Source organism: Xenopus laevis, chromosome 6L (genome assembly GCF_017654675.1).
Source record: "Xenopus laevis strain J_2021 chromosome 6L, Xenopus_laevis_v10.1, whole genome shotgun sequence".
Taxonomy (NCBI): Eukaryota; Metazoa; Chordata; class Amphibia; order Anura; family Pipidae; genus Xenopus; species Xenopus laevis.
In genome coordinates this window covers 60,534,588-60,586,135 of record NC_054381.1, presented here as the reverse complement: position 1 = coordinate 60,586,135, position 51,548 = coordinate 60,534,588, and the positions used below count along the sequence as shown (strand labels likewise).

At 40.1% G+C, this 51,548-nt stretch overlaps 1 protein-coding gene across 1 annotated transcript; it reads left to right on the top strand.

The window, feature by feature from the left end:
- Window positions 1-23,010: 23,010 nt before the first annotated feature.
- On the top strand, window positions 23,011-46,550 carry stk17a.L (serine/threonine kinase 17a L homeolog). The gene is given in 8 exon segments (NM_001097945.1): window positions 23,011-23,114; window positions 23,299-23,511; window positions 33,244-33,456; window positions 42,521-42,665; window positions 43,549-43,675; window positions 44,380-44,428; window positions 44,780-44,959; window positions 45,786-46,550. Coding segments are annotated over 7 exon segments (1,254 nt in total). The 5' UTR covers window positions 23,011-23,114; window positions 23,299-23,323; the 3' UTR covers window positions 46,138-46,550.
- Window positions 46,551-51,548: the final 4,998 nt, after the last annotated feature.

The window sequence follows — 51,548 nt, the reverse complement described above, 5'->3', positions numbered from 1 at the left end:
GTAAAGGCAAAAAAATAAAATCCCATTTTTACTTTCTTTAATGAAAAAGAAACCTATCTCCAATATACTATAATTAAAAAATGTGTACCGTTTTTTTAAGAAACCTGACTGTATGCAGTGAAATTCTCCCTTCATTTACTGCTGTGGATAGGAATTGTCAGATTGTCCCTAACTGCTGAGCAGGGAAACAATCATACTTATGAACAGCAGGGGGAGCCCCCGTCTTACTTCCCAGCCATGCAGAACTCAAGCAGCTTTGTTTATAACGATCCCTAAGCAGCCCAGACCACACTGAGCATGTGCACAGTCTTAGTCTTGCAAAGATGTTTAACAAAGTTATAAGATGGTGACCCCCTGTAGCCAACTTTGAAAGCATAAATTATTTGTTTGATTAGGCTTGTGGTGCAGTAAGTTCATGTTTATTTTAGACTTTACATGCCCTTTAAGTGTACTAGGCAAACACTTTATTTGTTTGATGATAGTGGTCAAAGTGATGGCAAAGAGGATGCTGCCACACCCGTTCAAAAACATGCGGCCCAGCTGCAATCTTAGTGCTTTTGGCACATTCTCTCGCACGCGCAGGGGGGTTCTCTCACTAGGGACTCAGGCACTAGGACCTAGAGGAGCAAGAAATCCAGGCCTGATTGACCCTGGCCCAACCTTGCCTTAATAAACTTTTATTGCATCATCCTAATATGAGCCAGCCCATGAAAAGCCTGATATAGTTATAATTGTCCTATAACATTGACATTACACAACCCTGATTTATACAGCATGCACTTATGCCAGGTGATGTGGTTATAAGGCTTTAAATGCCCTGTAAAATGGGTTTCACATATATCATTACTCTCATTTGGGATTTTTACCTTGTTATTAAAAGCCTCTCTGCATGTACTTGCATAACAACCGATTCCAGCCTGAAACCACATTTTTTAATTCATTAATTAATTTGCTTAGAATAGCAATTCCCCTCCTATAGCCCTCACCTAAACAAATATGTTTATGTTATATGGGATAACAGGGCCGTGGCCGATGCACAGTTTTAATATTTGGATGTGAAACAAGTCAACTTACCCCCAGGACTGTTTGGCTAAGGCTGTGGGGTCTAAAATGATCTTTGCTGTCCAGAAACATCTAGTTAAGCCACTGTTTATGTTTAATCATGAATAATGTATGTGCTTACTTACTGTAGTTATGGCCGGAAGGTACTTAGCTCTATCAGGAAACACTGGCCATTTCTTTCCTCAGAGAAAAATACTTCTTAGGTATACTCTGCTGCAAACAACCATGTGAAAGGCAAGCAAAAACCCTTAGATTGGGTAAGCAATTTACTTTTCTCATAGAGAATGAGAGTATACACTGGTTGGATATAGACATTACAAACAGATGATTTCCCTGCTATATTAAAAACATTTTGATATTTTATTTTTATGATCTAAAGTGACTCATGCCTTTTTAATGACAGGAAAAATTATATATTATTTTCCTCTTTCAAGCCTGTAATTAAAAAAGGCTCTCAGAGCCTCTGCAGTTATTTCTAGCATTCAGTTTGAAAAATGCAAAGGAGTGGCTAAATTCCGTGACGCATCAGTAAAATCTTTTGTTTGGTGTGTCTAAAAAATTAACATTTCCCTGAACGCCAACCTTGTGATTCATCCCCAGCAGCTCTGCTTGGAGCAGTTACAGTACTATTGCTTTGTATTTCCCTGATTTCTGCAGCAAGCAGTCACAAAAACCATTGTGATTTTCACATTATTCTTTCACTTTTCCCATTAATTTGCACCCCTATTGCTGCATAATGCACAATTTGCAGCAGACACCTGGATGCACATTGCAGTATTTTCTTTATTGTGGGTAAAAAACACAAATCTACATCCGAAAATTTCTGATTTGCACATTTGAATGCATTTGTAAGTGAGCCTATCTATGCCATACTATGGAAGTACCCCCAAAAATAACTCTTAACATTTGAAAACAAAATATCTAGACAGTTTTGGCAATGTCCTGATCCTGTCTCACTATCTTGCAACTATTGGGGGGGCGGCGTGTGCACAAGTGTACATCTTTCTGTTTCATATGGACACACCCACAAGTATATTTCTATATCTGCCAGACTATGACCTTACCCACACATGTATATCTGCCTTTGCCATACTACATACGTAGCCAAAGATGTATGTCTGTGAGTATAAGCAGCAGGTATATAGTAATATGTCCTAAAGGATAAGGAACCCGGGCAACTGGTAAACATGGCTGCCTTTAGTAATCATAGGGACCAATAATACTTTTTAAGTTCATAGCCCAGTGGTCACCCGGGCCCCATGAGTGTTTGGCCCAGCCAACAAGTAAAATGTTGCACTAAAGAAAGTAAAATGCCCCTCACATGCATGGCCATACCTCGTTCTAATCTCTCTGAGCCAATCCTCAATTTTGCCAAAACTCCACCTATGACCCACACAAACCCCCATCCAAATAGCCACAAGCCTCATCCCTAATTAAATTAATGTAACCATAGAATAATTGGTTTATTTTTTCCAATTTTAACAAGAATTATTACATCTGCAACACAAGTTTGCAAGATGAGTAAACACTTCAGGACTATGCTACTATGAAGTGTAAAGGAAGGAATCTGAGCTGGCGTATCATATTTGTGTGGTCACCTAGTCACCCTTTACAGACCTCCATAACAACTGGAAACCTGCCAGCCGAAGACCTATAGGGCTAAGAGTGTAATGATATGCAGAGATTTATGAAGGGAATCCATTCAAATGGGATTTGTGTCCAGCCTTCATCACAGAGTTGGGTGGGGAAAGCACTTCTGCAGGGTGCACCCTCCATGACCTATTGTGATTACCCCAGCACAGTGCTTTAACCAGGGAATAAAAATATTCCCAATTACATTGTGATAGATGGGGAATAACTGCCTGTGAGTAAAATGCTTTCTATGTGTTGTGTGTGAACAGCCTGGATATTGAGCTACTGGGCCTGTAGATAGTAGTTAATGGGTAACAACTTATTTTTAGAAATTTCCTATAGTCCTTTCCTAAAAGGGATAGCTTTGTTTTTTTACACTTTAATCTGGGACAATAAATATAACTTTCTTATCAATCATTTTTATTTGCTTGTTTAACTTGTACAGAATAGACAGCAAATGATAACAATAATAAACATCTGGCGTCCATATAAAAGAAAAGGAAAGTAAAGAAAGTAAAGGAGAAGAAAGAGCAGCCCATATTCCCTGGGCCAGGAATTGCAGTATACCAAACTATAGACAATCTGGAGTACAGAAAAGGCAGTTGTGATATTTTAAATTAACCTTGAGTTCTTAGCGGAAAGAGATGGAAAGATACTATACTGTTACAGCAATCTGTTCTTTTAATCACTTTCATCAATTTAATTTTAATGTTTTCTCTTATGTTTGCATATGTATTGACATTTCTAATCCACGGTATTGTTATGCTTCCACATACCTAAATGTTTATGTTTAAAAGAGAAGAAATGGTCTTCTAACTTGGGGGTGCCAAAAATGAGGAACCCCCAAGTGATTGCATGTTCTCACCTGAAACCTTGGGCTGCACAGGCCCGGGATTCTTCCAGCGAGCACCATGGAGCTATCAGCTTCTGGTTTCTTCTTTTTTAGTGCGATTTTGCATGCACAGTAACGCGAAAAGTCAAACTTTATTGAAAAAATCCTCTATTCTGTTCTACTGCACATGCGTCTGCCCCGGGAAATTTGAAGATAGAAGAAGCCAGAAGATAATCACTTTGGTGTGCTCGCTGGAAGAATCCCAGGCCGGTGCAGTTTTCTGCTGATAGGAGCACCGGGCACCGACCCAGGGTTTCAGGTAAGTACATGCGATCAATAGGGGATGCCTAACTTCTGGCACCCCGAAGTTAGAAGACCTTTCCTTCTCCTTTAAACTAATAATCTAAACTTTAATAAAAGCAATTGAAAAAGAAAAAAGGCAGTTGTAAGGTGATCATTTATAAAAGTGAGTCAACACCAATGCCTCCAGCTGAGCAGGAAACAAGTTGAATACAAAGTATATTCAGAGTTTCTTTTCAATCATAAGTGCCCAGTCTAAGCAAAATAGTATATAGCATAAAAGACACTAGACTCAAACTCTTAGTGCATATTAGTTGATGATGAATATGGGTGTAAGTGAATTGGGATTTAGAATCAAAGATGAATAAAGCTCTCAAGTGCTGAGGGAATGTTGACTTTCTTGCAATTTCCCCTCTATTAGCTGGTGCTTTGGGACTATCCCTTAGTATGCAACCATATATGGTTTAGAGATTGTCAACTTTTATGCTTTAAAAATTAATCATTTATTATTGAAATGTAAACATTAATGTATTTTGTTCATTCTATGCAATTTGGCATATTATGTTATGACATGTTAGTGCTTTATTTAAGCCCCATTTCTATCCGATGAAATAAATACTAAAGTTTGTTCAGATCTTAAATTCTCTGATTCTAGATTCTAGTTTCTAGAGTGTAGTTGACTTATATTATATGAGCATCCAATGACAGTCACCTTAAATGTTCATCTTCAAGTTAACTTTTAGTATGTCATAGAATGGCTAATTCTAAGCAACTTTTCAATTGGCCTTCATTTTGTTTTATAGTTTTTTAATTATTTGCCTTCTTCTTCTGACTCTTTCCAATTTTACAATGGGGGTCACCAACCCTGTTTAAAAAACAAATTCTCTGTAAGTTTTGATTTTATTGCTATTGATACTTTTTTTGATTGCTGAAACTGGAGAACTGCTGGATAAAAAGTGAAATAACTCAAAAACCACAAATAATAAAAAATGAAAATCAATTGCAAACCCCATTAAGACGACCAAGACCATCAAAGCCATCTCCATGGCATGGGCCTGACACCAACAAGAAGCGAGTGAAACAAAAACTCTTAGCCATGTGACATTTGTTCTAAATCAGCAGGGAACAAACAATGATCAGCACATAATCAGAATAAAATCCATTACAGAATTGAAAATCCAGCCCTAGAAAATATATTATGAATATCTCTTGCACTCTTGCACTAAACTCAATTTCACTTCAGAATGTCATGCTTTGGAAAGAAGCTGATCTAGCAATCCCATGTTGAGTGTTAAAATTGTCATCTCTCTAAAAGCATGCATCTTCTAGCCAAACCAGTTTAATAACTGGGGCTTGTCAAGTTGTTAGTTTCCCAGGTACCCTCAGCCACATGACTTGTGCTCTAATAAACTTCAGTCACTCTTACTGCTGCACTGCAAACTGAAGTGATATCATCCCCCATTCCCCCCTATCAGCCTAATAACAGAACAATGAGAAAGTAACCCAATAACAGCTCCCTGACACCTGCATTGCTGTCAGAATAGCACTCAATGGTAAAAATCCAAATACCACCATGGCATTGAGTGGCAGAAACAATAGCTTATCTAAAAGCAGTTCTATTGTGAAGTACTGGCTGTCTTAAACTGAACAAATCCTTCCATATTCCTTATTTACAAAGTCTTGGAAAAATACAATACACATATATTCATATAGTTGAAAGTGGGTGTAAAGACAATTAATTAAAAAAGACTCTTCTGTTCCTTGGTAATTAGTAATAAAAAAAGCTCTCTACTCTGTTTAGCCTGTTCACCAAATGTACAATCTCTACTACTTTGAAATGAGCAGTGCATGCTATTGAACAAATTAGCACATTGGGGGTTATGTTATAAATGGTGTACAGTTTGATACTGGTCACCCAATCAATCAGCAGGTATTATTTACTGGTCAGCTGTTTAAAAACTAAACTATGGGTTATATGGGTTACTGCACCTAGGCATCTTTATTACATATGGGGGACAGATTACTAACTACTCCTGAGCAGGCTTCTGTCCTTTGACAAAAAAATAATAAACAGAGGGAGTCATCATTTTGAACTAAGGCCTTGCACACAAATGGTAACCTGTTGCAATTGCACATAGTATCATGTGATTTAAAAGTTAAAAAGTTTAAAATTATTGATGATGAGTCTGGATGTGCTTTTCAAATACAGACCAATCTAGAATGTGATGCTTTGAATGTACATGAACCTAACTCTACAACAGTGGCGTAACTACTGGGGGAGTAGGGGGTGCGACTGAACCCGAGCCCCCCCAGTATAGTCCTTCGGAAGGGATTTCTGAAGGTAAGAACCATGCATGTGGTGCATAGCCCGTTGTGGGGGGCAGGTTTTGCACCCTTGTATGTGGTCCCCTAGTTATGCCACTTTCCTACATAATAAACTCCTTACCTAAACAGTTTATTTTGTGGGTCAGGTGCTGGGTGGGTTTTTGGTGAGTGATGGAGTCTGAGCTTGTGGTAGGAGCAGAAGATGCAGTGTATGAAGTGCAATATAAGCTTGTTTCTGGAATTTATGCTGCCTTTAATCTGTATGCAGCTTTCTGAGGAGGATCTGGAGAAGAAAATACAGTTTATGAAGTACAAAATATGGCTTGTCTTCTCATTTGTTTGGGTCGGTCTAAAGCCAGTTTTGCACAGTACATGTTGATAGTCATAGGTTTCTTGACACATAATTATGCTAAGATGTCTGTTCCTACATTTGATCTGCTGCTAATGCTTGTTTAGGCCTAGGCTAGTAAAACAGATCACCTATCTCTGGAGAGCAGTTATCTCCAGAGGAGAGACTTTTAGGTATTTTAGAATAAGTCAGATCAACAATATTCAGTGTTTTATTTACACTTTGAAAGTACACGCAGTAGTACAGCACTTTACCTTCTTGCAGCATGTTCTATACCACCTCTGCTCTCTTCATCCATCTTGATTTCTTATATAGTGTAACCAAAGCCCCAAAAGTGGAGCAATATATAAAAAGTGCTTAAAATTAATACAAAAAATTTTTACTAGAAGATATTCATGTTGCAAATCATAATGCAAATATCATATTTAGACAAGCACACAGTGTACACGGTAGTTAAGGGTGAAAAAAAAAAAAGACAAGTTCAACCTTTTGTCCAACAAAAGTCTGCCTAAATTCTTGTCGTTGCAGTGAAAAGTGCAAAACCCCATATCAAGTTTTCTAAAATTGTCTTCAGTGAGGGAAAATCTGTTCAAAAAAGCAATCAAATCCTGGTCCCAGGATCAACTTCAGTTTAAATGTCTCCCAGAATAAGACAACAGATTATATTTAACAGAACATACATAGCAAATTTATGGCAGTTTGATTTCTGGAACAACCAAATGTGTCCTGTTTTTGTTTCTGAAATGTCTGTTTCATGTGTTGTACAAGTAAATAGATAAACCTTTTATTTTTGCTTTAAATTTTTGCTACTTGACACCAGTTCGCTACCCATAATTATATGTTTCTGCTGGAAGCAACAATTATCTCTAAAATTGCAAGGCAAACTGTGGCAGCTATATGGGAAGTATTTCATCAGTGGCACATGGCTTCACCTACCAAAGAGGACTGAGTGGAGCTAGCTGCTGGCTTTTGGAAATACAGCCATTTCTACACTGCTCTGGATGAAAATCACATTCTAAGCAAAATGCAACCTTATTCTGGATCACATTGATTTAATTACAATCTCTTCCTGGGGCTCTTCGATTTAGCTGCCATCAAGTTTCTCTTTCCCTGAATAAATGCTGGAGCATATGGCAACAAGGCTTATTTCAATGTTCTTTATAAAGTGTTGGAATATTTGAAACATTTTGAAATGGGACTAGAATTGAATGAAAGCAACCTTCTTATGGTAACATATGAGCCAGCTTTGTCTTATGTAATTTATGAGATCTTTGCGTTACATAATAACCTTATGAGAACTTATGCTGCAAGACCATTATAAAAGAGGAGTGTGCCTGTGGCATAATGGTCACCAACTTGTGGGTTCCTCAGGAAAAATGTTCATGGCACCAGAGAGACAAGATAATGTGGTTAAGTCCTGTTATCAGGGAGGTTTTTTTCTATATAGGTACCCAAGGGCACATGACTAGGGTCGCAGCTTTAGGGGGTCAGCCCTCAAGTGTCTATACAGAAAAAGAAACGCTTAAAAAATAAAATCTCCCCCAAACACTTGTGGTTAAATCTGGCAGCAGAACTGGGAGGAGATGCCCTTCTTTACTGTTATCATCATGGAGAGAGGCTGGTGCCTAGGGCAGTGCTGGACTTAAATACAGCCCTGCATATTATGTTTTACACATTTCTGCCAGTCTATGTTGGTTTTGTTATAGATGGTTTTGTTACAGATGATGTCTTTGCTCATAATATGCATATTAGACCTTGCAGCAGACTCAAGGTGGCCATGCACAAGCAGATATAAAGGAAAACTTTAACCCCAAAATGAATACTTAAAAGACCAGTAACATAAATGTTTTTTTAAAAAATTAGTTTCTACATAACGAAAAAAACCCACCAAGACACATTTAACTTGAAAATCGCAAAGTCTTTATTAAGAAATAACTTACAGATTCTCAGCTTGCGCTCCTCTTAAGAAACTGTGACAGGGCGACGATCCATCATGCGGCATTTGATTTCTCCTCCCTGCCTTCTATAGGAGATAGCCAGGGAGGAGAAATCGAATGCCGCACGATGGACTGTCTCCCTGTCGCTGTTTCTGAAGAGGAGCGCAAGCGGAGAATCGGTAAGTTATTTCTTAATATAGACTTTGCAAATTTAAAGTTAAAATTGTCTTGGTGGTTTTTTTTTGTTAATTACAAACTAATTTTTTTTAAAAAAAAATATTATGTACTGGTCCTTTAAAGGAACAGTTCAGTGTAAAATAAAAACTGTGCAAAATAAAAAATGTTTCTAATATAGTTAGTTACATTTTTGGCTGACTAACTATATTGTAAACTTTTTTATTTTGCACAGTCTATCTATTTACCCAGTTTTTATTTTTATACTGAACAATTCCTTTAAGCAACAGACAGTTTAAATCATATTAAGTGGCTGATTAAAGAATCTTACCAAACTAGAATATGTAGTTAACTAAACATTGCCCTTTTACATCTTTTCCCTTGAGCCCCCATTTTATGATACTCTCTGTGCTGTCACAGAGATCATCTGACCAGAAATAATGCAGCTCTAACTGTAACAGTAAGAAGTGTGGGAGAAAAAACAGAACCCTGTCTGTTAATTGGCTCATGTGACCTAACATGTATGGTTTTTTTTGTTTGTTTGTGTGCACCGTGGATCCTAGGATCCCAGGGGGCAGCCCTTGTTTTTTAAAATGGCAATTTTCTATTTTGGATTACCCAATGGCACATACTAAAACGTATATTATTATGAAAATAGTTTACAAACACACAAAGTAGTGCTACACAATCCTCACCACTTTCTTGTAGCGTCGGGTGCCGACTGTGACTCTGTCTGCTCAGGTCCGATCCATACTTCCAAACATATTTTAGCAGCACTGTAGTGAAAATTCTATTTATTTGTGCAACAGGTGAAGCAACATTTCGTGCTTAACCAGCCCTTTATCAAGCTTAATAAAGGGCTGTTTAAGCCCGAAACATTGCTTCACCTGTTGCACAAATAAATTGAATTTTTACTATATCGGAGTGCTGCTGAAATATGTTTGTTATTATGAGAATAGTTTATTTACATGAAGCGGGGTTTTATATACGAGCTGTTTTATGCAATTTATTTTTAATAGAGACCTACATTGTTTGGGGTATAGTTTTCCTTTAAATTATCAGTTCGGCCCACTCAGATTAAGTCAGCAGTTTATCTAACCATGTATGGAGCCCTCTGACAGGTGTTCCCAACCGGTATATTGGTCAGGCAGGTTCAAAATCCAATCATGGCAAGGACCACATAAACTTGTGGTCCTTATCTCGACAGCCTGTATCATTATGATCTGATTGTTTAGCCCTAGGTCCTATATATATATAACCCAAGCCTATTTTTTTTAAAGGTAATGTCATTGTATTCAGGATAAGAAATGTTATTAGCTATGCCCTTGGTTGCAGTTTAAAGATGGCCTTGTTTGAGTTCATATGAGAACAAGGCATATTGTCTCAAACACCAGCTGGGGCAGAAATGCACCCAGCACTGAGGTTACTTGTTTATAATAAATCTTATAATCTCAGTGTGTGAGTACTTTGCAATTATTTGCATTGAATTCACATTAGAAACTAAGATATGGTTGAATCCTTATTTTCTAGATGCAGTAAATCTCATGAGTTTTATGCCAGCAGAGCCTTGGCTGTGGGACAGATTAAAGTCTAGTTAGAAGAGATTTGGGGAGAATGTGTATTGGCTCCCTTAGATACTTCTAAAAGCCAGCTTGAATGTCAAATTGCATGCGATTTAGGAGTGAACAATGTTTCAGAACTACGACTAAATTAAGGGGATTATTTATCAAAGAATGAGTTTGTGAGGTTTTTTTATACCACAAATAAACTCACAACTGGAATATTTACTTACTTATGAAAAAACTCAAATGTAAAAAACTTCCCAGGACTCAGCGAACCAACAGGCTTTTAGCCTCTTATCTGCGGTAATTGACCTTGGCCTAAGGAAATACTTTGTTTTTATTTTCTTATCTTTTACTTACTTTTCTCTATCAGAGCATATATTCCCTGTATGTTTGTTTGTTTTTTCTTTTCTTTTGGTTTGTCACTGATTCCTTGTTGATGTTTATGATACGCATACATGTATCTATCTGTTACTCTGCTCATTACCATGTGCCTCTGGTAGGCCCGAATGTTTTCATGTTTATACATGTTTAACTTGTAATAAAAACAATTTGAAAAAAAAAAAAAATGTAAAAAACTTGATTCAGTGTAATCAGGGTGAAGAACTCAAATTGATCGCGTTTTTGCCAAAAAAAAAAAAATCAAATCGCAAACCACCAAAAAATAACCCAAACATCATGAAGGCTACAAACATCTTCAAATGGTTCAAGGGACGTCTCCCATTGACTTTTACATGGCCTCGACAGGTTTTAGCTGGAGTATTTTCAGATTCAAGCTATTAGCTTCAGGCCATCATTAGGGGGGTTATTTATAGGGATGCACCGAATCCAGGATTCGGTTCGGGATTCAGCCAGGATTCGGTCTTGTTCAGCAGGATTCGGCCGAATCCTTCTGTACGGCCGAACCGAATCCGAATCCGGGGAGGGAAATTATGTGACTTTTTGTCACAAAACGAGGAAGTAAAAAATGTTTTCCCCTTCCCACCCCTAATTTGCATATGAAAATTAGGGTTCGGATTCGGTTCGGGGGTTCGGCCGAATCCAAAATAGTGGATTCGGTGCATCCCTAGTTATTTATCCAAGGTTGAGTTTTAGAGGTTTGTGAGGTTTTTTATACCTCGAATGAACTCACAACTCTAATGTTTTCGGATTTTTCAGATTCAAGCTATTTCCAGGTTCTAGTTATAATAAATCCTAAAAATATTGAACTTTTTACCTTAAAAATGTGAGTTTTGGCTGAAAAATACATTCGAAAACTTGAATTTTTTTTATTAAAAATCAACTTGACCTTAAATAAATAACCCCCTAAATCTCAAAATATTTGTTTTTTTAAAACCTGAAAAACTAATTTTTCTGGAAAAACACAACTCGTCCTTTAATCAGTTACCCCCTAGATGTTTACATACCGTATGTCTATAACTTTGTTGATATGGTAACTCCAATCTAATGTTTGGCATTATTTTAAGTTTATGTTAATTTTAGTTCTTGTCCTTTTGTTTTACCCCTATACTGAGAATTGTAAGCAGCTTACAATTTTATTCATAGTTTGAACTGCATAAGTGAGAAGCTAAGTGCTTTTATATAAGTCTAAAGGAAACTAATATAACTGTGGACTCTATGGAAACATAAACTGCAATTTAGCATGTGAAAAACATTGACCCGTGGATAACATTTTGAATCAAAAGCCTCCATTGATTTGTTATGAATCCTCCGGCAGTGTTCTAACTTTAGCAATATAATTATATAGGACAGTTGGCATTTGCTTTAAAAATGCAGTGTTCATTTACATTATAAAATAGTCATGTGAGTTACAAGAAGACTCATTACATGTGTGAGGAAGAACAACGCTTTTGTTCATATTATAAAAAAGTAAAGGTTAATTTGGGGTGGGACTGTGGGGTATAAGCTATATAATATTAAAAAAGGGACTGTCATTATGATTAAAAAACTAACATGTGTAGATTGTGTACTACATGCTATTTCACAACAATTCAGGAACTGCTAAGTACAGGTATGGGACCTATTATCCAGAATGTTTGGGACAGAGGGATGAGAACTTTCCATAATTTAGATCTCCATATTCTGTCTACTTAAAGCGATACTGACACGTTCCTATAAAAATCATAGGAACATGTCAGTATCAAGTAGTTGCAGCACCCGGAATATTTTCCCTGAAAGCCACCCCCAGCCCCACGAACCTGCTTTGACCCAAACCTCGGACACTGCTAAAAGACCTTCTGTGCAGTTTCAGTGACACTGGTCTGGGGTGGCGCCCAAGTTTTTCAACTTTTTCTACCGCTCTTCCAAGCATTGTCTTAATTAAAAAAATGGATATAAACAGTTTACATGTTTTGTGGATTCTGAGATACTAGATGTTTTAGACTGCTAATACCAGGCTTTTGGCTTAACAACAACCCTCAGCACCACTTTGAGCAGCTGTACATCAATCCACTCTGTGTTTAGATCCCCTTTAAGTGTTTTATTAAATCTTTAAATCTTTACAGCAAGTCATCCTTTTTGGATTAGTAGACCAATGAATGAAGTTGCTTAACTTAACCTAACAGCTTATACAATTTCTGCACAGTTTGTCATAAACATTTTCCGTGATCTGTTAAGATCTCTTTAGCAATCCCAACACAAATAATAACTTGTTGTTTTAAAATTATTTGTAAATGTTATTTATGTTGAAAGCAATATCTGCCTGGTTGCTTACATTCTCTGCACTCTTGGGTCTGTCTCCTGAAACAATGTTGCAAGCCAGCTTATGACAGACATGGGGGAGAACTGACTCCTGTTACACTGTTTTAGGAGTCAAACCCAGAGAACAGAAAGGAACAAACAAACACTGCTTTCATCTAAAAATGCATTTATAAATAACTTTAAAAGCATTGAAAATGTTTAAATGTATATATTGAAAGGTTGCTCAGTATAACATTTGTCTTTCTTTCATTCTACATAAAAACAGGTTTTGGGTTAAACCAGTGACATAATGATGCCTCATCCCCGGCGCACTGCAGCTTCTACTTGGCCATCTCTCCACCCGGTTGATTGCGTCTCCCACTTTTCTGGCTGTTGCATTAGAGTAGGTAAGACAGAAGAGGGGGGATTTTCATAACTATAGATGAAGCAGACCCCATGGTACAGACCCCTCTGTAACCCAGGTCTCCTTCCTCCCCCTGCGACCATGGGGTCTGCTTTTTCTATACAATACTGGATTCAACAGCATATTCATCATTAGTCAGTCCCACTACTTCCTCTTCTGCATTTTTACCAGATGGTTTCAGTGTTAATTTCCATTGAGCAAGGAAGGCAATTTGTTTTTGTCAATCTACTGTAACTTTGCCTGTTTCCCTTGTTTGACACAGAAACACAAACCTTCTGGACAGACATTTAAAGACCCTTTGACCAAAACCAACATCACACTTCATAGATTCAACAACTAAAGAGTAATGGGGAACAATATGTCCTTGTTCCTGGCACTTAAAGCAAAGCATCTTAAAGTCCACACAGCACCAAATTCACCTACAACAGTGTTACCAGGCAATCTTGCCTTCTGGGTACATGCAGAACTATAGGTTCCATGCAGGATGCTGCCACTTTGCAGAGTGATTTGTCTAAACTAGAAAACTGGGCAGCAAACTGGAAAATGAGGTTCAATGTTGATAAATGCAAGGTTATGCACTTTGGCAAAAATAATATAAATGCAAGTTATACACTAAATGGCAGTGTGTTGGGAGTTTCCTTAAATGAGAAGGATCTAGGGGTCTTTGTAGATAACACGTTGTCTAATTGTGGGCAGTGCCATTCTGTGGCTACTAAAGCAAATAAAGTCTTGCATAAAAAAGGGGATTAAATCAAGGGATGAAAACATAATTATGCCTCTTTATAGGTCCCTGGTAAGGCCTCATCTGGAGTATGCAGTGCAGTTTTGGACTCCAGTCCTTAAGAGGGATATAAATGAGCTGGAGAGACTGCAGAGACTAAGTGCAACTAAACTGGTTCGAGGGATGGAAGACTTAAATTATGAGGTTGGACTGTCAAGGTTGGGGTTGTTTACTCTGGAAAAAAGGCGCTTGCGAGGGGACATGATTACACTTTACAAGTACATTAGAGGACATTATAGACAAATAGCAGGGGACCTTTTTACCCATAAAGTGGATCACCGTACCAGAGGCCTCCCCTTTAGACTAGAAGAAAAGAACTTTCATTTGAAGCAACGTAGGTGGTTCTTCACAGTCAGGACAGTGAGGTTGTGGAATGCACTGCCGGGTGATGTTGTGATGGCTGATTTAGTTAATGCCTTTAAGAATGGCTTGGATGATTTTTTGGACAGACATAATATCAAAGGCTATTGTGATACTAAACTCTATAGTTAGTATAGGTACGGGTATATATAATTTATGTGAAAGTAGGGAGGGGTGTGTGTATGGATGCTGGGTTTTCATTTGGAGGGGTTGAACTTGATGGTGTAAGGAAATCTGTTTTACCTGGGATTGGGGGTGCTGTAAATCGGCCGCGGGGACGCCCACCACGCCGGCCGCGGGGACGCCCGCCTCGTGGTTCCACCATCTTGCCTCCTTAGGACGCGCGCGCCCGCGTCTCGTTTCCTTTATTGACGCGGACGCGCGCGCGTCGATCCTGACGCGTGTGTGCGCCGATTTTGGCGCAAAAACCTTGGCGTCCAAACAGGGTATAAATAGGCCACTTCCACTCCCAGCAAACTGCCCGTGATAGAACTTGTTTCTGGTGCTCTGTTCTGAAGCCTTGTGCTATTTTGTCTGTTTTGAATCTGATTATCCGTGTTTGACCCAGCCTGTACCTTGACCATCCCGAATTCTGTATCCTGACCAGTGCCTGATATCCGACTACTCTTCTGCTTGTACCCTTCCTGCTTGATACCCGGTTTTGACCTTTGCCTGCCTGACGACCCTTGCTTTCTGCCTGCCACGACCCAGCCTGTCTGACGATCCTTCTGCCTTATCCTTGTCTGTTACCGTGATCCTCGTTCCCAAAGACTCTAGCTACCAGCCGTGCCCCATTGCCTGCCAGAACACTTGCTTGAACCTCTCGTAAGACCAGGTGGCACCCGATTAGGCTGAGGGCTCCTCCTGAAGCTCAAAGGTGGTCACACCACTGGTGAAGCTTAGCTCAGACCCAGGATTCGAGCACTTGTTCTGGTGTTGGGTGCCGGCCGTGACATTATCACGGGCCATGGAGGATGACGATCACACCGAAGCTGCTGCCGCTGCTCCACTTCCATCTTCTTCCGAGCTGTTGCTAACTACTCTGCTGCAACGCATGGAGGAGCAGGAGCAAAAGCAGAACTATTTGCTCCAGGGGTTTCATAACCTAACACGCCAGCTGGAACCCTCGCAGCAGCCAGCCAGTTCTGTTCCTACTCCTTCTGTGGGTTCCCTGTCCGATAGGGGTGCTGTATTCAGACCTCAGGAACCCAAGATTGCATTTCCTGCCAAGTTTGGTGGGGACAGAACCCAGTTTTTTGTTTTTCAAGAGGCCTGTAAGCTGTACCTCAGCTTTTTCCCCCACTCATTTCCCTCTGACGAGGAAAAGGTCAGGTTCGTAATGACCCTATTAGTGGGTGACCCCCAAGTCTGGGCACTTAGATTGCCAGCCACTGACCCTGCCCGTTTCTCTTTAGATATTTTCTTCCGCTCTATGGCCATTATTTACGATGACCCGGATCGCGCCTCTTCGGCCGATTCCGCTATTCGCAAACTACGCCAGGGTAAACGGGAGGTGGAGATTTACTGCACAGAGTTTCGTAGGTGGGCGGTGGAGACTGGCTGGAACGATGCAGCTCTAAGGAGCCAGTTCCGCATCGGTCTAGCCAAATCAGTCAAAGACAGCCTGGTCAATTACCCCCTATCTACCAGTCTGGATGACCTAATGTCTCTGGTTATCCAGGTAGATAGGAGACAGAGGGAAAATCGGGAGGAACAGGGTACTTCTTCTTTGTATAAGCATAATTTTAGTGCTAAATTGTCAAACCCCTCTGTGTCTCAACCTCAGGAGGAGCCTATGCAGCTGGGCATTTTTCACCTTACTCCTGAGGAAAAGGCACGGAGGCGGTCTCTTGGGTTGTGTTTGTATTGTGGGGAGAAGGGTCACTTCCTCAATCAGTGTTCCAAGAGGCCGGGAAACGCCCTAGCCTAAATGGAGAAGGGGAGCTCCATTTGGGTGCAGGCGTTTCCTCTCCCCAATCTGCCTCCAAGGTCCTATTATCTGTTAAATTAATCTGGCCTACGGGCACTGTTAAATTGTCAGCCTTCATTGATTCTGGGGCGGAGGGTAATTTCTTGGACGCAGCATTCGCTGCTAAAAATAAAATTCCTTTGGTTGCCCTCAATCCTCCTTTGAGAATTTGGCTGTCGATAAAAGACCCTTGGGATCAGGGGTGGTTTCCCAAAAGACCACAAATCTTTCTATGTGTGCTAATAATCTACACTGTGAGGATATAGCTCTATACCTCATTGAGGGAGCTTCCTCTCCTCTTATTCTTGGTTTACCATGGCTCCAGAGGCATAACCCTCTGATAGACTGGGTTTCTAAGGGGGTGACTCAATGGGGTACAGGATGTAGTGGGGTTTGTTTTCCCTCTGTAGTAGCCACTACTTCTCTTGAGGGGTTACCCACAGCATATTCTGTTTTTTCTGATGTTTTCTCTAAAAAAGCAGCTGAGACCTTACCTCCGCATCGGCAGTATGACTGCCCTATTGATTTAGTTCCTGGGTCAATTCCTCCACGTGGTAGAACCTACCCTCTTTCATTGCCCGAAGCCCAGGCAATGAAAGAGTATATACAAGAAAATCTTGACAGGGGCTTCATTAGGCCCTCTTGTTCCCCTGCGGGGGCAGGGTTCTTTTTGTGGGTAAGAAAGACGGAGGTTTACGCCCCTGTATTGATTATAGGGGGCTTAATAAAATCACTGTAAAAAATCGCTACCCCTTACCATTAATCTCCGAACTATTTGACCAGGTCAAGGATGCTAAGATCTACTCCAAGCTTGATTTGAGGGGTGCCTATAACCTCATTCGGATCAGGGAGGGGGATGAGTGGAAAACGGCTTTTAATACTAGGGATGGCCACTACGAGTACCTTGTTATGCCGTTTGGTCTATGTAACGCCCCAGCAGTGTTTCAGGAGTTTGTCAATGACATCTTTCGGGACCTGCTGGGGATATACGTAGTGGTCTACCTAGATGACATCCTCATCTTCTCTGCCAATCTGTCTGATCATCGTCTTCATGTTTGTGAGGTATTGCGTAGGCTTAGAGCTAATAACCTGTATGCCAAATTGGAGAAGTGTACTTTTGAGGTTGCTTCCGTACAGTTCTTGGGATTTAATATTTCTTCCAAGGGTCTCGAAATGGATCCAGACAAGGTAAGGGCTGTCCTGGAGTGGACCCAACCTTATTCTTTACGTGCAACCCAAAGGTTCCTAGGTTTTGCCAACTATTATAGGCAATTCATTAAAGATTTTTCACTTATTGTGGCTCCTATCACAAATCTTACTAAGAAAGGTGCTGACCCCAGTATGTGGCCTCCGGAAGCTATCCAAGCTTTCGAGTTCCTCAAAAGGGAGTTTAGTTCTGCCCCAATCCTCCGCCATCCTGATACAACACTACCTTTTATAGTCGAGGTAGATGCTTCTGAGGTGGGAGCAGGGGCAATTCTCTCTCAAAGGCACCCGATAACTAATAAGTTACACCCCTGTGCATTTTTCTCTAGAAAATTTCTTCCTGCAGAGGCAAATTATGACATAGGGAATAGAGAACTGTTAGCTGTCAAGTGGGCCTTTGAAGAATGGCGGCATCTACTAGAAGGGGATAAACACCAGGTTACGGTCTACACTGACCATAAAAATCTGTTGTATATTGAGTCAGCAAAGCGTCTAAATCCCAGACAGGCAAGGTGGGCTTTATTCTTTTCTAGATTTAACTTTACCTTGACGTTTAGGCCTGGTACAAAGAACGTCAAGGCAGATGCTCTTTCCAGAAGCTTTGACTCAATATATTCTGAAACTGATGACTGTTGTACAATTATTCCGGGTGAAGTCATTGTGGCTACTTTGGAATCTGACCTCTCTTCTTTGTTATCCCCTGTTCAGACAGACGCTCCCTCTAACACTCCTGTTGGGAGATTTTTTGTTCCTGAAGACCTTAGAGAACAGGTTCTAAGAGAGGTTCATGATTCCAAGATGGCAGGACATCCTGGTGTAAGTAAAACTATTTCATTACTTACTCAAAGTGCTTGGTGGCCGACCTGTAAACAAGATGTTAAATCTTTTGTGGATTCTTGTCCTGTCTGCCAACGCTCCAAGACTTCTAGAAATTTGTCCCAAGGGTTACTGATTCCCCTCCCTATTCCTGAAAGACCATGGACCCATCTTTCTATGGATTTTATTGTGGAGTTGCCTGTGTCCCAGGGGAAGACAGTAATTTGGGTGGTGGTGGATAAATTCAGTAAGATGGGTCATTTTATTGCTCTTCCTCACCTCCCATCTGCCAAAACTTTGTCCGAACTTTTTATTCAACATATATTTAAGTTGCATGGTTTTCCCAGTAATATTGTTTCAGACAGAGGTGTTCAATTTATCTCTAAGTTCTGGCGCGCATTTTGCTCGTTAGTGGGGATCGATCTTTCTTTTTCAACCGCCTATCACCCACAAACCAATGGGCAAACCGAAAGAGTGAACCAGTCTTTAGAGCAATTTTTAAGATGTTTTGTGTCCGAAAATCAATCTTCCTGGGCAGAACTGTTACCCTGGGCAGAATTTGCCTACAATAACGCTACCCACTCCTCCACTGGGGAGTCTCCGTTTTTTATTGTTAATGGGTTACACCCAAAAGCCTTTTCCTTCTCTAATTCTGGTTCTTCTGTCCCTTCTGCTAATTCCTCTGTCGAACAATTTTCCATGATTTGGTCCCAGGTACATGATTCTTTGTCTACTGCTACTTCTGCTCAGAAAAGGGCTGCTGATAAAAGTCGTAGAGAAGCACCCCAGTATAAAGTGGGAGACTTGGTGTGGCTCTCTACCAAAAACATCAAGTTAAAGGTTCCTTCCCTTAAACTGGGTCCCCGTTTCATTGGTCCTTACCCCATCACTACTGTTATCAACCCTTCGTCTGTTCGCCTTAAGTTGCCTGTTAATTTCAAGATTTCTGATTCTTTTCATGTTTCTTTGCTTAAACCTGCCGCTAATACTCGCCTTACTTCTGTTCCCCCTCCAGTGCAAGTTGACGGTCAGCCTGAATTTGAGATCCAGGAGTTCCTTGATTCCCGAATGGTACGTAACAAACTCCAGTACCTCACTAGGTGGAAGGGATTCGGTCCTGAGGAGAACTCCTGGGTCTCAGTTGATGACATCAAGGCTGATCGTCTTAGGAAGCAGTTCCATTTAAAGTTTCCTGGGAAGCCTGGGGGTCCGGTGTCCCCCCCTAGAGAGGGGGGTAATGTAAGGAAATCTGTTTTACCTGGGATTGGGGGTGCTGTAAATCGGCCGCGGGGACGCCCGCCACGCCGGCCGCGGGGACGCCCGCCTCGTGGTTCCACCATCTTGCCTCCTTAGGACGCGCGCGCCCGCGTCTCGTTTCCTTTATTGACGCGGACGCGCGCGCGTCGATCCTGACGCGTGTGTGCGCCGATTTTGGCGCGAAAACCTTGGCGTCCAAACAGGGTATAAATAGGCCACTTCCACTCCCAGCAAACTGCCCGTGATAGAACTTGTTTCTGGTGCTCTGTTCTGAAGCCTTGTGCTATTTTGTCTGTTTTGAATCTGATTATCCGTGTTTGACCCAGCCTGTACCTTGACCATCCCGAATTCTGTATCCTGACCAGTGCCTGATATCCGACTACTCTTCTGCTTGTACCCTTCCTGCTTGATACCCGGTTTTGACCTTTGCCTGCCTGACGACCCTTGCTTTCTGCCTGCCACGACCCAGCCTGTCTGACGATCCTTCTGCCTTATCCTTGTCTGTTACCGTGATCCTCGGTCCCAAAGACTCTAGCTACCAACCGTGCCCCATTGCCTGCCAGAACACTTGCTTGAACCTCTCGTAAGACCAGGTGGCACCCGATTAGGCTGAGGGCTCCTCCCGAAGCTCAAAGGTGGTCACACCACTGGTGAAGCTTAGCTCAGACCCAGGATTCGAGCACTTGTTCTGGTGTTGGGTGCCGGCCGTGACAGATGGACTTTGTCTTTTTTCAACCCAATTTAACTTTGTAACTATGTAACTATGTACTTGTATTGAGATTCATAGCATTTGTTCAGTTGCTGTTTTCTTTTTTACCAAGTTGCTCAACACTCGGGAGATCTTCATGGCTGACCCACTTCCTTAAATAGTCATGTCCCACGGGTACCAGGACCACATATTCTGCTATGTGATATGCAGTTTAGGACTTTCAGTTGGAACCACTTTAATGTAAAGTGTAGTAATTGATTAATTAACCAAGCAAATGACTAAGCCTTGAATTATCCATAACATCTAATTCAGTCAGAAAATGATTTGCACAAATGCATGTGTTTAGCTAGGCCCACCTTATCTGGATGTACTACAGCAGCTTGTTGCCAGGTAACAGAAACTGATTTTCCATGACCACCATTTTTTCTGCATGGGCCATTTAAACTGTTGCTTGATCAACTTTTCTTTGATAAAGGTTAACATTTGGCCTGCATTTACCTATTACTGGGGGTGCTAACTAGCTTGGCACAGGGCTGCTGACTTTGAAAAGGGGCACAGAATGTATTTCATAATATAAGTTCACTCACCTTAGCTTTAATAAGAGCTTTGAAGGGGTGTTTTAACTAATATTGGGGACATCATCACTGATGTTGTCCATAGCAACCAATCAGCAATTAGATTTAAACGGTGACCTACAAGTCAGAAAACAAAAGCAAAGATCTGATTGGTTGCTATGCACAACATCACCAATCATGTTTTTCTCCATTGTTAGTAAACACACCCTTAGTTTGCCTTGAATAAACTATAGGTTAGCTACAGGAATGATAAACGGCTCACTTTAATTGATAACACTGGAGATTTGTAGGGATACAAGGTCACAAATCTGCAAGCTGCAAACCTCACTGCTATTCAGCATAGGCACTGCTGCAAATTGCAAAGCGTTCTCAAATGATATTGCCCTGGCAAGCAAACAATTGTCCATCTCGCATTTTTGCATTGGAGCTGTTTTCTGCATTGGAGCCTTGTTAGCATGCCCATCCCTATGCACCTCTCTTGGTTCCCCCCGCGTTAGAGTCCTGCGCGGGTCCATTTTTTGGGACCTGTACCCGACCCGTACCCGCAACCTGCAATCCGCAACCTGGACCCGCAACCCGTATTCTTACCCGCTTGGACCCACAAACCGACCCGCAAGTACCTTATCTGCAACCCGGACCCGCGACCCACTGACCATCAAGAATCATGAAGTGCTGTCATTGTAAACCGGAAGTGACATCATCGGAAGTAGCCGTGATCAGAAAAAAAGGAATAAAACAGGAAGTGCTGTCATTGTTAACCGGAAGTGACGTTATCGGAAGTAGACGTGACCAGAAAAAAGGAGTTAATATTGCTATTGAGAAGACCCACAACCCACAAGGTACCTCAGGTTTTTGCGGGTAACGGCTGGGTACCCGACCCGCTGCAGGACTCTACCCCGCATTACACCTGGACTCGGCCTTCCCCTGCACTTCATCCCCCCCATTGCAATCTGCCTAACAAATTCCCCAGAAAGGAAACAGGATGTAGTGCATGCCCAGTGTGGTATAAGTGCAGTGCCCCCTTTCCTAGCCACGTGCCTCTACCCCTAGTTCCAGATCTGACAAATCTTTGAGTTCCTGGGCGGTTCCAAATGAATTGTTTATATGTGAGAGCAGCGCCGGGCCAGGCTGGCCAGGCGCCCTAGGCAACGGGCAGATAGACGCACGCTCACGAATAGACATGCGCACATTCCCTGTCAGCTGGGAAAAGCTGGTTTGAGAGTGAAGAGAGGGGACTGGACTAGCTAGGGGTAAGAGGCAGAGAGAGAGGGTATGTGCCTGGTGCCCCCCCCAGCTTTGCACCCTAGGTACTTGCCTACTCTTCCTACCCCTAGTTCCAGCCCTGTGTAAGAGCAAAGGTGGCCATACACAGGCCGGTAAAATAACATTGGGATCAACCATCATTTTTACGGCCAGGCTAGTAAAATACCGGCCAGGTGGCAAGCCTAGGGGCCCACCGATGGGCTTCTCTGATCGATATCTGGTCGATTATCAATCTGACAGGTTTAAAAATCCAATCGGAGCTCCGACCACATCAGCTTGTTGATGCAATCCTCAGTTCCCTAAAGGGCTCCATAGGGTCTGCTATGAGATCAGCCCAAATTTTGGCTACTTCAAGGTTGGCTTATCGGGAGACAAACTGATCTTTGAGTGTATGGCCACCTTCATAGCAAAACCACAATGTATTTATATAACTTGTAGGACCTATTAAACTTTAGGATTGCCTATATTTATGTATATGAAAGCCAGGACTGCTCATACACAGGTTAGACCTCAGCTACCATCACCATTAATACCGGAACCAGATACTGAGCCAGTCACATCAGGTCTGGGATAGGATCCTTCGCTACGATTTACATTTGAAACATGCAGGCACCGCCTATATTGCATTCTACGACCCACGCCCACATTCTTTGAAGCGGGGGGAGGGGCCGTCAGGGTGTAGGCGTGTCAGTAATGAAGGCCGGATTGGCCGGCTCGGAGGCTTTAGTTTGTGGTTGCTGCTGCTAGGGGAGAGGAGCGTGCGAGTGAGTTGTGCCGGAGTTCGGGAGCTGTGGGTCCGTACCCTCGTGGATCTATATAGAAAAGCGCAAAAACCGGATTGTTTTACGGTTGCTCACGTCACTATTACAGGGCGGTTCCGAAGAAGCGGCGATTTATTAAAGGTGTGTTTAATTGGTGGCTTTTTATCTGTCCAGCTGCACCGTTGTGCCGAGATACGGCTGTAGCCGCTTGGTGCTGCTGTTGTGGGGAGAGTAATAGTTGTTAGGGCCGCAGTGAGCACTGAGGAGGCGGCACAGTAGTCCCTGTAACTAAGCGCTAACTCCTTCCTTCTCTGCTGCTTTGTAGAGCCGCGGCGGCGCGTGTGAGCAGGATGATTCCGGAGGAGGGATACGGGGCGCCGGACAAGTGTTGTCGGACCCCAAGAGCTGCGAGGAGACCAAAGCGAGACGAGGAGAACTGCACGGACAGAGTGGGACTGTTGGGAGAGCCGAGTATCCCCATCCGGAGTCAAGCCTTCAGCTCCACCTACAGCATCTCCCCGGGACATGAGCTGGGCAGGTAATGGCACTCTCCTTGTCTGTCTGCTTTACTAACCTCAGACACCACTCCATGGACACCAGCAACTATTCTGCAATACTTGTGTCTGACTTATTGTGTGTGTTTATTTATATAGGCACCAGTGTGAAGTCCAGCCAGTGGCCTCTCTTTCTGCCTTACATCACTGTATAGATAGATAGATAGATATACATTTGAGATAGATAGATATATATACATTTGTTGATTCATATTTAGGGCACCATGATGGTCAATGCTGGGGAATGTGTAGTTCTACCCTGTGTCTGCCCTGATTTCCTGCAGGAAACTGATCCCTGTGTCTGACAGGGGCTGATATACACTGCCCATACATGTCAATATTCCCACTGGGAATGCTAGTGGCAGAGATCATTGTTGAAAAGATAGGCATACATTGGAACCTTAACATCTAGCAGCAGATGACAATTACAAGGCTTATGGAAACCTTTCAGATGCCCCTTTAATAACATATAAATCGCTACCCCCATTTATTTAATGGGATGTATTTTTTGGCTAACATATATGCTTTAATATTGCTTTGAGTAACCAAACAATGACATTTCTACAGTTGATGTGCTGTTTAAAGGGGGCCATGTTACATGTTGGTTTGAAATGAAGGAATCTGGGTCTGAGATGTTCTCACCATCCATATTTATTTTTCAAGGGCTGTTGAGGGGGGTAATTAGGGACAGACTGAAAAGTAAGATATGTAGTGTTAGAGCCCCGATCCCCAACCAGTGTTTGTGCTAATTTTTGCCTGACTTGGAGGCATAAAAACAATATGCCCTGCCAAAAACAGATCTACCTGTATTTTTTCAGTCCATAAAGGTGCTACCATATAACCAATAACAGCCCTTATTAGGCACCCCCTAGGAACATTTGTCATGCTTGTATTGCTCCCCAACTCTTTTTTTTTTTTAATATTTAAATTTGGCTCACAGGTAAAAAATAGTTGGGGACACCTGTGCTTGAGAGCTGATAGTGGTTTGGAAGTACAATTGCATCTATAACTGTTATACCCTATCATCATTTATATGGGGTCTCCTAATGTGGTTTTCCTGTTCTAAGACCAAAACAGGTTTCTAATTATGATGAAATGTCAGAGTGGTGCATAAAGGCTGTACAATTCTGGTTACGGAGATACTGCATGAGTTGTATGTTCGCTCGGGCCCCTTGCTCCTTGCCCAGTCTGTTTCAGCTGCCATGAGATTCATGTTTGTTGGTTATGTGAAATGCAGAAATAAGAATGCGTGTGATGTGCAGACATCTTACTAATGACTCATTCCGTTTCTGAGAAATGTTGCCTTCCTTGTTATTTATAATTTATTATTCTTTGCTATGGATGAAGTGGTTAGTACTGGCTGACCAATCTATCATCCACACCTTTCATAATAATAATAAAATAAAAAAAAAATACAAATATATGCAGTGTTGTGGGGATGCTCAAGTGTTGTCATGTTTAAATATTAACCACACTTTCAGCATTTCCTGATGACAAATATGTGAGTTCTCTTTTTCTTGGCTGTGAAAAAGAGCTAATGGTGGGAACTATTGCTGACGGATGCTTTCCCTTTACTGTGAAGTTAGAATAGAATTAAATGGACAGGAAATGACAATCTCGTTTCAAAACAGTTAAAGCAAATGAACACGTTTATTGTTTTAACAAATGTTCCGTGGAATAGAGTTAACTGGTCTTGTAAACTGTCAGCTCAATGAATTTGTTGAGTCTGAATTTTTTTAAAAATGATTTTCTTTTTCTCTGTAATAATAAAACAGTAGCTTGTACTTGATCCAAACTAAGGTATAATTAATCCTTTTCAAAAGCAAAACCAGCCTATTGGCTTTATTTAATGTTTACATGATTTTCTAGTAGATGTAAGGTATGAAGATTCCAATTACAGAAAGATCAGTTATCGAATACATTTGTCTTGCTAGTTGTTATATTTGTTGACATATTTGATTAGTTGAAATGTGTGTATCCGTGCAGCTTTGTGCCATTTTTTAAGACTTGCCCAGTGCTTTAGGCTGTTCTTGTACTGTTATCCAGTGACACATGAGTTGAATGGGTTGAACATGCCTGCTCCGGAGCTCAGCAGTCATCAAGATGAGTAAACACAGATCCATTGCATAGTGGTCAATATGAGCTATACATGGAATGTTGAACTTCCTTTCTAATGGATAATATTTCATTTCCATGTGCGCCTCTAGTTCATAAATTTTGTTTTTCTTGATCATCGGATCATCTTTCAATATCTTTTTGTCTTTAAGCAAGAAAAATTCATTGAAACGGAACACAAACTTGTCTATTTCAAAATTAATCAGAAAGTAAAAATCAGCTTTGCAAGGACAAACCTGGATTAACGCAAAAAATATCATAAACAGATTTTTCCCTTGTTGAAACAATAGGCAAGAAGTATGTTCAGCACAAGTTGTATTCATTCAGCTCCTCTTGAGTGGGGTATACTGCCCGTTTAACATGGGTTTATGCTGGCTCAGATACCATCAAGTACAAATCACTTTGTTAATAGAGAGAAAAGCTTCTAGTATTATTTGTTTAAATTTGATATGGGAAGTGGCACTGCTGTATTTGTGAGCTTTCTAAAGTTTTCTGAAAAATAGGTATTTTATCTTCGATAAAGAGAAGCCTTACTAATCATTTCTTTACAGTGGGCAGTTTCAAATAACCAGGTAAAGTTTTGGCATGCTTATACAGATATAGGATCCGTTATCCAGAAACCCGCTATCCAGAAAGCTACAAATTACACAAAGGCCATCACCCATACACTAAATTTTATCCAAATAATCCAAAATTTTAAAAATGATTTCCTTTTTCTCTGTATTAATAACAGTACATTGTACTTGATCCTAACTAAGATATCATTAATCCTTATTGGAAGCAAAACCAGCCTATTGGGTTTATTTATTGTTTACATGCTTTTCTAGTAGAAGATCCAAATTAGATTTCTAGCTGACTTAAAGGAGAAACAAACCCATTAAAAAATAAAAACCCTTGCCTACCCTACCCTACATACACCTCCCCCCAGCCTAGCTGCCCCCCCAGGCAAATGCCCCTAACTCTTTACTTGCCCTCCATGCAGATTCTGTCCTGCAGAGTTCATCTTCAGTAATCTTCGGAATGAGACTGCCGCTTCGACTCATTCCGAAGACTACAGAAGAGAAGAAGATGGCGCCCGTGAACTCTGCTGGACAGAATCTGCACGGAGGGGTAAATAAAGAGTTGGGGGCATTTGCTAGGGAAACTAGGCTGGGGCAGAGCAGGGGGGGGGATCTATGTAGGGTAAGGTGTAGGGTTTTTTTATTAAAGGTTTGTCTCTCCTTTAAGGTATGATGATCCAAATTATGGAAAGATCCGTTATCCGGAATACCTCAGGTCCTGAGCATTCTGCATAACGGGCCCCATACCTGTATTTGAATACTGAGATCAAGGTCTCAAATTAGCAGTGATATTCCACCATGGCTTTCTAATTGGAGGCCCATAGACTGAATTTCTACCTCTGTCTTTTCTTCTTCTTTTTTTTTTTTGCTGCAGCTAGTGTATATTAATTATGTATGCCATGAAATGCAGTACTTCACTGCATTAATTATAAGGTTTAAACTATGCAGAATTAATATGGGACAGCATTTGCAAAACCAGTCTAAGTCAGATGCAATACCTTTTGAACAGTAAATTGTTTCATGCAACAGCAAAATCCTAAAATATATCAAAGTTATTGCGTTTAAGTGTTCCATATACAATTTTTGTTTAGGATGTGACAATCATGCTCAGTTCAAACAAAATGGTAAATATTCCCAGCCATGTGTCATGCTTTCTGCATTCAAGCAGTGTATGTGCAAAACACACTAGTGACATTTTAACAGTTGTCTATTGTAGCTTAGACAACTCGGCTTTGTTTGGCTTGTTTGTGAGGCTTTGTCTGGTTATGATTGATCTGTGGGTCTGTGTGCACTAGTTTCCTCTTGTCTTTCTCTGAGGATTATTTGGGAATGCTAGTGTATAAATCACTGTGGAGTCATTTAGGGCGGCTACATAGGGAAGGGATCACATTGCCATGAGAAGTATGTGTGAGAAAAGATTGGTGTGAATTATTCCAAAGACGGACACTGTTTCTGCCACACTGTGAGCTGTGCACTGTGGGAAATGAGCCCGTTGCTTGTGTTCTAGCGTCTTATGAGAAGTCTGATCAACTAGTGCAGATTTGGCATGAGCTTTCTATCATGACACCAAGCCTTTGATCAGTCTGCAATAAGAAAAGGTGATTAGTGCAAAGAATTTAGCCACTTTTTAACCTATCAAACAGCAATGCAAAGTCTGTTTGTTTAATCTTTTCATCTAATCTTCCTGTTTCGGAGTACAGGGAGGGACCCTAGCAGTACTTTTGGCATGTGAGCTGGTTAATGAGGACGATCTGATTTTCATGGTCCTTACTGGTGCCCAGACGTACGACCTTTCACTTCTGCACGAGGTGCGATACATACAGTACAACTAAGCCAGTGCCATATAATTCTGTACCCTAAATATCAATGTTTGAGTGTATAACTAGTTTGTCAATGTTTGAGTGTATAACTAGCTGCATGCTTTGCTCACCTTGACTGGTGGTCACCTTCGGAACTGTCAGTTGTGTTCAGCTAGTTCACCAGAAATCACTGGTGAATAATTTTTTCAATTGTTTGGTGTTTTTAAAATTTACTGCATTAGTTGTTTTTTCAGCAGCATCTGTAAATCTGTTAGCAACTATTGTAAACGCTGTCTTTAATGCACTATGCACACTATGCAGAATATAAGAAATGTATTGACTAATGAATCAAATTAAAACATAAAAGTATGAATCATTTAGCTCAAGGGCTTGTCACACCACATCTTGCATTTAGGGGGTTATTTATCAAAGGTCGCATATTAGACTTTTTATTTTTTACACGAATATAAAAAAATTGAAATCGGTGAGTTTGGGGTTAACAAGCCGAAAAGAGGGTTTTCAGCGAAAAGAAAATTAACCCTGCTAAAAAACTCAAACATCATGGGGGTTATCATCATCTTCCAATGGTTCAAACGACTTCCGCCATAGACGCCTACATGACCTCGACTGGTTTTAGATGGTCTGTTTTCGGATTTGAGCTATTTCCAGGGTTGGGGTATAATACATATTTAAAAATTATAGAGTTTTTAAAAAAAAAAAAAAAAAGCCTTGAATTTTTTTTTTTTATCCCAAAAATTCATAAACTCAAATTTGTCATGCAAAACACAACTCAAACCTTAACAAATGGGCCACTTAATATTTTATAATTACCAATAGTACACATCAGTCCATGTGCCACTTGTGTAAACATCTTATTAGGTCACAGGTCTGTTGTGTTGGAGGCTAAAGGGATTTCGGACTTTTCATTTTTTTGATCTAAAGGATATTCTAATTTGACATAATAATGGTAAAGTGTTTTGCCATTATTGCACAAAGCAAACACAGAGTATAGTTATAGATAATTAATCATTTGTGACTGGACATTTTTCTTCTATGCAATTATCTTATGTGAAATTGCTTGTGTCATTGCTATTGGTTTTCCCATTGGTTGTTATGGCTACAATCTCTGTTTTCAAAGCATTTGTCCCAATTAAAAGTACTGTCAACACTTTTAATGACTACTCATTTAGTTACACTAGTGACTCATCAAAAATTAGTCATTTTCATTTTAAATTAATTCTTAGTGAAGCAAATGGATTTTTACCTCAGAAATGACAGGATAACTACTCCTAGGTAGACATTCACTATTGTAATTGCAACTATAAACAAATGCGGTTTATAAAGTTCAAAAACCATGACTTTCAAATTGCAAATAGAAATTTCACCTTTTATGGTACTCCTCAAGATATGGCATTTAGGTGCATGCACTCTGGCTATAAAAAAATGCCATCTTGCCATAGAAGTAGCCAATGTTTGTTCCCTCTGGGCTCAGAACGCTTTTATTTGCCTTGCTTGCACATTAGGTGTTTGGGCACAATAACCCAAATATATCTGGTAAAGTTATCAGATAATTGTCCCTTAGCGTGGAAGAATGGTCACTGCTGTTTCTTTGTTTAAGCTGTACAAATCTTACACTGCTTACAAAGCAAGTTAAACCTGTCGCTCTGATTCTCAGAAGAAACTATTGCCAAGTTCTTAAGGTAAAGCCCACATACTTGGTATTGTATTGTTTGTTCACATATTCTCTCACAGCTGACAAACCCTGCATATCGCCATTAGACACAAGTGTGTTTCTTTCATTTTTGTGGGAGCATATGCGTCTTTGGTGCCAGAACCACAGCCCTTTAGGACAAGGCCAGATGTGGCGTTTTTACGTTGCGTTTTTAAAAAAGAAACGCCGGGCGTAAATACGCCACTGAAACCACAAGCGACCATCAACATGCGTTTTTCATGCGTTTTTCAGCACGTAGGTTTCTTTTCCCAACTTCTCATTATTCTCATTGAGAATTTGGACATCATATTTATGCAAAGTGTGGTTTAAAACGTGCAGATCCCATAGTCTATTGATTTGGTAGTTTCTTGACGTATTGGCGTTTCTGCTGAAAAACGCCAATACTGGCGTCCTGTGGCGGATTTCGACTTGCAAGCGCACTGTTTGAATTGCCATAGTGCGTGTTCCATCAGTTTCAGTGGTAGTGCAGTTTATGCGTATTTACGCCTGGCGGAGCTTTTTTTAAAAACGGCACGTCTGGCCTTGCCCTTAAAGGGGATTTTCACCTTTGAGTAAACTTTTAGTATGATGTAGATTAGAAACTGACCAAAAAAGTGCACCCTCCTTCAGTCACCAGTTCAGTCCAGAATTTGTGACTGAAGGAGTGCGCACTTTTTTTTTTGTTCAGTTACTGCCTACACATAACGCCCAGGTACGTGTTGAGGGCGCAGCACCCGTGCCACCTAAGGAATTCGGTGAGTGCAGGTTTTGTATTTTGATGAGAACACTTGTGCGTATTAGTATGCGCAACCAAATGGGACTTAACCCCTTGCCCATATAGTTCAAATACACTCAATTCAAATGAATAAACATGTAATAAAGTAAAAGGCAATATTTATTCAACACTATGCCTAAACACCATAGCTAAAACCAATTAAAAAGAAAGCGGCGCTGCATGTGGAAAAAGGGATCCCTTAATGCCAATTTATGTACTAGTGCAAAAATACAAATATAGATAAAAGTGGACTACTATCCAAATGGAATGTGTCTCTATGCACTGGACAAGGCTGTCCAATGATGGAATAAAGGTACCAATATCTGGTTGGGTGTACAGCCTCCAAATGTCCGGTGTTAGTGTCCAAAATAAATTGCTGCAAGTGCACAATTGTTAAGTGTCCCAGGGTCTGAGAAGGTACACGCCTTGTAGTGTCGGACCTGGGGTTTTATACACCTGGGTCACTGATATCAGGTGAGTTATTGCTGCCCTATATGTAGAGCTTAGGGTTTTACACACCGGGGAGATTAGTAACGGTCAGCATTTAATTTATTTATTTTGAATTGAGCAGTACTTTCATTGTTCTTAGTTGATATATAGAGCGCTATTCTAAGACAATTTGTAATTGATTTAATTTTTTTCATTTATTGTGTTCTTTAAATTATTATCTTTTTATTCAGCAGCTCTCCAGTTTGCAGTTTCAGCAATCTGGTTGTGCGGGTTCAAATTAACCTAGCAACCATGCACTGATTTGAATAAGAGACTAGTATATGAATAGGAGAGGCCTGAACAAAAGGATGAGTAATAAAAAGTAGCAATAACATTACATGTGTAGCTTTAAAGAGTTTTTTTTTTTTTTAGATGAGGTCAGTGACCCCAATTTTAAAAGGTAAATAATTAAAAAAAAAAATAGATTATGTTCTACCTTGACTGGTAGGCAAATACTTGACTCTGTTCTATAACCTTTCCATTTTGTGTATCGCCATTTACAGACAAAAAAGTGAACACTAGATAAAATGGACACCTTTTTGCTTCAATGGCAGCCAGTATATGCTGTAGATTCCCTCCAGTGAGCATAGAGAATAAAGTTACTTGGTGAGCAGCTTTCCTCCTTTGGTAGTGTTTTATGTGGCATAAACATTTATTTTGTAATCATGTCCCCAACCTGCTTTGTTTGCAGTTAATACTGTGAATGATGACTATAAAGAGAAAAAGTACAATAGCTAGCTTTGTTGCTCTTTAGTGTGATGTGTTGTACCAGGATTCAACTAATAAAATGGAACCAGGTGCTACTGGGGAAAATACTTTACTAAATTATTTTAGCTTTTTTTTCTTCTAATCTAGCAAAATCAAAGGTAAATTGACAAACAATACGCAGCTAGATAGAAAGTCTTGTGACTGAGCCACAACTGAATAAAGTTCACGAATGAGTCTACATAAATCCTGTACCCACGATGAAGCGTCCCAGCATTTGTTTTGTGTGTTGTAAATATTCTGTTTTAAAAATTGGATACATCTGCATTTTTGTATCTAAGATTATTGCAGTGTTTTCAGAACTGTGAGATCGTGTGAACCAAGCAAATAATTTCCTGTGTGCTTGGCTTCCTTCAAGCGTGCAAGTATTGTAATTGTGTTTAAACCGGGTTTGTACATCTGCTTGCGCAGAAGTAGGTCATCCTACAGTACAGCTGATTCTACTGCACCCTCAAGCCGTTGTCACAGCATTACTCTACATGCAAAGAATGTTAGAGGTTTCTTTTATCTGCATACCATTGGACATCGTTTTATTTGCAGAAATTCAACATTTTACCATGTGCCATCAGCAGTATTCTGCAAGTGTACATTTGACATTATACTAAAATATACTTGATGTTACCATGTCCCTAGTCATACAGTAATGAGACTATGTTGACAAATGTTCTGTTTTAGTTTCCATACCATCCAGTTGTGCCAATCCGTCCTATGATATTGCAAAACACAAAACTCAGTTTGTTCGGATGCAGTTAGTGTTGGGCTAAACGATCAGATTAGAACAGAGGAGACTAGAGGACAGATGCAGCCCCTGCCATTTACTCTTAGAACTCATTGGTGGATTAATTTACCCCCTCACTGAGCCTCCACAATGATTTGCCAAGGGCCCCTTGTTTAACCTACTCAATAGATGGTTGGGCTGTTTAGTGGTAAATTAATATATTATCTCACTTCATGATGAAATTGAGTTTTTTTTCCCTGTAAGTATTAGTTTATTTAAGTGAAAAAATAAATGGTACAATACTTGGAAACAGAGAGGTTTTTATCCCCAGAACTAGTACAGGTATGGGACCTGTTATCCAGAAAGCTCAGGATTTTGAGTTTTCCGGATATTTGATAATCTCCTAATTTGGATCTTCATACCTTAAATCTACTATAAAATGATTTAATCCTTAAATAAACCGAATAGTATGATGTGTTTCAAATGAGAATTTGTTATATCTTCGTTTGGATTAAGTACAAGATACTGTTTAATACAGAGAAAAAGATCATTTTTACAAATTTGAATTATTGTAATAAAATAGAGCTTTCTGGATAACGGGTTTCCAGATAACTGATACCATACTTTTATTATAATGCTTTTCCTAAACTTCTGTTTTGTGGAATAGCACTTAAACAGTGGGAAAAACTATATGCTGGGTCAGGCAGTGCAACTGCTTCATTTATTATCTGATATGGTAGTTACAAATATTATATTATTAAAATGCCAGTTTTCTTTATTCTAGAGGCAAATTTGCAGTTGTAAGAAAATGCGTGGAAAAGGAAACTGGAAAAGAATTTGCAGCAAAATTTATGAGAAAACGAAGAAAGGGCCAGGACTGTCGAATGGAAATCATCCATGAAATTGCAGTTTTGGAGCTGGCTAGAGGCAGCCCTTGGGTTATCAAACTGCATGAAGTCTACGAGACTGCCACTGAAATGATCCTAGTACTGGAATAGTAAGTACAACTTTACTTAAACTCCATCCATATGTGCCATCTGCTTATCATGCCTCCACAAAGGAAATTGACCTCACTCCGTTCTTGATTCACGTGCAAGGGATTATGCTGATGCCCTGAAAGATTTCATTTTTTATGAAAGTATTCCAAACATACCAGTCCATTGCAGTTATGGCTTAATTTTAAAGGAAAATGGCTCTGAATATGTAGAAAAAAATAGGCCTTAACTGGAAAGCAAACCAAACTGCCTCCCGCCAGCTAGAATGTAAATCGCCGGCGGGATGGCAATCGGTGCGCTTTGTTTTCCAAAGACAACCGAAGTTGCCTCACGAGGAAACTTCGGGCGAAGCAATCCGAGGGCCATCCCGCTGGCAAATTAGATTCTAGCCAGTGGGAGGCAGCTTCAGGGAAATTAGTCACCCCAAAGAAGAGGCGATTATCGCCGGGCGACTAATCTCCCCGAATCTGAGTGTATGTCTCTGCCCTAAGGGCAATGGCACATGAGGAGCTTAGTTGCCTGACAAATCTCCTCTGGAGGACATGTAAGTTGCCATGGTTGCACTGCAGTTCTGTGGTGGTGTATGCTGGTGAAACCTTTCCTACAGCTTGGTGTTATCACTTTCTAAAGTGCTATTTAGTTTTCTTGTTTTCAGATAAAGCTTCAGTCACGTCAGTTTTGCTTTTAAGTGCATGTCGAGGATATCCTGAATATAAATATATATTCCAGTCAAGTCACGCTAAGTAGAAACTAATTAGAGATAAATGTCCTTCGTGCAAACTTTTATTTGTTCTGTTATCCGTTCTTTGTTACAGTTCAATGTAGTGGTTTGCTTTTCATTTCAAGTGCTCTGATACAGTCAGGTTTAAAGATTAACATCCTAAGAGCATCAATATCTAAACAGAATGAAAAATGCTACACAAAGCGCAGTGGCTACTGTTGACTATGGCAACCACATTCCACTTCTGTTGGTGTTTGTAAATGCTGACTGCCTGTTCCTTAGGCTGATAAAAGTATAGAAGCCATAGCATGACTCTCGCATGTTTTACTTGCTGCCAACTGTGTCCTGAGCCTTAATTGTGGATTTAGGAATATATACATTCCTAATATGATAGTTAGAACATTGGGTGGGGGGGGGGGGGCTGTTTATCATGCTGTGTAAAACATTGGAGGAAAACACCATTGGTGAGAAATTAGATTTAAAGTGTCACCTTCATTTTTTTTTTTTTTTGTGTGTGTGGCTGCGGAGGAGTAACTTTCATCCAACTAGCTGATAACAAGATGTATACCTTAGAGGTTGTTCACCTTTAAATAAAATTTTAGTATTATGTAGAGTGAAGGTCGCAGTTGGGTTTAATTTTTTATTATTTGTGGTTTTTGAATTGTTTAGCTTTTTATTCAGCAGCTCTACTGTTTGCAATTTCAGCAACCTGGTTGTTAGGGTCCAAATTACCTAGGCAACCATGCATTGACTTGAATATGAGACTGGAATCTGAATGCGAGGGCCTGAATAAAAATATGCGTAATAAAAAGTAGCCATAGCAATAAATGTGTAGCCTTGCAGAGCATTTGTTTTTTAGATTTGAAAGTTGAAGAAGTCAGAATAAGAAGGCAAATAATTAAAAAACGATAAATAAATAATGAAGACAATTTGAAAAGTTGGTTAGAATTAGCAACCCTTTAACATACTAAAAGTTAGCGTGAAGGTGAACCACCCCTTTAATAGAAGCTTTACTTAATAGAAGTAATAGATGCCTTTACAGCTTTCTTGCACGCCCTGAGCTGAATAGTTTGAAAAGTTCCCAACTGGGAGTGAAATTATTAAGAGATTGACACTGTTTTATCAGATTCCTTTCAGCACTGAACTGAGAGCGGTTATCATAATTAGTGGTGCTTGCGAAGCAAAGCATCACTACTGTTATCTTGCAAACTTATTTTTATTCTTCTTCCGTATGAAAGTTTGGCGCGTAACTAGTCCCGCACCGTTTGTCCTAGACCCATGAATGAGGTGTCAAATCGTGCGGCTTAATCGGGAATGGGGTGGTATGACTTTTCTAAGGGGTGGGTGGTTAATTGCCCCTTGCGGGGGCAATTAACCACCCCGAAAAGTCCCATAGATTAACATTGAGGCCAACTTTTGACGGATTCTAGCGCAGAGAGGGAATCTTGTAGAAACGTTAAATTTACCACATTTGAAGAGGTTTGCGACCTGTGTCAGATGATACCCCACACGAGGGTATAAGTTTTACCCCCGGGGCAGGAGAGGTCCCCAAATTTGCCCCATTGACTTATAATGGGGAATTTATCGAATAATTAGTTTGTCGCAGACCCATGAATGAGGTGTCAAACCGTTCAGCTTATTCGGGAATGGGGTGTTGTGACTTTTCTGTCCTATTTTGGGGACCCAAAAAAGTGAGCGGAGCCGCAAACAACCAATCAGATTTTCCCTATTGACTTCAATGAGAAAATGTAAACAGCTGTAATTCTCACAGTAATAAAGCCAGAGCTCCCAAACTTGGCACCGTGGGTCACTGGGTGACTGCGGCCAAAATTTACAAAAAGTGGGCGGAGTCTACAACAGCCAATCAAATTTCAGCCATTCAATTAAATAGGAAAATTTTAAACTGCTGCCGCTCTTAGATGGTTAATGGCAGCCTCCTCAAAGTTGGCACAGTTGGTCACTGGGGGACTGGGATTAAAATTAAGAAAAGTGGGTGGAGCCAAAACCAACCAATCAGATTTCTTTGATTGGTTTTAATGGGAAAAATTAAGAAGGCTGCCATTCTCTCAGTATTGATGTCAGGGACCTTGAATATCACAAATGTGGTCGCTGGGGGTTTCCACTTCAAGTTTAGAAAAAGTGGGCGGAGCCACCAACAACCAATCAAATTTCATTCATTGATTTTCAATAGAAAAAAATAGAAATGCTGCCATTTTTACACATTAAATGACAGCATTCCCAAACTTTGGTATGTTAGTCACTGAGTGACTGTGGTTCACAATTAGGAAAAAAGGGGCGGGGCAACAACAGCCAATCAGATTTGGGCCTGAGTTTTGCCACGGCAAGCACCACTCACATTTTCTTCAGGAAATGTACCTCTCTAGTTGCATTTTGCTGTCCAGTAACAATGTGAGAAGGTTCAATTTGGCCTTTAATCTGAGTCAAAAAGGGACATACCTTTGCTAAAGAGTATGTGTGAGTACTTGAGTGGGGTATGGCCTCTATTACCGTATGTAGTCTTTAGGGTTTATAGTTTGGTTATATATAATGTTGCTACTGTCCATGACTGCACCAATAGTGGATTCCTTTTGGTTTATTCAAGGCAGCATGTTTAGTTCTCCTGATCACCAGCATCTTTCCAAAGTCAACCAGAACCTGACAAGAAAGACAAAATACAGCACCTCCCAATTCAGGCTACAATTATCTGGATACATTTGCTATTTAGTGGTGCTTGCGAAGCAAAGCATCACTACTGTTATCTTGCAAACTTATTTTTATTCTTCTTCCGTATGAAAGTTTGGCGCGTAACTAGTCCCGCACCGTTTGTCCTAGACCCATGAATGAGGTGTCAAATCGTGCGGCTTAATCGGGAATGGGGTGGTATGACTTTTCTAAGGGGTGGGTGGTTAATTGCCCCTTGCGGGGGCAATTAACCACCCCGAAAAGTCCCATAGATTAACATTGAGGCCAACTTTTGACGGATTCTAGCGCAGAGAGGGAATCTTGTAGAAACGTTAAATTTACCACATTTGAAGAGGTTTGCGACCTGTGTCAGATGATACCCCACACGAGGGTATAAGTTTTACCCCCGGGGCAGGAGAGGTCCCCAAATTTGCCCCATTGACTTATAATGGGGAATTTATCGAATAATTAGTTTGTCGCAGACCCATGAATGAGGTGTCAAACCGTTCAGCTTATTCGGGAATGGGGTGTTGTGACTTTTCTGTCCTATTTTGGGGACCCAAAAAAGTGAGCGGAGCCGCAAACAACCAATCAGATTTTCCCTATTGACTTCAATGAGAAAATGTAAACAGCTGTAATTCTCACAGTAATAAAGCCAGAGCTCCCAAACTTGGCACCGTGGGTCACTGGGTGACTGCAGCCAAAATTTACAAAAAGTGGGCGGAGTCTATAACAGCCAATCAAATTTCAGCCATTCAATTAAATAGGAAAATTTTAAACTGCTGCCGCTCTTAGACGGTTAATGGCAGCCTCCTCAAAGTTGGCACAGTTGGTCACTGGGGGACTGGGATTAAAATTAAGAAAAGTGGGTGGAGCCAAAACCAACCAATCAGATTTCTTTGATTGGTTTTAATGGGAAAAATTAAGAAGGCTGCCATTCTCTCAGTATTGATGTCAGGGACCTTGAATATCACAAATGTGGTCGCTGGGGGTTTCCACTTCAAGTTTAGAAAAAGTGGGCGGAGCCACCAACAACCAATCAAATTTCATTCATTGATTTTCAATAGAAAAAAATAGAAATGCTGCCATTTTTACACATTAAATTACAGCATTCCCAAACTTTGGTATGTTAGTCACTGAGTGACTGTGGTTCACAATTAGGAAAAAAAGGGGCGGGGCAACAACAGCCAATCAGATTTGGGCCTGAGTTTTGCCACGGCAAGCACCACTCACATTTTCTTCAGGAAATGTACCTCTCTAGTTTGTACTATAGTTCTGTTTAAATCTCCAGTCTCAGAAGTATTGGTTAAACTGTCTCTGCGCATGTTAGCAAATAAACATTTTACACTTTTCATTAATACAATCATAGCATTGTGCTCTGCTGCGTTGAAACAGTATGGTTTGTAGAGCTGTTTTGTTGCTATGTACACTAGGAAATGTACCCCTTCCTTTCTTTGTGCTCTACCCACGTCCTTAAATCTGCAGAATGTCAAGTCTTCCTATGGTTTGTAGTCATTACAGATACATTTTGGGAGGAAGTAAACTTCTGAAATATTCTGCATTCTTGCAGTTATCTGTCCTCCATATACCCATGGAAGAAAGAAAGAAAGCTTTGTGCCATGAGCTTTGTGCCTTAGCCCTCTGTCTAGTCCTCACCCACCAAATGAAAACAATTTTGGAGCCGAAACTACTTTATATTCCCGTTCGTCACCCTTGCTATTGACACACAATTCTGTTGCTACTGGCACTCTGCACGTTCGTATTTAGTGCTTCACTGGTCAGAGATGAGAACCGAGTAAAAGGGCTTCTGCTTTGTCTGTGTGTTTATACTCACGCACACCATAGTAATTAGATGTTGGTTGGCTTCAGTCCATTTCCCCTCCTAAATAATGCCTGGATTACATGCTGTAATCTATGGAAATGAATACTGAAGGATATTTACTATTACTGCAGTAAGTGGATCTCCACCTAGTCAGCTGGTTTTTGCACCATGGAGAGAGCCTGTAGTTCTCAGCAATTTTCTTATATTATTTTAAAGGTTATTTAAATAACTGCTCTCAGGGGAATAGGGAATTGAGGGTGCTTGCTTTGGGAGCACTAGTTGCATGGCCCAGCACCAATGTTAAATGGATGGTTCACCTTTAAGTTTAATTTTAGTAATTTATTGAATGGTTAATTCTAAGAAACATTTCACTGGGTCTTCATTATTTATAGTTTTTTACTTTTGTGACTCTTTCCAGTTTTCAAATGGTGGTCACTGAGCCCATCCAAAAACAAATGCTCTGTAAGGCTACACATTTATTGTTATTGCCACTTTTTATTACTCATCTTTCTAATCAGACCCTTTCCTATTCATATTCCAGTCTCTTAATCAAATCAGTGGATGGTTGCTAGGGTAATGTGGACCTTAGTAATCCGATTGCTGAAATTGCAAACTGGAGAGCTGCTTAATAAAAAGCTAAATAACTACAAAAACCTCAAATAATAAAAAATGAAAACCAATGGACTATCTCTCTCTACATCATACTAAAAGTTAATTTCAAAGGTGAACATCCCCCTTAATATCGCAAAGTTTTCTTTTGTTATGTAGAAAAAACATTTTGGGCTAGACAATCCTTTAACTAACTGGTGGGGGGGGGTTGAATATTGTACTTTAAATAAATGAAAATAAGTAATTTTTTTTATAATAAAGCAATATGGACATCAATATTACGAATTAATAATAAGACATCATTACTAATAAACTTCAACATCAGCTATTACTAGATTAAACTAATTTGCATTGCGTTGTGTGTCCCCTCGTATGGTATAGCTTGGTTGGGTACCCATCAGGACTGACCCATGTATGGCTGGCTGCCTTTACTCCTGGAATGCTGGGAAGGAGAGCCATTCTCAATGTAGTTACTTTTAGCCTTTCACTCACTACATACTACTTTGATCCTTATCCCTTTTTCAGTATTTGCTGCGGGCTGTTTCCTATACTCGCAGAGTAACATTCTTGTGGAAGTAGCTTTCTCTCTGCATGAGGTGCCCTTGGTTATAGGACGTTGCTGATTGTCGAGTTGTGCTGTCACTTCCATGTGACAAGCTTTGTGAGTGTGCCGCAGGCCAGAAGGAAAACACACCGGAGCAGACATGTGACTAGAAGAGCTTAAAGTGCTACGCAGGGTGTCACATTTATACAAGGGATGGGGGGGGGGGAGGCCACATAGCATTGTGGTGATACAAAGTCATTTTATAGACAACTTGCTTGATCTTTCAAAGCTCCTCATCCAAACCAGATATACTTGCTATTACCGGTTTAAAAATCTATCCTATTAAAAGATTTTTTTTTTTTAAAAAAAGCGGTTGTAAAGTACAGGTATGGGACCTGTTATCCAGAATGCTAGGGATCTGGGGTTTTCTGGATAACTGATCTTTGCACAGTTTGGAACTTTATAACACGTCTACTAGAAAATCATGTAAACATTAAATAAACCCAATAGGCTGTTTTTGTATTTGTTTGGATTGAGTACAAAGTTCTGTTTTATTATTACAAAATTTTTAAAAATTTGGATAAAATGGAGTCGGCCATTCCGTAATTCAGAGCTTTCTGTATAACTGATCCTGTACCTATTATTCAACAGCTCTTATCTTTTGACATATATATTCTAAAGTTTTTTTATTTTATTCTCCCCCCCCCCTTCTGTATGTTCGAGTTACTCATTGTGCATATAAAATCAGTGCTGCATTTTACACCTTCACACATTTTTGTGCATTTGGTCTGTCAGACTTCAATTTTTTTCTCTTAATCTGATACTTTAGCTGAATCCTACCCTGTCCCCTTCTTGTGTCCTTTGTCCATTGTAATTCATTAACACGGTGCATTATTTGAATCCTCTCCGGCTGCATTTAGTGGCTGAGCAAAGCTCCCGACTGGTGATGTCATTGATTACACAAGCTGCTGACATTGTTCAAGGTTGCCGTAGGCCTCCTTCATTGTGCTCGGCCCATTCTCTGTTTGCTCAACTGTCCTAGAGTATTTCACACAACTATTCAAATCTAAGTGCAGGTCACTAAGCTTCTCCTATTCGCTAAATGGATTTTTTTTGGAGGCACACTCTGCTAGTAGAGTTCCTGAAAATTCTCCTGCAGAATAATAAACATTTATGATCACAAGATTCATGTGTCGTCATTATCATATAATTTAATTTGGAAAAACACACTGCAGTTAAATTGCATTCCGGCATTTTAAGGATATACTTGCTTAAAAATCAACTTAGTCATTGAGAAAAATATATGAATCGTTTCATGCCTTTGCACAAGCTTACATATTAATATATTATTATTTAAGCTGGTTTTCACTGCAGCGAGCAGGCTTGAGCATGTTTCAATCACATGAGCTAATTGTTTCCATTTTATTCCGCCTGGTTGTAGCCACAAGCAGTCCGATTTCTGGTTTTGTGCAGTCATGTTTTATTGCAAAATGCTACATTTTAATGTGTTTGACAGACATAGAATAGAGCAATGCAAGTTGCACTCACAAAAATGCACTTGATAAACACTAGGGCTCATTTACTGTGTTAACCTATAGCAACAAATTAGTGATTTGTTTTCTGCATTATACCTGCAGTAGATTGATCAAAACTAAAATGCTCACAAGTTTCCATGGTTACTGCACATGGGGGTGATTTGCCCTGTGTTGGTAAATAAACACACACACACAATATTGTGAGGGAGTGTAAGCCTGACAACACAGCCGGAAGGTGTATGAATTGGGACTTGGCTGTTCAAGGGAATTGATAAAGCATCCCTGTGGCATAAAATTGTGTTTTATACATATGTCCTTTAAACCCATATTGCTTAACCTATGTGTTCAGACCCAAAATTGGCTACCCATGTTTTTTTAGGGTGGGCCTTCATGTCCCCTCTTAAAGGTCACCTGCCATCCCAAAATTGTTTTCATTACCAGAGGTGTGGGCTCCAGTCCAGCGCTCGCGGGGAGACTAGCATTAAACTAATCTGTCCACCAACCAGAGCCCAGGCTCTACTATTAAAGTTGGTCATAGACGTGCAGATTTCATCATCCGAAGAACGATTGTACGTTACAATCTTCCGACCTGCAACTAACCATTCAGATTAATCTAAAGTAGTAAAGAGAACAAATCACACAATGCTCGGGCTATCATTTGACAGACGGCAATCGTATGGAAGTTATGTCCGAAAAATAGTAGTGAGTCACCCATTGATATCATCAGACAGGCAATACATGCAGAGATATCGTTAGCTGACAAATCTGTAAACATTCTGATTGACTAAACGACCAATCGCCATGGCACGGAAAATGTCTGGACTATCCACGCGCATTCTGAAAATCGTACGAACCTTTGTTTCATACAACTTAATCTTTGCATCTATAGCCAGCTTTAGACGGGGGGGGGGGCATTTTTGAGTGACAGGTGCCCTATAAGTAAAGTGAAATAACAAGTGTGTAATTCAAAACCAATTCTTTGGGTTTTTAAAATCACTCTGTATTTTCGGTATTTTTTTTTCTCTTGTCCATTTTAAAATATAAGCTTCAGTACGTCTGTGCCCAAAGAAGAACTAGCCAGCCACCTTGAATACTACCCAGAGTTCATTTTAAGTGCATTTCCAATAAGACTTATCTTTCTCTTTTCATATAGCGCTGCTGGCGGTGAGATATTTAACCAGTGTGTAGCAGAAAGGGAAGAGGCCTTCAAAGAGAAAGATGTCCGTAGGCTTATGAGGCAGATATTAGAAGGAGTTGCCTTTCTACACCGGCACAATATCGTCCATCTAGACTTGAAGGTGAGGCGATAAGTATTTTCATTCACTAGTAACCATTATAACATAAAGGGTATTGTATGACCAATATTTCCTTAATGCTCACATAACTGTTACATAATCATTCTATATCGTATTGCATGCATCCACAGCAAACTCTATTTAGGTTAAGCTTTTTAGAGTAGAGGCTGCTAAGCAGACTTGCTGTAGCTTTTCTCTGAATATTTAGTGTTTGTATTTAACAAAAACCGAGTACTAACCATATGACAAAATGAGAGTATTAAACAGACATAGAAATCACTGTTTACATGCTTAGCCAGTGAGCAGCTGACTGTTCTGTTGTTGCGGGGTCTGCCTGGGTGGGTTCCTGAGATAGACATGATAGCATTCCACAAATTTCAGACTGGTTTCACTTAAACTGTATTCTATTTCAGTTTATTGTATTTCAAGTAATTGCACCCTTACCCCCAACCCTGAGGAACTGTTGGAGAGAAGGGGTTAAAACCTCTATTTTGTTTCAGGACCCCTATTTGTAAGCTTGCCTTGTCTTGTTTCTGTGAGACATTCATTAAAACTGAGCACAGTCCATTAATACTTCATGGTTATGTCTTCGGTGTGCATGTCACATTATACACAATATAGTTCATGCGAATACAAACGTTTAAAAACTTGCAACTTCCTCACAGCCCCCTCATGATGAATTGTTTTGTGTCCTTTAGAACAGTTGTCAGCCAATTACATATCTACAATTTGTGTAGAGGTTTGTGGACCCCAGCTTTACCCGTCAAGTAATTGTCTGCTGAAAGACAGTAGTATGTGTATTCTGAAGTAATATGAAATTCAATGCTTTTACCAAGTCTCTTTTATTATTTAAACTAATGAATAATTTGCAAAATGTTCTTTCTAGCCCCAGAATGTTCTCCTGACGAGCGACTGTCCTCTAGGGGACATAAAGATAGTAGACTTTGGCTTGTCAAGAATATTGAATAACAACGAGGAGCTAAGAGAAATTATGGGGACCCCAGAATATGTTGGTAAGTGCTGTGAGATTTCTCATGTTTCATATTAACCATGCAGCCTAGGTTCAATGCAACAGATGTACACACATCGCATCCTCCGTGTGGATAGATTGTATATCCCTAAAGTGTTTTTGAATTAATGCAGGTATGGGACCTTCTATCCAGAATTCTCCGAACCTGGGGGTTTCCAGATAATGGATCTTTGTTATTTTGATCTCCATACCTTCAGTCTGCTAGAAAATCATGTAAACATTAAATAAACCCAATAGGCTGGTTTTGCGTCCAATAAGGATTAATTATATCTCAGTTTGGTTTAAGTACAAGGTACTGTTTTATTATTACAGAGAAAAAGGAAATCATGTTTACAAATTTGGATTATTTGATTATAATGGAGTCTATGGGAGACTGCCTTTCCGTAATTCGGATCTTTGTAGATAACAGATTTCCTGCTAACTTTTCTTTCCCTGTTCAGAGAGAGGCCATAAAGAGCATTCCACTATGTTATGGACAGTTTTGCAGGAAATATTAAAGGTAGTCACTGTCTAATGAAATGGTATATTTAACCTAAAATCTTTATGGGAACGTGAATTTATATGGTAAACATTGAGTTTGTGGCAAAGCTCTGTAGTAAATTAATAGGTATTCACTATATAATCTAAGCCAAATGCTTTCCTTTTGCCAATTTTAAGCTTCAATATATATTTTGTTTCCAATTATAGCTCCTGAAATTCTCAGTTATGAGCCAATCAGCACTGCAACAGACATGTGGTAAGTGTAATCGTATTTTCTTCTATTCACATGTTTGATTAGGGTACATACATCATATATACTGAACAATTTCTGCTCTATGTTAGCACAATGTGCAAGAATTTTTTTTATTTATGTTTTATAATAGTTTTCATCTGGATAGAATATATCCATACTATACTATACTATTTGTGTCATTTCCACACTCTGAGTGACTGCAATAGGCAGTTCAATCTGATACGTGCAAGAACACTGGAAAATTCGACATTGTTTTGTTTGTATTTGTAATATGATACAGAGATGGGATCCATTTGCTTGGGGGGGGGGGCAAAATTAGTCCTATTATGTTAACGTCTACCTTAATCTTTACAGGAGTATTGGTGTACTGGCATACATTATGCTAACAGGAACCTCCCCTTTCTTGGGCGATGACAAGCAGCAGACCTTCCTAAATATTTCCCAGCTGAATGTCACTTACAATAGTGAGGACTTTGAAGACATTTCTGATTCTGCAATAGATTTCATCAAAGCACTTCTCATTCGCAAGCCTGAGTAAGTAATTGCTCAGAACATAAGACCTCTTCCCACTGCTGTATGATTTTCTATGGCACTTTGCTTTCTTCCTATGAATCTGTCACATGATTTGTGTTCTACTTAAAACATGTAGTGGACAAAAGTGCAATTGCTCTTCTGATAACTTGACTGCTTTACAAACGCTAATATGATGATGATCACTTAGGCCAAGGGCACACAGAGTGTTTGCTCCGCTACTTTAAGGCTGCCTTTTTTTATTTGCAGTCCGAGAGAAGATTTGCTCCCTGCTGAAGCTCTATTTATCTGCACTGGAGAGTACAGCTTCCATTTGCTTGCAGGCACAAGGAGAGGAGGTCGGCCTCAATATGTCTGCTTTAGCAGTTTTTGTACCGACCTCTGCTCTGTGTGCCTGCATGCAAGCAGAAGTTGCACTTTTCAGTGCAGAAAAACTCAACTGGGGCAGAAAGTGAATCCACTTCTACACTTTTTTATTTGCAGAGAGCTACATGTGCCCTGGCCTTTAATGATGTCTCTAGAGGGCAAATGTGTATCAAGTGCTGGATATAGTAATATGCTGCCATCTAACAATTTTGAGCAACAAGCATAATATTTATTGTTCATTTGCAGATTACTTTGCTTCAAATGATAGTATTAAAGTAGGCCACATTTAACACCTTCCCTGTTCAAACGAGTTTAGCCAACTTTAGCTCTCCAGCCTGATATTCTGTTAAGCCCTGGCTGAGCATTTAATTGTAATAAACATGTTCATTCCCAAATCTGTTATGCGTATAAATGATTTCTAGTTGCATTCCTGCAAAATAAACGCCTCTTATTTTTACCACAGAGCTCGTGCGTCAGCTGTTGACTGTCTCCAACATCCTTGGCTAGCCCAAGGGGACCTTCCTGATCCATATGCTAGTGCTATGAACTCTGTGCAGGAAAGCAACCATGTCACACCGGAAGAGGAGAACCGAGAGGAGGAAGTAACTCAGGCCAGTTCTCCAGAGCCAGTCACTTCCATTGCAGAGGCAGAAGGACAGACTGTAGAAGAAGAATTGATTGTAATGGCATCTTATACACTGGGACAGTGCAGACAGACTGAATTAGAGAAACAATCTGAATCTAAGGCCACGACCAAACGCTTTAAGTTTGAGGAGCCTATAATGCAAGAGATAGCAGGAGACTTCATCTTCTAACAATTGGACATTTTGGACTTGTTTCCTTTAAGCCTCTTGATAAACCTGGATCAAAAAGTCAATGTTGACCAGAGCAACAGGTTGTCATGCAAAATTAATGCAATTGAGCAGTGCCATGTTATTCTCCTTCAAAATGACACCACCACCCCACCTCTAGTGCCTTACCATAACAAAACCTTTTTCTGTGTTTTGCGGTTTCCTAGTGACGGTTTCCTGGGGCATCAGCATGAGCAAGGAAGCAAGGTTAGATCAATGTTCACTGCACTGGAGGTGGAACTTTCTGGATTTACCTATCAGAAAAAATAGCAAAGTTACAGATGATTACAGGAGTTTACCCGTCTGATGCCAACCTCGATGTTAAAGCCACACAAGTCTTGCAGTTTTTTATTTCTATTAAAAATCCCAAATGTAAATTTTGCAAAATGGTTATTGCGGGTAGTTGTAAATAAGCTAGATGAAAATGTGCAAGCTAAAGACTGGTATCGATATAAGGAAATATTAGGTTAAGGATAAATCGTCTTAAACATTCCAAGTATTCTGTTATGCAGTTGCCAAAAAAAATGTGCCAACTAACCATTTTCCTTCAAGCCAATAAATGAAATATACAGGATCAGGGAGGGTGAAAATGACTGCTCTAGAGATTGTTGCCCTGTTAAAGAGCTGCTTTCCAGAGAGAAAAATTTACTCCTGCTGGGTTTGCTGTTCTCTCTGAATTGCTGGCAAACTTTCAGATAGTATTTGTCTATATATAGCCATCTGGGGCTATCCAGGCCAAATCTGCTTGTTTATTGGGCAAAACCAGTGACAAGCCCTTCCATAAGAAATGTAATCTCTTCTGAATTGGTGCCAAGGTGTATGGTAGCCATACACAGGCCAATATTAGCTGTTGACTAGGTCACTCTTTAGTGGATCTGTAGCTTATTGTCCTCAGCAGGGGGCCAAACTGAAGGGCAATAACCAATGATTGGGGTGACCAATATCTGGCCTAGGATCAGGCAGATATCTATCAGGGAAAGGGTTAAAGTCCCAGGATTAGGCAAGGACTGCTTCAGTCTATTAATACAGTCCTCCCTTGACTGGTTTGCATAGGCACATAATGTGATCAGCCTCTTCAAACAAGTAGATCTTGTGTATGAGCAGCTAAAGGGTGCAGTGGCACATAATTACTGTGTTCCAGATCTCAGGGTGCCAGCAGCATTGGCATTTTCATGGACACTGGTTTGAGTGCCCATAAGGCCAGTACTTTGTACTCTACTGAAATCAGATCCGCACAGATTTTCTTCAAAGCACTGAGCAGCCAGAAATCTAAAAGAATAAAATTGCTATATCCAAACAAATCTGGTCCATTAATGCATAATTGCTGTTTATGCATTAATGGATCCCCCATGGTTAAATGTGTTTATTTATAAACGGCACATAGCTGGAGTTCTGCAGAAGCTGACCCCATCACTGGCTCAGACTAAGACTCCCACTATGAAAATGAAGCTCCACTGACATAGCTACAATTGATCAGATTGGATTTTCCACCAATGTATTCAAAAGGAATTTTAGCATATATTTTTAATACACTTTCTCTAACCTTAGATTTTTTTTTTTCTATTACGGTTATTTTAATTGCTACCTGTTTTACACGTTCCCTGCAGCTTCTACTTATGTAGGCCAGTTAGAATTTTCATGGTTCAAGCAGAATGTCACATTTGTAACTCCTTTAGTTCCACCCTGCCCAGCCCTTGCATATCTGCTTTCCATTCTGCTCACACCAGCAACTGGACACGCATGCTTGTATCCGGGGCATTCTCCCCACTAATCAGATATTCTGCTGGTGCTGTTGGCTTGCTGCCTAGTAATTCATGCATGGTGCAGTAAAACTTCAGAATTGGTTACAAAGTAAAGCTGACCATACATAGTGAGATCTGCTAGTTTGGTTGTGTGCACTATATCCCAACGATCGGATCACAGCGTGAAGAATACGGGTGGTTGGATCAGGGGCCACATCAACAAACCAATCCAGTCCTCGATCCAATGGGATTTTTAAATCTGGTCGGCCAGCTATCGATCGGAGAAGCCTGTCAGAGGGCCTCGTACACTGCCGAATAAGCAGCCGACCGCTTATATCTGCTCATGCCTTAAGGAGGAGCTTTAAAATAATTTAGGGGTTTGATAATTTGGTTCCTAATTAGGGATCCACCGAATCCACTAATTTGGATTAGGCTGAACCCCTAAATACTTTACGAAAGATTTGGCTGAATCCTAATTTGCATATGCAAATTAAGGGTGGGAAGGGGAAAACCTTTTTTACTTTGTTTTGTGACAAAAAGTCATGCGTTTTCCATCCCCGCCCCTACTTTGCATATGCAAATTAGGATTTGGATCGGCCTGGCAGAAGGATTCGGCCAAATCCGAATCCTGCTGAAAAAGGCCGAATCCCAAACCAAATCCTGGATTCGGTGCATCCCTGCTCCTAATATCATGTGTGAGCTCCTAAACTCGTGTGTGGTTTCTGCATCCTAATACCTCGGTTTACTGCCGACTTTATGTGCCAAGCTTTAGGAACTTGTGCATAGTTTTAGGCACTAAATGTTCAAACATTATTGGGGAACTATGGCAAAAATTAAAATTTAATATAAGCTTCAGCATACTGAAATAAGAAACTACTATACAAAATTCTATTAAAAATGTTGTGTATGTTCACTATTCCTCTCTCAGCGTCTTGTTTTTTGTTTCATTCTGTCTTTATGCAGCAGTTGGGTGTCAGATATTCATTGACGGTTAGATCCAATATATCTTATAGAGGGTCTCCTTTTGCCTAGAAGATGTATTAGAGCTCACTCTATTAATATCACCAGACATCATGTCTCTCTATATGCAGAATTTGTACAAAATGTAGTTATTTTGTTTGTACTGGAATCAGTTATTTGAGTGAGCTCGAATACATCTGCTAGGAAAGAGATATGGCCGACGCCCAACTGCTGCATGAAGACAGAATGAAGAGAAGCAGGTGCTAAGAGAGGAATAGTGAAGATAAACTTGATTATTTCAGAAACCATGCAAAATTTTTAATTAATTGTATTTAGAAAGTTTATTTCAGTATGATAAAGCTTATATTACATTTTCATTTTGACGATAGTCCGCCTTTAATAAATCTGCCCCTTCATGTTCAGTCCTGGAAGACACAAGATTTCATAGGCTTACAAGTGATTTCTGCTCCATGGTCCTCCCAATCATTGCTGATCTACAGCTTCCATCACTGATGAGCCTATTGAGTTGGCTGGAAATGCAAAATCATTTGTTCATCATTGCTCCAATCACTTCCCTGCATTTAATTATACAACATTTGCACTACTTTATTATATTTTTATTTTCCATTTTTCTTGGTGGTTTGTGGGGTCTGTCCATGTAAATTAAAGGCAACAATAGTTCAGGCATTTCTTTAGTAAAATACCTTTATTAATTGACCGTGGTTCATAAGAGAGGATCTCTGGCAAATATTAAAATGAAATGTAAAAAAAAATGTATATTGGAGAGTTTCATAGAATCATTTCTTTCAATAGGCATTTTGTTTTTTGTATTATTTGGGTCGTGTTCCTCTTTACTACAAATGATTGTGCCCCAATTTTTCATCCTTACTTTACCTCCAATACTTTTGCAGACACAGGTAGTCTCTAGTTTCTCTATTTGGCAGTAACTTACCAGAGTTTCTTCTCATGTGACCTTTTTGAAAAAGCTGTTTAAGAAAATAGGTACAGCTTGTTTGGGGGAGTTAAACTTGCTTGGAAATGAAACACTTCTTCAGTCCTATGCAGAGAGGCAGCTAAGTCCAATAAAATTGTACAATTTTCAGGACATGGAGCAGATTATGTAAATGTAAAGTAATACTCTCGGACAGATGAGAGTGAAAAGAAGCATCAGCTCTTGACTTTGTGTATCTGGCTGCTCTGTGCTTGGCTCTTCATTTATTACAAAGTCTGTATCTGGCTGCTCTGAGACCTGCAATGTTGAGTTTTTATGTTTGTTGCTGTTGTGCCTTATAATTGTATTTTTTTCTTTGTACAGTAATTTTAAATCAAATTTATTTTGTATAGTTCTATTAAAGTTTGTAAATTATGAACAGCCTGTTAAATAAATGCTGTATACTTTAATGGAAGAACTTTCTACTGATGTATTTTTGCATTCATAGAGTACCATTTAGTTCTAAAGCAGTTAATATAATAAAGTTGTTTTCTACTTCATTTGCCTGATAAATTTATGAGCATTAAGATTCTACTACCCAAAAGACTTAATCACATAATACAATTGTTTGATCCCTAGCGATAACTCCTGTGTAAAATGCACACTATAACCCCATGTTTAGTTGTTCCTAATATACTTTTTTTTTTTTTGTATATTGTTTTAAGATCTACAGTTTTGTTGTATTTGCAATAAAAGGGGCAAAGACTGAACTTCTGTGCTTCTTTTAAGCAACCGTGGGCCTATTACCCTATCCCAGGCTGGGTGAGAAGAGGGCATGGGGTACTTGATGAACATCACATATACAGTATGCTTTGTAGGAGGAGCTAAGGATTTTTTTTTAAGGATTTTTTCCTTAATTCCTTCCTAGAATATCCTAAGGGCAGACTTCTGGTCCACAGCTTGAAATTCAAAGCTATAAACTTGCACCATAGTCCTCTCCTCCTCTGCCCCAGAACTGGGAATTCACCAGCAAGGGGTCTTTTGGGCACCCTCTAGATCATCCGCAGTTATTTTCATCTCACAGATCATTTTGGGGAGTAAGATTCTAAAATATATAAAATTACCAGCACATTGCTAAGGCCTCTTCGTTTCTCTTTTAGCCAAGATCTGTGTTGTCGCCCTAGCCTTCTATAGCTGTATCCTACCCCTGTGTGGCCTTGGGCAATTCACTAATGATCCCTAAAATCCAACTGCCTACTCAATCTTTATTGACTCGTTATCTTGGATCAGCCAAAATACTTACTGGTCTGAAATGTTAATTTGCCATTAAAAAAAACTATAGGAAATTTAGCATTTTTCTCACTAGTTTCAATTTAATGTATTGATACTTTCCTTTCAGAATAATGCATTCCGACTTTCTGAAAGTTGGCACGCAAAGCCTTAAGGGAAAAACTATAAATCTAGCTAGACTTCACCTCCCAACCATTTGAACCCTCGGGAGAAGGAGACAAAAGAAGAAAGGAGGAGATCAGAAGACCAGAGAAGCAATCTGACCCGCAGTAGCTAAGCATTACAGAACGCATCTTAGGACATTGTCAGGGAAAATCCATCTCCTGTATGTGATCTATGCTAGAGGAAAGCAACGTCGCCTGCTTTTCCACTCACCCCTCCTCAAAGCAGACGTCACACTTCGCTCCTCCCTCCTCAGCCATCCGCCCTGGGTCCTAGTTTCTCCCTCCTCA